At 39.5% G+C, this 72,089-nt stretch overlaps 1 long non-coding RNA gene across 1 annotated transcript; it reads left to right on the top strand.

The window, feature by feature from the left end:
• Positions 1–33,338: 33,338 nt before the first annotated feature.
• LOC130611285 (uncharacterized) lies at positions 33,339–60,781 on the top strand. Its single transcript, XR_008975213.1, has 3 exons — positions 33,339–33,465; positions 44,663–44,697; positions 60,711–60,781. It is a non-coding gene; the product is annotated as an uncharacterized LOC130611285 (long non-coding RNA).
• The last annotated feature ends 11,308 nt before the right edge of the window (positions 60,782–72,089 follow it).

Below are 72,089 nucleotides of genomic sequence, written 5' to 3'. Positions count from 1 at the left end.
TAGTAAGATTAAGAACCAAATTCTAAATTTCTCTTTTGATTGCCCTTAACCTCCAACCTCTAGGGTCTTGCCCATGCAAGTTAGTTATGCAGAGTTGTATTTCATGCACAGGTGTACCCTGGAGTGGTTCCTGGGATAAACAGAGCAAGTGGTAGAGGGAATGCAAGCTGTTTTACAAAGTCTAAAGAAAGTCAAAATAAAACTGTTAGCTAACCCTAGTCCTCATTTTTTAGTATCTTTTAGAGTATTTCAGCCTTTAACCTTAATAATGTTCTACCAGTTCACATAGCCTGATAGAATTAATACATAAATCCTTGTTTTTATTTGATTTAATTCTTGTCTTGGTGCAGACTAAAGTTTGGGTCATGATAAGACTCTGTGTAACATATACACCCATGTTTCTTTAATATTAAAAAATATGAGGCTAACAAAACATTCCTTATGCACTGGAGTTTATAGCTAGTAATGGCCTAATATCACAGCCATTTCAGCTGTTATGGGCAACTGTTTTGGGTTTGAGTGTTTTTTTACTGGTAGATCTGAAATGGTGGCTAGTGCTAGGGGTTCATAGGAAGTAAATACTATTAAGAATTTCAAAGGAAGCCAGCTACTCTGTTTAGCATAGAAATTTCTTGTACTATATTTACTTTTGTTCAGCTCTTAGTAGTAGCCTTTGTTCATAATTATTTTCACATGTTCGTGTGATCTGGTCAAAAATCTGTTTTAAACTGATGTTGTATTTGTAATGTTTGATACACTTTATATACCAGTGTGTCTACAGTTTAGTATGTTTAAGAGTTTCTCACACTCTTGAAGTTTCCAGGGCTACTTCCCAACATTTCAAAAAGGCAGTCTTTATTAAACAGCCTGCTGAAAAAAATCTGACTTTGTCCATTACTTATTCCTTACCACTTTCTCTTAACGTATTTAAAAGACGTGTAGATGTGGAGCTTACAGCCATGGTTTAATGGTGGACTTAGCAGTGCTAGGTTAACAGTTGGACTTGACAATCTTAAAGGTCCTTTAAAAGCAAAAAGATTTTATGATTTTATGATTCTGTGGTCTTCTAATGAGGAATTAGCTAAATATGTCACTCTCTGCTATTTACCTTAAGATGTGAGTTTAGATTTGTCTTTAAGTTTGTCTTCAGTGCTCTTCAGAACAAAACATTGCCTATTAATTTCTATTAATTTATTTGGTGCTACCTACAACAATAATAATCAAAAGGATTAATTTTTAATAATGCATGTAATCAGATAAAAGTCAACTTTCCTATTACAGAGTTCTTCATCTATTTGTAGAAACAGACAGATATCCCAATAACAAATCTCTCTGGATTGTCGAGCTTTCCTTTGCAATTTTATTTAATAACTATGTAAATATTATTGATTTGCTTTGAAAGGCTTGGCATTAGCAAATCTCGAGTTGTAATGGCACTGTGAGGTTTTACAAGGGACAAATACTAGATGTAATTTGGTTTTTTACATCATGTTTTTGAGGATGGCAATAGGGATGCTTGTACCCTTATCACCTTGCTGATCTCCGACCATATCCTTTTCATTATCTGTTTTTGTTCATTATCCAATTTTAGAAATGTTGTGTTTTTCTCCTTCCATGTGTTTGTTTTCCTTTGAATAGTGTTTACTTGTATTCCAGATTTGAATACTGGCACGGGTTGCTCCTATTTCTTGGAGGCTAAGAAGCAGCGTATAATAATTAAGGAGCATTATAAACTCCTGCTTTCTGTTTGTTTGTTTTTGTTTTATTAAAGACTGGAACTAAAGCTCTTAGGGAAAAGAGATTTGTTAAACAACCTTATGTGTGCATGTCTATTTTACCTGGTGCCTGATCATACTCTCCTGGGAAACCTGGCAAATTTAAGGTTTTTAGGCAGCTCCATATGGGTTCAGCAGTTTTCAGAGACTCTGATGAGGGGTGGAAAAAAGAACACTAGATTACTAAGCTATTTGTACTTTGTTGGCCCATTTTCTTAGAACCTGTATTTTAGGTAGGCAGCAGCTGAAGCTGAAGTCACTAAATCAATATACGGAATGTCATTCCTGAAACTTTCAGCAAAAATAAATTGTGTTGTATTTTAAGTGATTTTTTTTTTTTTTTTCCCCATGTTTTACCAATAGCTCCATACAAAATCAGACTTTGGCATTTATATTGTAAAAGCTCAGTGGTCTACCTCAAAAGTGAAACTGTCCTGGGTATCATCTGAATTTCTTTCACAGCCTTTGAATAAAAGTCATGTCTTCTCAGCCTGTTTTCTCTGGAAAAACAGCTCAGCTGCTCAGGTGTCCTATACAAGTCCTTCTCAGTAAAATCACAGTTACTTTACTCAGACCTGGTGGGGAGGAGGTCATTAAAATTCTGAATGTTTTATGAAAATATGCATCATGGTAAAGAGGTAATTCTTTCCTGGAATACAGAAAAATGAATTTGCTTGTTATTAGCAAGAGTCCTCTTCATTGTTCCAACTCTGAGTGGAACATTCTAAAAGTCAGTTAATCGCAACGAAGTAGTCTACCAGAAACCAGAATTCACTAGTTTCTGATGTCCACTGAATAATCTCCTTGGTTTTGTGGATAATAATACATTAGGATGTTGGCCCAAGGACTCTGAATACATGTGTAACATGGATGCAAACAACCCCAGCCCAGCAAACCCAGATATTTCTGTATGTTCATAACAAAATATTAAATCTTTAGGAAAAGCTAGAATGGAGTATTTTGGCAATGCTCTTCTCCAAATGAAACTGATGACAAATGGAGAAAGTTATATATATGAATAATATTTAATTTTGGGCCTGCTCTTTTTAAAAAAGAAAGCTCATTTCTGAGAGACAAAGCTGCTGTTATAAGCAGGTCACACTGGTCTGCCTTAGACTGTTAAGGCGCTGTAACTGTAGAAAGACACGTTCGTACCTTCTACCTTTCATTTCCAGAAAGGACGTGGAATGCCATTTGTCTATAAAATGTCACATTTCCCCTGCAAATCTACATTGGGATTCCTGGTAATAGTACTGGTATTTCAAAGATGATGTGGTATGAATGTATCTCTTAAGTACCCAGCCTTGGGAGACAAATGTTTTTGATTCCCTGTGGAAGCCCCTGTTTTTTACAGAGACAGGAAGAACTTGTCATCTGTGTCTGTCTCCCTCCCCTTCATCATAGAAAGATCCCTAAACATCTTGCACCTCCTATTCTTACAACCTGTTCTGCTGCTTCCTTTCTAGCTTCTGCCTTGATCCTAAGACCCAGAACAGTCTGCCTGTTCCCAAACTGCCTATTCAGTCCTTTCCAGGAACTTTGCAAGTCTCTTTATTTAGTGTTTCTCTTGTTTGCACTATCACAGTTATTAATTTTTTCTCTGACCCCTCCCCAGCCCCATTCACTTTCCCCACTTTCTTCCACTACTCCCAAAGCCAGTGATGTCCCCCAGTCTTTGGCTCCATTTTGAAGTTTACTGATTGTTGTGTTTATCACTGTCATTTTCCTTTTACACCTATTCTAGCCAATCTCTTCCTTAGCTAGTTTTCTTTTTCTAATGCTCTCCACACATCTTCATGGTTCACTGGTTTCCTGTCTGTATTTTCAGTCAGAAAATGTCTTGCTCACTCTTGTGTTGAAATCTCTGGAAGGAATCCTACAATTTGCAGGGGTATGAGTTTAATTACATATTCTGTTGGTCATTTTTGGTATTAGCATTTGTGCAGAGATACCTAGTGTGCACCACTGACTCAAAATCCAACCCGACTGAAATTTAAATCCCTGCCTCAAACTGTGGGGTGGGTAGATCTTTTTGGGGGAAAAAAAAAAAAAAAAAATTTAGGAATAAACATAGCAGTTTAAATTCCCTTTTCTTTGGTTTCAGAATTGGATGAATTGCTTTGAACTGTTTATTTGTTTCCAGAAGATTTCATTGTGAGATGGAAAATATTATTAAAATGTGGTAAAATTATACACAAACAGAAATCAATGTTTTTGCTGAGGAGTGTTGGGTAACCTAGACAATAGGCATTGTGACTTGTCATTGTTATATATATATGGTTGCTTTCACCCCACTTTTCTTCTACTATCAAACAGCCATGGTGAATTGTATGCAGATAGACCTTCACTGAGTTTAATGAGGCTTTTAACTGAGGCTTTACAATGAGAAGATATGCTCTAATATACATGTAATTACTTTGAATAAAATATCTTCTAGGATTTCTACTTTGAAAATAATAGGGATCCTGACTTTATAATAGAACAATAACATTCCTAATGCTGTTAATAGATTCTTGATAATACTAATTACACCCAATCACAGATTACTCTTAATTACATTTTAATAACATGCAAAATAATCTAGCCTAACAATTTATTAATATATTTTTTAAGTGTGTGGATAGCAAACTATAACATATATTTACTGAATATGCTGTTACATCCATGCTTCATTTCATTTGTAAGTCAGTTGACCTTAATAAAACACCTTGCAGAAGTGAACAAGTTTTTTGTAGAATGATGATCTAGTTCATTCACTAATTATAACAGCAGATACTTTATTAATAATCTTTAAAGTCAAAAATAATAATTATCCTTTTAATTACTATAGAAAAAGGAGTATCATAGAATCACAGAACCATAGAATAGTTAGGGTCATCTAGTTCCAAGCCCCCTGCCACGGGCAGGGACATCTCACATTAAACCATGTCACCCAAAGCTCTGTCCAACCTGGCTGTAAACACTGCTGGGGATGGAGCATTCACAACTTGCCTGGGCAACCTATTCCAGTGCCTCACCACCCTAACAGGAAAGAATTTCCTCCTTATATCCAATATAAACTTCCCCTGTTTAAGTTTTAACCCATTACCCCTTGTCCTGTCACTACAGTCCTAATGAATAGTCCCTCCCCAGCATCCCTATAGGCCCCCTTCAGATACTGGAAGGATGCTATGAGGTCTAGACACAGCCTTCTCTTCTCCAGGCTGAACAGCCCCAACTTCCTCAGCCTGTCTTCATACGGGAGGTGTTCCAGCCCCCTGATCATCCTCATAGCCCTCCTCTGGACTTGTTCCAACAGTTCCATGTCCTTTTTATGTTGAGGGCACCAGAACTGCACACAATACTCCAGGTGAGGTCTCCCAAGAGCAGAGTAGAGGGGCAGGATCACCTCCTTCGACCTGCTGGTCATGCTCCTTTTGATGTAGCCCAGGATACGGTTGGCTTTCTGGGCTGTGAGCGCACACTGCTGGCTCATGTTCATTTTCTCATTGACCAGCACCCCCAAGTCCTTCTCCTCAGGGCTGCTCTGAATCTCTTCTCTGCCCAACCTGTAGCTGTGCCTGGGATTGCTCTGACCCAGGTGTAGGACCTTGCACTTGGCATGGTTAAACTTCATGAGGTTGGCATCAGCCCACCTCACAAGTGTGTCAAGGTCCCTCTGGATGGCATTCCTTCCCTCCAGCGTATCAATGGAACCACACAGCTTGGTGTCATCAGCAAACTTGCTGAGGGCCCACTGAATCCCACTGTCCATGTCAGCAACAAAGATGTTGAACAAGACCGGTCCCAACACCGATCCCTGAGGGACACCACTCGTTACTGGTCTCCAGGTGAACATTGAGCCATTGACCACAACTCTTTGTGTGCAGCCATCCAGCCAGTTCTTTATCCACCGAGTGGTCCATCCATCAAATTGATGTCTCTCCAATTTAGAGACAAGGATGTTGTGTGGGACAGTGTCAAATGCTTTGCACAAGTCCAGGTAGATGACATCAACTGCACTGTTTTATGTTTTTAAAAGACATTTATTCTCAAGTAGTGGTTTATTGTTAAGGCTATCTCCTGTAGTCTGTTTTTTTTCTTTTTGATTTATCAAATGCTTTGTTGCCATTAAGACTAGATGTGAAGTAAATATTACTGCCTCATGAGATCTTTGCTGCTTCTAGTCAGTAGCCTATTTAAAAGTTTACAAAAACAGTCTTTAATTACAGCTTTTGTGTTTGTTTGTTTGTTTTTTTTTATGAAGTCAAAACCAGAAACCAGGGTAGTTACTGAAAATTGAAAGCAAACAAGACACAACTGCTGCTTCTTGAAGCACAAAATGTTCACTGCAATTGGAAGGGAGGTTTCAAGTTTATTTTCTTGTCAATTGGACCATTTTCTTTTTGTTGGGTTGGATATTTGTCATGGAGAGTTCCAGTGCCTTGGCATCTGCTAGTCCTACAGCTGTTCCTAGCTTTAGTTTTTTCCCTTCACAGGAGAGGTATGATTCTGAATCATGTCAAGATGTCATATGTAATATCTGCCAAGGGGCAGATGCAGCTATGGAGGTCATACAGAACCTCCTGGAAGCTTCCCTGCTGCATTATTATCTTTTGCCACATTTTGGGGGAAAAAAAAAAAAGTAAGTTAAAATGTTGGAACTTTGGTTAGAGAGAAAAGATTGCCAGAATTCCTTCCAAACAGCCACTAAAACTCCATCTTTCAGATATTTGTTTTGGGTTGTAAATTTATACCTAATAGGTTAGATGTTTTATCATGTCTGTATGATCCTGATACCTCATGAAATCCGTAAGGAACTTTTCAGTTATATATTTGTACTCAAACCCACAATGGGGAGTGTCAGGTCTCTTTCCATTTATTTTTTTTTAAATTCAGAAGTGAATGATTTTTATCTTTCTACTTTGATTAGGTAAAGCAAGATGGCTGCCATATGAAATATCAATCTCACTTAAAAGGATTTTATTATACATAACTAGAGATATGCATTTGTCCATTTCCATTAGCAATAATTTCTTAACATAGAGGACCCAGTTTAATCAAAGGCAATGCATGAAGTGTAGCTGCATTGACTTTTATTTACTGGCTTACTTTTAAGCAATATGAATTAGTATTTGTGATTAAAATCATTGGCACAGGGAGCAGTGAATAACGAGCATAATGATTCCAATGCAGAAACAATGTTTGGCTCTCTTTGCAAGGGTAAACTTGTTTCTCCACACACAGGAACTATAAGAAAAAATGAGTTTGTAAGTGAGATAAGCATTACAGGCATGAAGTTTTGTTCTTCACACATGCTCAACTATTGGATGATTTTTCAAATAATGAAATAGTAATTGCTGTGAGATGCTCTCTGATCCTCTCTTTTGTGAAATCTTGTAAATAATCACATTTTTTAAAAGAAAAGTTCTAATGACTTCTAAAAACATGATGTCAAACCCAAAGCTTGCTTTTGGAGATAATCCTCACTGGAATGACTTTCGGCTGACTAATGCTTTGTCTTTTTATTGACAGGTCTTAGCTGCTTTATGTCTTTCTGTTTGCTCACATTAACCTTGTTATTTTTTATTTTACAAGAAAGCAAACAGCCTGCAAATCTTTTCTGCAGGCAAGTCAATACATTTTTATACTTTTTGGTGTTTTATTTTCAGGAAAGTTCACATGGAGAGTTTGGGCATGAAGCCAGATGTCCTGGAGGTAATTCCTAGAGCTGCAGCAAACTGTGCACTTACTAACAACTGCTTTGAACAAATACTTCCAAATGGCAAGCTCACTAATGCTTGTCTGTTGAACTGGGTTCAGGAGATGGATAGTTTATAATCTGTTGTTGCCCTGTGTCATGGCTTCATGCTCTGATTGAAGAACAGAAGAAAGTTTGAGGAAGGTGAGTGTGGGAGAAGATACTGATATTTTGAAAGTCTGAGTGTACATGACACTTAGCAGGGATGAGCAGTTTGAGTGATATGCTGTAATGCAAATTTGAAAAAGTCAACAGTGATTCATTTTCAATATCTAAGTAGTTTAACTTCCTATTTCAAAAATTTCTGTGTCAGTATGAATCATCTTAGAAGCCTCGTATCGGTGAGGTGAACAACAGCTAATTCTGAAAACACTTATGCATAAATCTCTTCTGAGTATTATAGAATGAGCCAGGGATTTCAGGCACTAGGAGGAACTGCAGAAACAGCCAAAGCTGGAATTGCTATGCTGAAAGGACTAGGAATAAAATTGTCTTAAAGTCTGTGATATCTAAGTCATCTTCAACATCCAGAGCTCTGCAAAAAGACATCCTCATAAGGCTGCTAGCTTCCCTCTTGTAACATGATATTACAGAAAAATGACATTGGGAACATTCCAGGTGCAGCTACATACAGACTGTGAGCAAGGTAGCCTGAAAATGATCTAAATTGCTGGGCTCAAATGTGATCAGTGACAAAAACACCAGCTGAATGCTGTTCACTACAGGTAGACCCCCTGGAGCTGATACTGGGGAAATACTGTTTGAAATCTTCATTGATGACCTAGAAGATGAGATAGAATAGACCCTCAATAAGTCTGCTGACAATAAAAAATGGGGAGGAATGGCTGATGCACCAGATGCCATTCAGGGGGACCTTGAGAGGCTGAAGTAAGTGAGCAGAGAGTAGCCTCATAAAGTTCAACAAAGCGAAATGCCAAGGCTTGCTCCTGTGGAGGTATAACCCCATGCACCAGCCCAGGCAACTGGGGATCAACCAACTGGAAATCAGCTTTACAGCAAAGGCCCTGGTGGTTCTGATGGACCACAAGGTGAACATGGGGCAGCAACACGGCCTTCCAGAAAGGAAGGCAAATAGCATCATGGTTTGTGTTAGGATTGCCAGCAAGTTGAGGGAGGTGATCCTTCCCCTCTAATCATCTCTGGTGAGTCACACCTGAGTGATGTGTTCACTACTGCCTCTCATTAGTACAAGAGAGTAATGAACATACTGCATCAAGTCTGGAGAAAGGCCCCAAAAGTGATGAAGAGACTTCAAAATCTCATATATGAGGAGAGGCTGAAAGAGCTGGGTCTATTTAGCCTGTGAAGGAGAAGGCTTGATGATTTTATCGATGTGTATAAGTACCTGATGGGAGGATGTGAAGAAAAGGGAGCCCAACTCTTTTCAGTGGTGCTTACTGGAAGGATGAGACAATCACCATAGACAGAAATACAGGAAATTCCACTTAAATATAAGAAAACACTATTTTACTGTGAGGATTGTCAAATGCTGAAACTGGTTGCACAGTGAAACTGTGGAGCCTCTGTCCCTGGAGATATTCAGAATTTAACTGGATGGAGTCCTGCTCTCCTTGACATTTCTTTGAGCAGGGATGGTAACCTAGATGATCCTTAGGGGTGCCTTCCAATATCATCTATTCAGCTAAGGTTGTTTCCCAAAACCAGATCATTTCTGGTGAAATTCCTTTTAGTTATTACTTTCAAAGAAAAATATGCAGTATGCAGTATTTTTCAGAGTTTAGTAATACTGTAAGAAAATTTGAGTGCTAAAGTCTGTACATACATTTTGAACATACATTTCCAACATGGTGCATTTGGAAGTCTAAGAAAGACAATTATTTTTTGGTAGTAATATTTTATCTTCATTAGAATGAAAAGGCTTGCAGAGGTATACAATTCTACCTAGATTTGATTTATTTTCTCGTGCACAGTGGTTATTGGCTCATTAGGTTATTGTCTTGCCCTTTGGTTCATGTATCTGATCTGAAGCATCATTTGCCTGCTAGTAATTAGTATCTCTATCTCTATCTCATTAAAGGAGCCAATATGCTTTCCTTCCCACTCCAGCTGAAGCTGGAATGAGTATTAATAAGCTACTAAGAGAGAGCCTTAGGATTGTTCCTTTTATTAGAAGGGCTTCCTCTTTTTACAGGAGATGTAAGCTGTTCAATTTAGCTGCCTGTTTTTTGGTAAAGCAGGTCAATTCAGTCCACCTAAAAAACCCTATTTGAATTTCCTAATCAGTCAGTACATTTGTGTCAGAAGAGTGGTTTCGGGTTGCTAAAAGAATCACTGTCAAAGGTATTAGCAAAAATAGTTTAATATGAATTCATAGAAGTGTGACTTAACAAACTTCAGTGGCACAATTCACTCTATTACTACATGCTTGAAACATACGAAGGAAAATCAAGTGAGAATCAAGCTAGAATGATTTAGACAGAAAATATGTGAAAGGGTAAGAAAGACCCTTCTGCTGAGTCACGAGGTCTAGAGTAGACCTCCTTGACTTCTAATCTCCTGATGGAGCTCAAGTATGGCTAGGTCCAAACTTAGTCTCACTACTTGGTCAATGGTTTATGTCTAAAGGGTTAGCTGTGTAATCAACTAGGAGTGCCTAAAGAATCACTGTCCAAGATATCAACAAAAGATGGTGTTGATATGGTGTTGTAAAAGTGCTGCTTTGACTGTATTTGTAGGATGTCTTAAATCAATTTACACACGTGCACACAAAGAAATATGTATGTATAGAAGTATATCTGTTAAAAATTACTCTTGAGTTCAGTGAAATACTCACTTCAAATGTCTCAGCATTTCTCAGTGGGCAAGGGTTGAGCCTTGAGAAGTGGGGAATCTTTGGCTCAGACTCCACTGCCAGCTTTTGGTGATAGTCCTTTGAACTATGTAAACTTGATAGTTCACAGGCTCTGAGAGGTGTCCCACTCAGAGGCAGATGCTTGTCAAAGCCTGCTGCGGTCCAGGACAGATCAAAAGGCCTCACTTAGGACCACTATTTATAGGGTCACAAGATGATTTGCTTTAGTCATTAGTAAATTTCCATCCTGGCTACAATCCAAGTAGATAATTACTAGATTTTTTTGAAAATTCCAGTTCTACCCAGGCTATGACTAAGGTGAGGAATGTTCCAAGACTATCAGGATAAAACTGATTATCTCTGCTCTTACTTCCCATTTTGGCTACGCAACAGGAGTCCCTGCTGTGGTCAGTGCCGCTCCCAGTTTAGCCATGCAAGGGTTCCTGATAGGATCAAAGGATGCTTAACTACCCAACTTATTACACAAAGGCCAAGGCCTGATGTGAATCCCTGAGATCACAGAGCAGCCCAGAGGAGGGAGGGTGGAAACGCACCACCGTAACTTGTGAAACTGACAAAAGGAGATTCAGGACATTTCATGCCTTTTCTCCTTTAACTGGCTTGGAAATTGTATCCAGTCCACTTGAATCCACCTCTCTCCATGTAGGCTGTATGTCCTGTAAGGTGCCTCATTCCACTCAGGCTGTTCTGGGGATGGCTGTTATTGCTGGTTACTCCCCTAAATTGGGTTGTGGACTTCAGAAAGGGTGAGGAGAATGAAAGTCCCAAAGTAGTGTCCTAAACATCAACTCAAAAGATTTATTTCTCTCTCAGTGGGATTCAAAAAAGGCTCAGGGAGTAAGGAGAATGTACCTTCTATTTTCTGGGTGAGATCAGTGGTTCAGAGAGCACATTCTATGTGGAAGAACAGTAAAATCATGAACCCCAAACTACCAGTCCTAGGAAGCATCAATGCACTATAGCAAATAAATCCTAATGCTCACTTCAATCAGCTTGAAAGTGAACATATCAATTCTATTTAACACACTGAATAGAAGTTGATTAATGAATGTTGAAATAGTTTATTTCTATCAAAACTTGGAGAATCCTAGACTTTTCTGTCATGTCTAAATTGAAATACTGCAGTAATCTTCATTCCATAAGAAATGCTGGTATTTTAACTTTATTTTTGTCCAACCTGGAAAAAAAACTGGCCTTTAATATTACAATTCTTAAAATCATATTTTTTAATTTTCAGCATAATCTAAAAGGATTCAAACCCGTTTTATTCATTAAGTTTTACTCGTATATCTGTTTTTATAAGAGACCTTAAGCTGTATCAGAATTGGTCTTCTCACTCATTTTTCATTTTCGATGAATAGTAGCACTTAAATGACTTTACTCCTGGGAAAACATGGAAAAAAGAGATATTATGAAAACCAAATTGCCTAAAAAGTTCAGTGGTGTACACAAAGTGTTCCTCTTTTCCAGTCTTGAGTTTCAACTATGCAGTTAAATGCAAATGACTTCCTGTTTCCAAAAGTGCTAAGAAAATGTTTGCAATAGGATTTAGTTCTTATATGACTAGGTTAGTGTTTGGCCTAGTGTGGCTGTGGCTTTTTATATGTACTATATAGAAACAGCAGTATATAGATTATATAATTTATACATATATGCAAGCAATATATGTAAATATAATGTTATATATCTTATATATACTAAAAATTATTTCTAAGACATCCTTCAGAATGACAAAATGAAATAGGTTGAAATATGATAATTCCTAATAAGAGCTTACTATTTTGCAAATAATACAGACATAAATTTTGATATAATCTCTCTCTTGTTTTGTATATGAGCACATTGAAATATGCCTGACTAGTAAAATCTTTAGAACTTTCGCTTTTTCCATGCTCTCTGATGATACTATGATAAAGTAGTTATGTCAAACCAGGAATTACTTCATTATAGCATGATCAAAGGGAAGTGCAGAACAGCAAGATATTAGTTCTCAAGGATGTCATGATATATAAATAGCTCTGAGAAAGTGATAGCACAACTTCAGAAGTTATGCCAGCAATTGGATTAAGCTACTCTCATGCTCCAAAGAAGTCTGGTGCTAGGGAAAGAATTAGCTGAGATCACTGCTGCCCCCCTGTGTCATGGAGACGCCGTGGTGCGGTTGTTTGCCGCCCTGGATTGGTGCTTCAAAGGCTGTTAGAGACTTAGTGGGCGTTTGCCACAAGTCTGTCTTGCATAGGTGGGTATCAGAGACTGAAATGTCTGCTCCTTTGCATGGCCAGCTACTCGTTGGGTTGCTGCTAGTACTGCATAAGTGTCCAAAAGCATGTTTAAATGACTGTCACCTGAACAGTGTATTTGTCTTCTGAATTAAACAACGTTTTGTGGTGGTAGAAAGGATCAGTGAACATACCTGCAAACTTTATTTGCTATTGTTAGAAATAAAAGCCCATTGCAACTTTTAAAGAAATACAGGCTATACTTATGGAGTATGTTTTTATATGTATATATAGTATACATATATATAGTACAGTACATATATAGTATAGTACATATATATGTATATATGTACATATATTACATATATATACACTATACTATATAGTACATATATCCTATAGTATAGCACATATATGTAGTACAGTGTATGTACCATAATTATACATTCATGCGTTTGTATTTCATATAATGATACATTGTGCACTGAGTTTAGAATGCTACAAAGCTTGGATCTGTCCGTGGTGCTTGGAACATCATGGGTAGTTTGGTTCCTGGTTTTACCTTCAAATCGTACTGCAGTGCAGCACTCATGGAACACTCATGGTAAAAGTGGTCTCAGTCTTGGTATTCCTTGGTATTCCTGTTTGTGTAGACCCTTTTGGACCTACAGCGTACCATTTTCACATCTGTGATTTGCCAGAAGATCTTTGCAGATTGTTGTGGTTTAAGCCCAGCTAGTAACTCAGAACCATGTAGCTGCTTGCTCACACACCCCCCCTTTCCTCCCCCCCAGCTCCCAGAGGGATGGGGAAGAGAATCGAAAGAATGTAACTCCCATGGGCTGAGATAAGAGCAGTCCAGTAACTAAGGTATAACACAAATAACTGCTGCTACCACCAATAATAATAATGATAAGGGGAAGAGAATACAACCACTCATCACCTGCTGATCGATACCCAGCTCGATCAAGCAGTGATCTTGCCCTCCCAGGTAACTGCCCCCAGTTTATATACTGGGAATGACATGCTGTGGTATACCTCTTTGGTTAGTGTGGGTCAGGTGTCCTGTCTCTGCTTCCTCCCAGCTTCCCCTCCTCCCTGGCAGACCATGAGACTCACAAAGTCCTTGGTCAGACTAAACATTACTGAGCAGTAACTAAAAGCATTGGTGTTATCAGCGCTGTTCCCAGGCTGAAAGTCAAAAACACAGTGCTGCACCAGCTACCAAGAAGGAGAAAAATGACTTCTACTGCTGAACCCAGGACACAGATCTACCTTTGGAGATCTTGCCTGTCTCCAAAGTTTGCTTACATGAACAACCTTGTGTTCTTCTTAAAAGTTGTCCGATTGGATGTTTACCTCTAAGGGAGTACAGACATTCCATGCTCAACTCATAACACATACATGATAGCGGTAGAAATTCTAGAGACAAGAGCTTTCTCCAACAGAATATGATGAGACACCTCGGATGCAAGAAACATTATTCATGCTAAATATATTAAAATATCTGAGATATCGTATATGCTTTTCTCAAAAAAAGTGGTCAGGCAAGAAGTTACTGCTCAGCTTTATTTTCCCACTGTGATGCATAAAACTTTCAAGACACTTCTGTTTATGATGCAAACTTAAATACTCTGAAAATAGTTAATCACTGTACAACATGTCCCAGTGTGGCGAGTCCAAAACCAAACATTTTTGGGAAAGAGGATCCTTTTGATATTCCTTGATGTTACTCATGTCATTAGGTTTTAAAATGAGATCAGACTTTAAGTGTGGTTTTAAAGCCATACTTTTGATTCAGAACAAGGGATAACCTCATAGAAGATGTTACTGTTCTGTCCTCCAGGATAGCTCAGATTCTCAGATTACCCAGCAGTCATTTGACCGAATCACCTTGATTTGCTTCCTAGAAAGATGCCTAGAAAGTTCATGTCCAAAACATCACCTCAGAATTGCTGTGCCTGCTCCTTGCATCCCTGCTTAGTGCTTTCCACAGCAGGCAATTCCACCATTTACATTATCTCTGTAGCCTCATAGTCATGTTTGTATACTGACTACAGAAGTTAGTTTCTCCAAAACTAGGCTTGAGTCAGACTATTACTAACAGTATGGTCGGAGAGGGGCATATTGCTCAGATTAGCCCTTAGCTATTTGTCTCCCCCAAATCCACTTTCAGTCAGATGCAGATATGCAAACAGGTGCACTATTCCAATCACAGCTGGTGGATATCACATTATGGGAAATAAAGGTCATGCTGGGGATGATGGGGAGCATTCCACCACAGGATTTCTCTGTAGTGTGGTGGTGCAAACACACAGGGAATGGGGCCTTATGTTCTTACCGTGGCTGTTCCAGAAGGAAGACCCTTAGCCTTTTTGTTGCTTTGGATGAGTTTCATCAAAAAGCAATAAAAATGTTTTAGGAGTTCAGCAGTATGTGGATCTAAATATGAATTGGAGGGTTGAATTCAAGTTGATTTCAGCCTGAACTTCGTATTTGGTATAAAACTTGTTACTTGCTGGTTTTGGTATTTTAGTGGTAAAATTCTTATGATGTAATTTTCATTTTGTCAGGCTGGAACCAGAAAACAGTGACTTAATTAGTTTTGAATCTGATAAGGAGCTTGCATAGTTTCAGATGTCAGTTCATTGTTTTCACCTATGTCTGTCCTGTAACATAGGTATATCTGGAAACTCCACAGATAGATAAAATCTAATGGAAAAACCTCCTTACTGTGCCATTACAGAACTACTCATCTTCAAATTTTGTCATACTTGATCAATGCTGCTGATGAAGCAGTGTGAACTTGCTAATTTTTAACAGAAAATGGTAAATGAAGTAAATGACACTACAGTAAATTGTGGCACTTACTAATGAAGCTGTATTTTTTTTTTTCTTGCTATAACTCGTGATGAAATTTGCAAGAAAAAATAAGTTTTACAAACACTGTAAATCCCACTGTGAGTTCCTTAGTCAAATCGGAAAGCAGTTGTACTTTTTAATGGGAATTTTTATATACCATCATAGGCCTGGAGCTGTAAACTTTAAATCCTTAATTTAAATATAAGGCTGCTGTAGCCATTAGCCTGGGGTATCATCTCAAATAAATACAAAGGTAATTTGTTTGCCTCCCAGCATTTCTGAAGTAAAGAGTGTACGGTATTACACCTAAAGTGAGTAGTGTTCTGTAAAGGAAACAGTTATTGCTACCTTACAATGATTCTTTCAGTTAATTTTATTACTAGGATAAAGCAGTTTATCTGAAAAATAGAAAGTTAAAGTATCACATGTATGAAAGTCTTTCCATGTGCAGATAAAACAATGACAAAGATGTATGTGGAAATCATTACTTTCTTATGCATGCTGTATGTATGACAAGTATATTGAGGTTCTGCAGCCTTTATTAGTTTATAATAACAACACCAGGTAATCAGGGCTGTTTTTTCTGTCCTTATAATGATTAAGGGTATTTGTGCATGTGTGTTTAGTGGAAAGAAATTAAGATGAGTCTAATACATATTCTTTATTTACTTCTCTGTTCACTCACATTTGTAACAGCTATAAAATGAACATTCTTTCAGGCTCAGAACATATTTACAGTTAACACATTTTCATTCCTACATTGCTGCACTGTGACTGGATGAATTTGTCTTTCCTCTCTCAGATTTGGTATCACACCATCTTCCTGATTTCCTGTTTTTCAAAGTTATATTTCATTACATCTTGACATTTTAATGTCAGTTGCCAAAGTCTTACAATGACAGCAAATTCACTTGTTTTGTTTTCTGTGTGTATTTTCCTTTTAGTAATATTGTCTTCCATCATTTTCTGATATAAAGTCTCATATTTGTGACAGCTAAATTGAATACAATTTCCTTGCAAAATGTCAGTGATGTTCTGGAGGTGATGATGATCAGTTTATTTTGAAACAAAAGTGAATATTTGTGAATTTTTTAGTTGTTCTATAAGAGAGCAGGTGCATGCATTTCAAGCAATCAAATTATCTTGCATTTCACTTCAATGACACTAGATGGCCTTCCAAATATTTCTTTGCTGCTGTTCTATACCACAATAGCGTAGTATGATATACATAAACTTCAGACCCAGGGTATCAGCTGGTGACCTTCTTTCCTCTCCTTACTAAATATGTTTGGGTATATAAGTTTTTTAAACAAATTTTCAGTACACCATGGAACTACACTGCATCTTTGTTTTGGTTGGCTTCTATGGTAGTCATTTTTTGGTGTAGCTGGCAGGTTTCATTTCTGTTTTTTTTTTTTTTTTTTTTTTTAATCTTGAAACAGTGCAAATGAACAAATAATAGTGATTAATCTGTTGTGGCTAGAGATGGATGATTTTCTAGAAAATTGGTTTGTTGAAGAACATACGATTTTGATATTGTGAATTATATTGACCAAAAATGTAAATAAAAAGAGAGTTTGTCATCATTTTTCTGAGCACAAACTATTTCTTCTCAAAGTAATATTTGGGAACTAAAGGAACGTGAAAATCAATGTTCACTTCTAGCCACAATTATTGTTACTGTTCATTGTTTCAGTGATGAAAAGCCCTTCTTGTTCCAATTTAGCTCAATCTCAAGTGCACTTCTGCTCCCTTCTAGTTGGACAAGCTCAGTTTCACTGTGTGAATAAACATCCCACTGAAATTACCTGATCAATAATGTTAAGATATTATTAAGGTGGGACAGTCAAGGTTCACCTAGCCTGAAGGATTAAATTTGTCAACACAGTAATTAATTTTCAGTGCAAGAAGTAATGTGTTTTATTTTGTAAATTTGAAGCCCTATGTATCCAAATTACCAAATGTGTCTTGCATTTTATCAGATTGCTCACTTCTCATTGTGATTATCTTGTCAGCATGCTTGCAGGACATATTTTACCCATTTTTTCTTTGTTGGTTCTAATCCTGTAATTTTTTTTTATGGACAGCAGCTGCTGCTCAGTGCAGTATGCTTTTTATTGAGGAAGTAGGCCAACTGCCACAGAAGAAAGTGGAAAGTTTCCCACTGATTTTAGTTGAAATTGGATCAAGCCCATGGGAAGCTAATCAGCACGAGAAATATGCACATGCTTATCCTATTACTGTTTATTTACGTCTAAGTAAACGGAATACCACCAAACTTGCAAATTAAGCTGCCTTCAAAAATTTTCCTACTTCTCATATATTGTCAGTATGGATTGACAGTATATGTAAGTAAATCAGTGGTGATGTTAGACATGTGCAGTCACTGTATAAAGCTCCACACTTAATATGGCCCCATGCTGTTTGCCTTTTCATGTGAGCTAACATGACTGATGGCCCCATTGGTAGCAATTTGTGCCAGGCTACCGTTTCTGGGTTCTATCTGAAATACAGTTTTAACATTCAAGTTATACAAGAATAGTAAGAAGATGACTAGGAGAAGAGGCAACTATAATTATTCATGTGTTCTTCCTGGTTTTACTGTTTCATTTGTCTCTTCCTCCAAATCTATGAAACATAAAATGATAGTGAACTGAATCCCAATCTCAGATGATGTGGAGATACAAGTCGGACATGATCCAGTATTTTACCAACCTTCTGATACTGGGAAACTTACAGTGGAAGCTCTCAAATTCAACGTGGAGGTCTGGAAATTCCAATCAACTGTGGTGCTGGAGAGATGATTATGTCAGGAACTGTCTGTATTGCTTTTATAACCAGTTCATAATTCTGTAGTTTGCTCATTCTTCTCTCTCTGCTGGTGTGTATTTGTTTTTAAGTGTAAGAACTAGTGAAATGCTCTTAAGAGTGGAAAGATATTATTCAAAACAAGGTATTTGTCCTGGATTCAGCAGTAGCAGTCATTTTTCTCTTTCTTAGTAGCTGGTGCAGTGCTGTGTTTTTTACTTTCAGCCTAGGAACAGAGCTGATAACACCGATGTTTTTAGTTGTTGCTCAGTAATGTTTAGTCTGACCAAGGACTTTGTGAGTCTCATGCTCTGCCAGGGAGGAGGGGAAGCTGGGAGGAAGCAGAGACAGGACCCCTGACCCAGACTAGCCAAAGTGGTATTCCATACCACAGTGCGTCATGCCCAGTATATAAACAGGGGCAGTTACCTGGAAGAGCAAGATCACTGCTCGGTCGGGCTGGGTATTGGTCGGCAGGTGGTGAAGGGTTGTATTCTCTTCCCTTGTTATTTCCCTTAACATTATTATTATTGGTGGTAGCAGTAGTGATTTGTGTTATACCTTAGTTACTGGACTGTTCTTATCTCAACCTGTGGGAGTTACATTCTTTCAATTCTCCTCCCCATCCCTCTTGGGGGGAAGAAGGGGAGGGAGTGAGCGAGTGGCCACGTGGTTCTGGGTTGCCAGCTGGTCTTAAACCACGACAGTATTCTAGAGACACACCTTTAATGTTTTGGTTAGCTTTGAAAAGACTAGATTGTACTGGTTAAGGTAAACATAAGGCTGCAGGAAGACTAGCTATTCACTTGGCTAAAAAATGTCCTCAAATTCAAAACCTTTTGTGATTTGCTTCCCCCAGTTCCTCTCCCTAGCCCCTTGCTAAGAAAGTTAATACATTTGTATGGCCTATATCTGACTAGAGAAGTAAACAAGGCCAGGACACAAATTTGAGAATCAGCACACGATTGACCATACACTTTATCTATTAGCATGTTGTTGAAATAGTTCTGGTGCCTTATGGATCACCCTCTCTGCAGGTGAAGAGACAAAGGAGAATGTTGCATCAAAGCTCAAGCCATGCAGTGCCTTCTGCCAAAGGGCCAGAAAAGGGCCCTGGCCCACTTTATTTAGTAGCAGACTGGTTCAGGGGCTCAGAAGATACCCAGATTCTCTTACTCATTTAATTAACATGTATCTTGAATTCCTATGGGATACTTTAAAAAACTGTAATTTAAGTTGGCTCTTTCTGTCAATGTGCTTTCCAAGGCATGCACATGACAAATAAGAAAAAGCTATCTACAGACATCTGGTTATGGTCCTATGGTCTTGAAGAAAAATTGCAGAGGCATGGCTGTAGGAAGTCTAAATCAAGATGATCCCAGAAGTACCTTTTATCTTGTAACAGAGCAATGAAATATTGCAAAGGGCATGTCAATATGTAATGTTCATACATTAAAAATAATATTTTTATTAAAATAATTTTATAATGAGAATGAAAGTGCTTTCTAATGTTACAAATACATATAATGAAAGTGGCAGCTATCTCCCACGAATGACTCCTGGTCAGAGCTTAAGTTTCATTAAGCTAATTCCTAACCCCTTCTACCTTTCCCATCCTTAATTGGTAGATAATTTTTTGCAGCACTGTCTGCAAGTAATTACATTTAAACTTTTCCACACTATATGTCAGTTCCAGGAGGAAAAGGTTAAGGTCCTCTTGATTGCACTACCCTTTTCAAAGCAAGATCCTAGTCCGAAGACACAGGGGTCTTGAAATAGCATTTTGAAGAAAAAGTTTTGATTTTGAAGTTTTCCACACTATGGAATACGAGATATTGTAAATGGAGATTGAGCCAAATATCCAACATTATAAATTATGCCTAAAATAGCACCCAGAAAAATACAGATCATAAGTTTCAGTTCCTGAACTTAACAGAAAAACAAGAATTGTATGGAGATTATATTGGACATAAATGACTTCATCTACCATTTGTGGGGGGTTCTGACTCTTCTTCTGAATTACTATCACTACTAGTCTGTCTGTTATGATTTATTTTATGTTTAAATTGCAAGTGTTTTGCAACAGCCTTTGGTTCTGTGCTTTGACAAGGCCTAGTGTAAGCAGCTTGTGGTCTATGAGTAGAAACTGAACTAAACAGGAGTTAAAATAATATTAAGGCATCATCTAGACCATAAGTCTCATCAGATTTGTTTCTTGTCTTAATCCAAATGAAGAATCAGAGGTGAACTCTTATAATAGCTATTCACTATCCATGCCATATGTCGTGGTTTAAACACAGTCAGGTAACTCGTTCACTCACTCCCCTCCTTCTTTCCCTCCCCCTACTCCAAAAGGGATGGAGAGGAGAATTGAAAAGAATGCAGCTCCCACGGGTTGAGATAAGAACAGTTTAGTAACTAAGGTATAACACAAATCACTACTGCTACCACCAATAATAATGATAAAGGAAATAACAAGGGAAGAGAATACATCACTACACCACCAACCGACTGATAACTCGCCCCCACAGCCCAACCAAGCACTGACCGATACCTCCTCCAACCCTGCAGTCCACCAGCCCTTCTGGCTAACTCCCAGTACATCCTGGGCATGACATGCTGTGGTATGGAATACCTCTTTGGCTAGTTTGGGTCAGGTGTCCTGTCTCTGCTTCCTCCCGGCTTCCCCTCCTCCCTGGCAGAGCATGAGGCTCACAAAGTCCTTGGTCAAACCAAAACATCATTGTTATCAGCTCTGTTCCCGAGCTGAAAGTCAAAACACTGCACTGCACCAGCTACCAAGAAGGAGAAAAATGACTGCTACTGCTGAACCCAGGACACCATATGTCTCACTGCAATGGGTATGAGCAGTAATATTTTTTAATCTCAATATTTTTCAGCTGCATAACCAGAAGATTGTGAAGTCCTTGTCAAAGTCTCCGTCTTACACAGAAATGCATTTCTTGCTTCACAGGTAGCTTCAATTACAGGTATGGCCTCATCTTTGACCAAGCCATCTTTCTCTGTGTAGGCATGAAAGAAGTTTAGATTGAAATGATTAAATATAGAGTTTTACTCAAGAGATGAAATTCTGTGATAAGTCTTAAGCAAAGTCCTCCCCTTATGCCCTATAGTACGTTATAACCATGTTCTTTAACTTTCAAGGAAATCTTGCCTTTTGGGGAAACATCATCTCAACTTGCCCTTCTCCTTCCTCTTTCTTTCTCCCGTGCCTTTCCAGAGAAAATCCCTTTTCTGTGGAGTGAATGAATTTGCTGGAGAATGTTCTTCCTCATCCTTCTGCTCCTGATTGGACTGTGAAGTCCACAACAGGGGCCCAGATTCTGGCCCTGACTGAATTGTTATTTTCTTTGTCTTCCCAGAAATATCATTTGAGCCTTGTGCTAGAGCTTGAAGACATCAGCAGTGTTTACAACAGACATGCAGAGAGAAAATTGATACGCTCATGGACTCTGGAAATTCTGCAGGGTGAGCCATGTCCCTGCACTCAGAAATCAGACTTGGAGTAAAATATATGAAGTGTGAAAAGGAAGGAGTGGGACAGAACAGCCAAGTTTGTTAGTGTTGCCAGTCAGCACTTCATCAGCAGGACAACGAAGCGCTGATTGCTGCAGGACACCTGTAAGCAGGATATACTACAGATGACTTCCTGATGACAGATATTGCATTTCAGGGTAATTACAGATCATGCACAAAGCCAGAACAGCCCCATTCCAATGGCTAATGATGTAATCTAAATAAAGGTTTGCAAAGCTAAAGTCAGGTTTCGTACAGACTTTAATAAATTCAAGCACAAATGGTGTAATGAGTTGTTATATGCTGTAGACATGATAGTTGCACTTTGTGCTCTTCTTTGTCTTTTTAGTGGTTGAATTTGTAAGTAATCATTGTGAGGAAGCTTTCATACATCATTATAAATTTTGAACCAGAACATTGTATTCTATAATTCTCTTTTGAAAAAGTCCATTGAGTTATTTACCTTGTAACTCCATTCTTTACAGTGACTCAGAGTTCACATGTAGTGAAAACAGCAGCAACTCTTTAAACTCTTCTTGGCTGGTTCTAAACACATCTCTTTCAGGGCAGGGTTTGTGATCTTCTCTCGCCTTTGAGCTAAATCACGTGGCCTGGTCACTACTGAGGTACATCAAGGTGCTTTTACCAGGCATATCCAGATTTTTTTTCTCCTTGCTTCACACCACCAGCAGACATGCTGGGTTTTGTGTGGTGTCATGGCTGAGGAAATAAGCCTGAGAAAACAGCTACAGCTCAGGCTTGCATGAGATCAGCTACAGCTCAGGGCATGGAGAATGAGAGCATGTGTCTGCTCAGCGCATACAGAAAATATTACTTATTCATCCAAGACCTGCTGTAACAGGGAGCAAAGAGATAAATCAAAACCAGACAAATTTGCACGGAATTTCTCTTTATGAGTTTTTGTTTGTTTGTGGGTTTGTGGATTTTTGGTTTTGGTTTTGTCTTTTTTTTTTGTTGTTAATTTGAGTCATTTCAACTCTCTGTCAAGGACTTATCTCCAGTTACTGCTGAAGCTGTATGTAAAGTGCTTTCTTCCTGAAACCCTTTTTACAGGTTTTGTTATTGTTGTCTTTTCTTGATCCTTTTGCTACTGGACTGGATCTTCAATTTTTGGGAATAAAATGGCAAGATGGACGTAGACAGATCCCCACAGATGTGATCAACAAGATAACAGCAATGTCTCCAGCAACTAATAAGAAAGAAACGCAAGCTTTCTTGGGTGCTGTGGGGTTCTGGAGAATGCACATCCCAAATTACAGTTCGATTGTAAGCCCTCTCTATCATGTGACCCGGAAGAAGAATGATTTTAAATGGGGCCCTGAGCAACAACAAGCCTTTGAGCAAATTAAACACGAGATAGTTCATGCAGTAGCCCTTGGACCAGTCCAGACCGGGCCAGATGTAAAAAATGTGCTGTACACTGCAGCTGGGGAGAACAGTCCTACCTGGAGCCTCTGGCAGAAAGCTCCAGGGGAGACTCAAGGTCGACCCCTTGGCTTTTGGATTTGGTGATACAAAGGATCTGAGGCCAGCTATACCCCAACTGAGAAAGAGATACTGGCAGCCTATGAAGGGGTTCGAGCTGCTTCGGAAGTGATTGGCACTGAAGCACAGCTCCTCCTGGCACCCTGGTTGCCCGTGCTGGGCTGGATGTTCAAAAGCAGGGTCTCCTCTACACACCATGCAGCTGATGCTACATGGAATAAATGGGCTGCACTAATTACACAATGAGCTCGAATAGGAAATCTCAGTCGTCCAGGCATTCTAGAAGTCATCATGGGCTGGCCAGAGGGCAAAGATTTCAGAATGTCACCAGAGGAGGAGGTGATGCATGCTGAAGAGCCCCCACCATATAATAAACTGTCAGAAAGTGAAAAGCAGTATGCCTTGTTTACTGATGGGTCTTGCCGTATTGTGGGAAAGCATCGGAGATGGAAGGCAGCTGTATGGAGTCCTGGACGACAAGTTGCAGAAACTGCTGACGGAGAGGGTGAATCGAGTCAGTTTGCCGAGGTGAAAGCCATCCAGCTGGCCCTGGACATTGCTGAATGAGAAAAGTGGCCAGTACTTTACCTCTATACTGACTCATGGATGGTGGCAAATGCCCTGTGGGGGTGGTTGAAGCAATGGAAGCAGAGCAACTGGCAACGCAGAGGTAAACCCATCTGGGCTGCTGCACTGTGGAAAGATATTGCTGCCTGCAGAACCTGGTGGTGAAGGTACGTCATGTAGATGCCCATGTACCCAAGAGTCGGGCCACTGAGGAACACCAGAACAACCAACAAGTGGATAAAGCGGCTAAGATTGAAGTGGCTCAGATGGACTTAGATTGGCAACATAAAGGTGAATTATTTTTGTCCCAGTGGGCCCATGACACTTCAGGCCGTCAGGGCAGAGATGCAACATATAGAGGGGCTCATGATCGAGGAGTGGACTTAACAATGGACATTATTGCCCAGGTTATTCATGAGTGTGAAACGTGCTGCAATTAAACAAGCCAAGCGGTTAAAGCCTCTTTGGTATGGAGGACGATGGTTGAAGTATAAATATGGGGAGGCCTGGCAGATTGACTATATCACACTGCCACCAACCCGCCAAGGCAAGCGCCATGTGCTTACCATGGTGGAAGCAACCACCGGGTGGCTGGAAACATACGCTGTGCCCCATGCCACTGCCCAGAACACTATCCTGGGCCTTGAGAAACAGGTTTTGTGGCGACACGGCACCCCAGAGAGAATTGAGTCAGACAATGGGACTCATTTCCAGAATAACCTTATAGATATTTGGGCCAAAGAGCATGGCATTGAGTGGGTATATCACATCCCCTACCACGCACCAGCCTCTGGGAAAATCGAACGGTACAATGGGCTGTTAAAAACTACACTGAGAGCAATGGGTGGGGGAACTTTCAAGCATTGGGATACACACTTACCAAAGGCCACCTGGTTGGTCAACACCAGAGGATCTGCCAACAGGGCTGGCCCAGCCCAGTCAGAACTTTTACATATTGTAGGGGAGGGACAAAGTTCCCATGGTGCATATGAAGAATTTGCTGGGGAAGACAGTCTGGGTTATTCCTGCTTCAGGTAAAGGCAAACCCACTCGTGGGATTGCTTTTGCTTAGGGACCTGGATATACTTGGTGGGTAATGCGGGAAGATGGGGAAGTTCGATGTATACCTCAAGAGGATTTGATTTTAGGGGAAAACAGCCAGTGAACTCAATTGTATGCTGTTGCCTGCTGTGTAATACTTTTATAGCCCATCAACTAGATGTCTTCAGGTCACCAGCGACTAGCCCTGACTTCCCTCCAGCCATCATCCCAACATGAGTTCCACAGTAAAGGAACGACCAGCATCAGCAGGCAACGATCCAATACTGCACACAGCCTTTCCTGCCCTGAAAGATTGTTACAAGAGATGGAACCTGACATCATGGACTGAATGGACTCGGCAGCATTATAGGGATTGGTCCATGCACTAAGAAAATGATCTCTTTCTCTTGGTCTGTGTGTATATGGAGGTATATATGTAGGAGAGTGATGGTATATTGAAAATGTGGGATCTGAGCATGACGTGAATGGTATGGAATAAGGGGTGGATACTGTCCTGGGTTTAGCAGCAGCAGTCAATTTTTCTCCTTCGTGGTAGCTGGTGCAGTGCTGTGTTTTGACTTCCAGCCTGGGAACAGTGTTGGTGAAACCGATGTTTTCAGTTGTTGCTAAGTGATGTTTACCCTGACCAAGGACTTTGTGAGGCTCATGCTCTGCCAGGGAGGAGGGGAAGCTGTGAGGAAGCAGAGATGGGGAGCCTGACCCAGGCTAGCCAGGGAGGTATTCCATACCACAGCATGTCATGCCTGGGGTGGGGGGGTAACTGGGAGTTACCCAGAAGGACACGGGTTTCTGGGTCAGACTCGTTTCTTGGCCGGTGGTATTGTATTCTCTTCCCTTGTTATTTTCTCTTATCATTGTTGTCGTTGGCGGTAGCGGTGGTGATTTGTGTTGTACATTGGTTGCTGGACTGTTCTTGTCTCAACCCGTGGGAGTTGCACTCTTTCGATCCTCCTCCCCATCGCTCTGGTAGCGGGGAAGGGGAGAGCTCCGGGGGGGGCCTCGATTCGATTGCTTTTCAGCCTGGCACCACTCACTGGGAGTGAGTGAACAAGCTGTCTGGCTAGGGTTTAAACCACGACAATGTCCTTCGTCATAGTGGTTATGCTAAGATTGGCAGCCAGAGACCTTGACACCACGAGGGACAGCAGCAAACTGATGAATGGAGCTGTATGTATCAGCCATAAATGAAACATGCAGGAACCCTTTTGTTTTTGCAGTGAGTCTACTTCTTCCCTCTTGTTGAACTACTACTGCTATAAGCAGTAGGACTGCATGTAAGCTAGTGGATAGAGTGTGTCTGAGGTTGTTCTCTGCTGATAAATGTTGTGATCAGGCTTACATCTATATGGTTAAAATCTCTTCCTCCCCAGAATGGGTGAACTCATCTATTCTGCCTCTTGCAAATGGTCCCCTGATGAGCCCTTTGCCCCTGCTATTTCACAAGCTATTCCTTAGTGCATGGCGTGTGCCATATCTATACGAGAAAGCCTGCTGATAATTGAACAGTATGGATGATTGCAAAATAAGATGCAAATATATGACTAAGCACTGTTTACTAGGCTGTGGATGTGCTAGAGACCTTCAGTGTCAAGCTCTTTCAAATTAGAGAGACAGAACTGGTGGTAGAGCCTTGACAGGAAGTGTTCCTGCTCTAGCACTTGCTACCACCAGTGCTGTTCATTATCCCAGAAGCCCTGCCTTGTAAGGGGCTCCCCACTGAACTGGGCAGCTGCCATAGCAATATTGTACATAGGGGTAAAAATTGGGGAGATTGTTGTGTTCTGCTGTGTAGTGCCTTCTCCATCCCAAATGCTAAACTGCACCATTGGAAAGCTTCTGTATATTGAATAAAAACTATGGTGAATGATAGAATAAACAAAAATTGAAAAAGAATCTAGATATTGCTATTGATACAGTGCAGCTGTAATAGAGGGGATATATTTGTAGATGATTCAAGTGATTACTGCAACTTCTAACTAGAGCACCTAAGCATATTTTAAAAGTATCTAACTTGAACTTCAGTGTATTTTTAAATAACTAAAAGAGCAATCACACAGGGAAGAAAATCAACAGATGGAACCTAAACCATAACATCCAAATGATCACTAAATCTGTTACTGCTTTCCATACATCTTTTTGAGTGTTCAAAGTGTTGATTGAGGTATTAAGCACATCAGGTATTTAACATCCTCTTGGCATAAGTAAAGTGCAATTAATAGTTTGAAAATCTTTTCTTACTATGCCATTTCACATAAATATACATACCTCCTACATAACTTAGTTCTTACATCCTCGTCAGTATGGCTTGCAGTAGTGCAGAAAATTCACTTATCTTTGATAATTTATATTAAAATGTAGCAATTTCTTGTTGAGTCTGTCTTCTCTGTTACTTGTGTCTATGTTTTTATTTTGCTTTTTGCTTTAGAGAACAGCTATTTCTGTGAATTTCAGCTGTTACTCTGAATTCTCTTTGTGTTTTAAAGATGTTTATATTTAAGACTGGCTCAATGTATTTATTATCTTTTAGCAGAAAAGGAATTAGAAGCAATTGAACTAAGCAAAAGATACTGGAACAAGCTGACATGGAATGTATCTACACTGTCAGAATCTCTGTTAACCGAAAGTAGGTTGCCTATCTTTTGAGAATGATCCCTGCCCCATGCTATGAAACTGTGTTCAAGAACTGTTTGGGCAAGCACAGTATGGGCATAAAGTCTGGTAGCAGCAGTTTAACAGCAAAGAAAAGCAAAATACAGTGATTAGGATAATTCTCAAACACTGTTTAATTTCTCAGTACAGATGTAACCAGAAATTACTGTTCTTTTCCACAAGGTCATGCAATCACAATAGACACTGTGTTGGTAGTTTTATCAAGTTAAAAAGTGGTTAAAGTTATGTCAGGGGATCATTTGTGTCCTTATGCAACATAAAAGGCGTGGCATCTTATGTGACCACGGGTAGCCATATGAGCTGAAGTGCCCCTGTAGATGAGGTGCCTTTATCATCATGTCTCTGTGCTCTGGAGTGCCTCTTTCAGGTTGACAACACAATGCTTTAAAATGTCATTCTTCTTGATAGACATTGCTGATAAACCCTGGGATTTTTTAAGGCCTTTTAAAAACCTGTATCTATTTTCTGACATGTGAAGTACCTGTTTTCATAAAGATCTGAGATTTGATTTCCTTCAGGCTCTCTGATGCTTTATTTCAAGAGCAGTTAAATTTTTAAAATGCTGTTTCTGAAATACCTGTACTTTACTGGATTCTTTTGTTTTTGAAACACTCAACTCAGACTGCACTTTTATGTTTTGTTTGCTTCTATCAGTGCTGGCAAACTCTGATTTTTCAGCTTTTTCAATATTTAATGTGTTATTGTATATTTAATTAAAGACAAAAACTGTATATTTAATTAATTTGTCTCTAATTTGGAGAGACATCAATTTGACAGGAGGACCACTTGGTGGATAAAGAACTGGCTGAATGGCTGCACACAAGGAGTTGCGGTCAATGGCTCAGTGTCCGGCTGCTGACGAGTAACGAGTGGTGTCCCTCAGGGATCAGTGTTGGGACCGGTCTACTTCAACATCTTTGTAGGTGACACGGACAGTGGGATTGAGTGGGCCCTCAGCAAGTTTGCCGATGACACCAAGCTGTGTGGCTCGGTTGATATGCTGGAGGGAAGGAATGCCATCCAGAGGGACCTTGACACGCTTGTGAGGTGGGCTGATGCTAACTTCATGAAGTTTAACTATGCCAAGTGCAAGGTACTGCACCTGGGTTGGAGCAATCCCAGGCACAACTACAGGTTGGGCAGAGAAGAGATTCAGAGCAGCCCTGAGGAGAAGGACTTGGGGGTGCTGGTCAATGAGAAAATGAACATGAGCCGGCTTCAGTATGCGCTCGCAGCCCAGAAAGCCAACCAGATCCTGGTCTGCATCAAAAGGAGTGTGACCAGCAGGTCGAAGGAGGTGATCCTGCCCCTCTACTCTGCTCTTGTGAGACCTCACCTGGAGTATTGTGTGCAGTTCTGGTGTCCTCAACATAAAAAGGACATGGAACTGTTGGAACAAGTCCAGAGGAGGGCCACGAGGATGATCAGGGGACTGGAGCACCTCCCGTATGAAGACAGGCTGAGGAAGTTGGGGCTGTTCAGCCTGGAGAAGAGAAGGCTGTGTGGAGACCTCATAGCAGCCTTCCCGTATCTGAAAGGAGGCTATAGGGATGCTGGGATTGGACTCTTCATTAGGGACTGTAGTGATAGGACAAGGGGTAATGGGTTAAAACTTAAACAGGGGAAGTTTAGATTGGATATAAGGAAGAAGTTCTTTACTGTAAGGGTGGTGAAGCACTGGAATGGGTTGCCTGGGGAAGTTGTGAATGCTCCATCCCTGGCAGTGTTCAAGGCCAGGTTGGACAGAGCCTTGTGTGGCATGGTTTAATGTGAGGTGTCCCTGCCCATGGCAGGTGGATTGGAACTAGATGATCTTAAGGTCCTTTCCAACCCTTACTCTATGATTCTATGTTTCTATGACCTTGCTGCTTTGCCACCAGTTTTCAGCAGTTTATCTGGAAAAGGTTATGTAGAAATGCTGCTATGCAGCCTAGTCTGAAATTCCTTCTACCTTGATTTTCTTGAGTAATTTTCTTTAGTATGATCTGTGACATTTTTAGGTAGGTACACCTCTTGGCGGTGTAGCTGATTGCTACAGCTCTCCTTTGCTGGCTGTCCAAATGTGTGACAGAACTCACCAGCCCTGGCACTAGCTGTGTACTAACATGATTAGAGACTCTCAAACTGTATAATCATTTTAGCATGCTGCCAGGGCTGCTATGCTCTGCCATATGAAGAGGCTTCTGATTTGATGACATTAAAGATAGGCAATTCATTGCCTCTTGAGGCTTTGTTCCATTCCTTAACCACCTTCGCTGTTAGAAATATGCATCTTGTTTTTAATGTAAAGTAATCTGCTTTCACTTTTGGCCATTTTTTGCTTTGCTTAAGTATTTCAGTGTCTGAGATTCTTCCTGTACTTCAATGCTGTAATCAGGTGTCCTCTCAGTGGTTTCGGTTTTGGTTTGTTTTTATTGTGGTTTTGTTTTTTTTTTTTTGGAGGGGGGCTGGGGGGTACAGTACGACAGATAGATGTACGGATATGGAGGTGTTAAAAATGCATAGACTGAGCTCATTCAGTTTTTATGGGGTATTTTCTTCAAACCGCAATTTTTGAGGCCATTTGAGAAACATTTCTAACATCCTTTATATATGGGGGTTTGGTAACTCTAGGGATGTATTCAGACATAAAATGACTTATTTTCTATTTTATTGTTTAAAGATAGATGAAGCCTATTGCAGGGGAAGTATGCCCATTTTGGAGATACACTCACCATAAATAGGCAAGGTCAAATTTTCAGAAGATCTATTTTACATACCTGTTTCAGAATCATGCTTCTGTGTCTAGGACTAAATGGTCTCTGGGCTGGAGCACTGAAGAAGTTTACATGTAAAATTTCTCATTTGCTGTCAAGAATATCCTAGCATCTCTGGAATATGAAATTGTCAGTATGACTGGAAAGTAAAAAATGTAGCATGTATATAAGTCTGCATTTAAGAGGACAAAAACCTGATTTACCAGCTACAGACTTGTTAATATAACCTTAACGATAGACAACATTTGGAACGGTTACAGAAGTGAAGAAGAGCTTGAGATGTGAAAGTAAATAAAAATGAGGTAATATACAATATGGTTTTACCAAGTTCAGAATCTGTGAGGCTAATGTGATACTTTCCTAAGAGAAGATAACTGATTTTCCAGACAAGTGAACTGCAGCAGATCTCGTCTATCTAGAATACAATGCAGTCTTTGAATATAGTGCCTCATAAGAGGTTATTAGTTCAACAGCAGAAACTAAGGATTAATACAAATACTATTATGTGTGTAAAGATCTGGATAAAAAAAGGCTATGTTGGGTGAAGCTGAAAGGAGAACTGGTGGATTGGAAGGAAGTCATTACACAGAAATTTCTCAAGGATCCAGCTTCAGACTGTTTTGTTTAATATTGTCATAAATAAAATGGGCAGAAGTAGACACATGCTAGCAAAAATGACTAAGGTCGCAAAATATCCTTAATGGAAAGGAAGATCAGAATTTAATTTGGTAGGAGAACTGAATGACCATGAGAACTGAGAGTAATAGTATTATTAGGAAAGAGTATTAATAGCACAGGGGGTGTGGTCATGAATTAGGGTCTGAGAGTTGGTAAGGTAATGGCTTTTTTTCTATACAAGACAGAGAATAAAATATGCACATATGTGGTCATGAAAAGAGCAAATGCTACCTTAACACATTTTGAGCAAAGTATTTCTAGTTGAGGTAGAGAGATACTTGTCTCATAAGGCCTCTGAGTGTTAGTGCTCAGCACTGAGAAAGATACATTTATAAAACTGGAAGTGGTGGAAAGAAAGATTGTCAAATGTTTGTAAGCTATTCTCTGAGGAGAAGCTGGAAAAAGAGGCTCAGTTACTTAGCCTTGCAAAATGGAGATTGAAAAAGATATAGTTAATCACCAGCAGGGGGAATGGAGAAGATGTATTTGAGTTAAATTAATGTTGGCACAAGGACATAAATTAATTTAAATGGGAAATTAGAAGAAACCTGGAGTTTTCTTAAACTGTGAATGCTGTGAAAATTTGAAAAGGCCTTCTAATAGAAAGAAGGCTGTTTTCAGAGGAACTGTAGCAGGTTATAAAAAAGATTGTGTTGCAACTTGTCTTCATTAGTAGATAAAGACTGGAGTCTTATCTATCTTGGTGCTGTGTTCACTACCTTCCATTTTGGTGCTTATTGCCCTTATTTTCAGAAGAGCTCAAGATCTGACATGCTTTGCAGCCTGTTCTCTCAGGAAGTGTTGTAACTCTGACAATGACTTCAGTGCTCTTCATAGAATTAGGCTCAAAATTAGTTGTTTGGGTTCACACAAGAGGCATGCTGCAAAGCTAGGTTTTAAATGTAAACTTTCAAAGTCCTAGAAACATGTTTTAAGCATGCAACTATCCTTTCATCTTTGCACATTTCCCATTTCAGTCTTAACTGATCTATCATACAACTACTCTTCTGGCAGTAATCTAAATGGAAGATCAAGAGGATCTGTGTTTTGTCTGCTGTTGCTATGTAACAAAACCCATGGTACAAAAGTTACACAAAATGCATACCTGGTAATTGAAACACACATAGAATGCCAGGTTGGAAGGGACCTCAAGGATCACCTAGTCCAACCTCTAGGCAATGCATGACCTAGACTAGATGTCCCAGAGCCCTATCTAGACAAATCTTAAAAGCGTCCATACGAGATTTTGATGAGATATTTATGAGAAATGCTCAAATAGTGTAAAGCTATTGCATTTTGAAAACTGTGTAATTAATGTAGAGACTGATCCTATGCTGTTTGTCCTAAATATATACATATATTTACCTTAAACTCTTCATGTAGTTGAATATACTGTTCAGTTTCCAGGTTCTGTTATTTTTTATGTTTTCCCATTTTTCCAAATTCTGTATATTTTGCTTATATTGTAGATCACATGCTCATTTGGTCTTTTTGTTGTTATAGCATCGATGTGTTGGGCATTTTAGCAATATCTTGTGATGGTAATAATGGTAAAAATTTCGATTTAACTGAAATTAATCTTTCAATATCCTCAAAATTCTTGTTCTCTCCTAACGGAGTATAAATTTACGTCATTTAAGGATCCCTTGTTCTTTACTGTGTAATAAAACTTCTGTTTTTACCTCTATTTTTAATTTTCTGTTAGAAAAATTTCCAACTGATTATAAGCACCAAAGTTTTAAGGTAAAGAAATTTTTAATTACTGTGGCTTTATTGTTCATGGTAAATTGTTGGTGATCTAGTGAGACCCATTCTCCTTACCTGATTTACATATTAAGACCTATTTATGTTTTATATCATATGAGCTTCAAAATACCTGCAAGAAGGGCACAGGTGACTTCACTACTTTCAAACTCCTTACCTTCTTGGAGATTGGGAAAATCAGAGAAATACCGTGCATATTATTATTGTTACTAATAGTAGTTTATATTATCAGTGTGATGTATATACACACATTTTCTTTTTTTTTTTTTTGTTCTGCTGAAAATTGGAAAATATTTCAAGCAGGAACACGACTGTTTCAGCAAGCACGTTTCAGGGGAAACTGCTCTTTTTTGTACATAAAATGTACATTTTTTGACTGTTTTATTTTTGAAAAAATGTTCTTTTTTTTTTTGAAAAATGTTTCTCCATGTTGAGCTGTGCAAATCTCACATCCCTCTTAACACTGTTTTATTGGGAAAACTGATTATTTACTTCTGTTCTTTGCTTCCTAACTTAATACTAATTCTGTTCTTTACTATAGTTTCACCTATTGTGGACATGGATGAAATCAATTTAATCGCTACAGATTGCCCTGAAGCCTTTTTTAAAGATTGATTGTATCGTTTTCCATCCAGGGATCTGGTGCCAAGGAAGGTTGAGCAGAGAGGTTGCGCATTACTGTTTAAGTATTTTGTCCTGCATTGCCTACATCTGGAGGCAGTTACAATTAATTAATTTTTTTTCCCTACTCAGCTCTTCATCTGAAGCTTCAGTTTAACACGGAGCCTCTGATGAATACTCTATATAATATTTCACCCATAGAAACAACAAAGTCAAATGGCCATCGACAGCCAGTCAGCTGTGTAAGCTATCTGCAGAAATTTTCTATTAGAATGAAAATGATTACTTCAGTCTTATTACCAGATTAACATTTTTCTAACATCCCTCAAAGAAGAGACTTGAGAAGTAGAGGAAGCAGTTCTTCTTTCTGGATGTAATATAGTGGTGGCAGCATGTCTTAGCCTAAGACTTTCTGAAATACTTAAATCTGTGACCCCAGGCTCTGGTGTTGCAATTCTTTCTGATGGAATAATGCTGCTACAAATCCTAACCTGGAGCACTGTGACATGAAAACATACTCTTGTTATTTTTCCTGTACATGGCTAGGTGCAAAATGTGCAGATTTAGAACTTGTTTACAAATCCTTACTGAATACGCAGTTCGTTGACACCCAACTCTTTGAAATCTGGCTGCTCAAAGCATAAGACATATCCAACTTGTATTACATTGAAATAACTTTATTCTTTGGCCAAAAGAGAATTGTGACAAGTCAAATGCTTGAGTAAATCACATGCTTGAGCTGGCATAATGAGAAGAACATACTGATTGTCTCATGGTCATGGCGTTGGCAAGATGACAGTCTTACTCTCTTTCAATATTTGTTAATTTTTTGTGTGGCTTTTGTTTGCTTCTGGTCACCCAAACTGCCTAATTGTGTCTTTTGCATGTTAGTGAAGGTTTTCTGTGTTTCTATTTGGCAATATTTATTTTTTTTTTCTAAATCTACTTTTGAAAAAATACTGAAGCAAGAGATTGTCAAAGGTAGCCAAGATCTCCTTGAAATTATTAAAAAGTCCATTGAATTAGGCGAGCGCTTGCTTTTGATTTTCATTTGTGTATTTTAGAGGCATAATAAAATTTTCCTCAATACATGAATGGGCAGAAGAGGTCTTAAGCAGGTTGCAAACAGCAACTAAAACTTGCAGTGTATAGTTATACTGCACTATGCTCTGTTAGAAATCCAAATAGAACAAATGTAATCATAGAAGAATATCTATCTATGTGAGATACATAATGTATAACAAATATGTGCTACACCATGTGGTAAAAGTTTATGCCTAACATCTCTCACAGAGTGGTTTTACAAAGACACTGGCAAAAGACAAATAAGCACTGACAAGCCAGAGACCATATGGAGAAAGAAGCCATTAGAAGCTAAAATTGCATTTTCGGCCTCTCAGCTTCTGCTGACCCAATGACCCAATTTATTTTGGTTGGAATGTTATGCTGGTTAGCTGATGTTGCTTTGCAGATCTTCGCTTGGGTCAGGAAGTGCTGTAATTTAGAAGGCTTTTACCTCCTTTGTTATGGTAAAACAGAAGTATTGCCTTGTGAAACCACATTAGAAATTAGAAGATTAGAAAAGACTCATAATTGATGCTACTGCGTGACTGGCAATTGCTGATGGCTAGTTAGTTTGTGAAAAGTGACTGCTGAGTCCTATGAATATTCTCCTCTTTCTTAGTCTTGCCTGGTTTATCTAGTAACAGCAGGCTGTATGCTTCTTCTGAATGAGCCAAAAAATGCTGTTAGGAATGGTGCAAGAAATGCTTCCCCAGCGCTGCAATTAAATGCCGAGAGAGCTTTAATTCAAGGAGCTCTTGGGGTACCAGAGGCATAGTATCTTGTCCATGAATGCCTTTTGAGGCCAAATTAAAGATTTTTTTTGGCCAATATTCTTCAGTGAGATGGAGAATCTAATGGAAATAGCCCAGGAGTGCTGCAGGAGTATCTGGAGGGTATGTGGAAAAGATATTACCCTTCCCTGGCAGGAGAGGCTGCTGCTGCTGCTTTCAGCTGAATTATCATCTCAGCACACTTTACTTCAAATACTTAATCTGTAACTGCTTCAAGTGCAGTCATTTAATTACCAAAAAAACCCCAGCTTGAATAGTAGCCTTACTTAATGTAAATAATGTTAATTGGTTATAGTAAATGTAGTTCTAAATTTAGGTCATGGATTGTGCAATGTCATAACTAGACTACTTTTTAAAAGGGGGAATAATTATAATGTAAAAACCATGGTAAAAACATATTTAGATTTAATGAATGCCCTTGATTTAGAAAAAGAAATAAAAAGATAGTCAAAACCCCGATTGCACCAAGAGGCTTAATTTCCCTAAGGAGTCACATCTGGGACCCCCCACAAATCACCTCCCTGTGAAGCCAACATCCCCAGTTCCCTGGCCTGAGCACTGCTTTAAAGTGTTTAAAGTGTTGACTTATTTGCAGTCTCTTGCTCAGAGCAACATATTATTCCATTTCAACCAAGCATGCAGTAATTGCTAAATCTTCAACTTTAGGGAAAAGTTCAGAAAGTGACAGATATTTTTCAAGAAACCGATATTAGTTTTACTGCCATCATTTAGGTACTCCACATGGCGCTTCATATTTCTTATGCCACAAATCACCTCCCTGTGAACCCAACATCCCCAGTTCCCTGGCCTGAGCACTGCTGTGGCAGTCCTGTGCTCTCCTCCATCCCCAGCCTGACCCTGCAACCTGTGGGGCTGCACTCTTGTTTGAACGGGCACTCCATGGTCTGTTCTCTGGTCACCCTCCACTTCTGCCTCCTCCTTCCTCATGAGCAGCCACTCTGTGATGATCCCTGACTGAAAAGTTAATATCTATGATATTTTTTTCCTTTAAAGCTAATTAATTTTTACTTGCTGAAACAGTTAGAAAAGTCTTAATCTCCTGCAAGAATCAGATCTGGTTTTCTGATGAATGTTGCAGGCTTTAAAATGTGGGATACCAAATCTGAAGAAGGAAAACTGCATTCATGTTCTCACTGGTGTCACCACCACTTGCAAAGTCGCTGGAGTCATTGGCACTCTTTAGACCATCCCAGTTTTTGTGCTGCAAGTGTAATACTGCACCCTGCTGGAGGCGCATTTCAGATCACAGCTTGGGTAATCTGCGAGTGTGCAGAAGTACTCAAAAAAGTAACATTGCCTGAGCCTCGTTTATAATTTTATCTGCTAAATAAATATTTGCATTGGTAAGAGTCTAGTCCCATGCTCTAAATGACCTAAAAAAATTAATTCAAACACTGTTCTCATATATGCACACTTGCCAGCCTCCCTCTGCTTATGTTCTTGAAATTTTAGCATCCATTTATAGCGTATACATACACTGCAGTATAAACCCTTCCAACTTTTACTCTGTCCCCTTTTATGTCTCTCAGGGAATATAAGGCTGTAGATCTTCATCTCTACAAACTCAGAACATCAGTTCTGTCTCCTCATGAAGTAGAAGAAAGCACATCTTGCCATTAGGATGGTATTCTCGGGAAATGCCTTATTATCTCGTCCAGCTCTGAAACACAGCTCGACCACTTCCATTAGTTGCATAAGAAAGTAACAATGGCTGTAATGGATCACCTTTCTCATTATAGGGCAAGATGAGAGTCCTTCAGATAAGGAGTGGCCAAATTACAGGGTTTCTTTGACAAAGATAAAGACATTATAAACTATTCTTGGGTATGCACAGATAGTCATTTCAGTGAACAGGCCACAGGAGTCACACTGCAATGTTGTAATTTTTAATATATTTGTAACAATCATGTAAACATAGACAATACTGTGATATGGGGCAATATTTTGTGTTCATTCAGCCCAGCCTCCTCTTCTAAAAGTGTTTCTGCTGCAGCTAAATATTTAGTGCAGTAATACTTCTTTTACATTAATGTTGTAAAGGATAAACCACAAAATTCTAATTGAATATAATTAATATTTGTACATGTATATTTGAATAGCAAAAACTGTCTTTGTTGTATGCCTTGCTATGTTTAAGTTAAATTCAGTAGCACCGAGTTTCCACAAAAAAAGCCAAACACACAAACCCACATTATTTTTAATCTTAGGGCATCTTCTTTCCAAATGTATTATTTGAAAATCAGGACAGTTGCACATTTCATTTAGTTGTGTTTTCAGGAAAAATATAGAGGAAGGAGTCAGAAAGACAGCTTTAGCATGACTCCATCCAGTAACTGAGCAATCAATGGCACAAGTCAAAGGTTGTTTTATTTGCCTTTAAAGTCAATGAAGGAATGAAACTACTATAAAAGTATCCAGAGTTGAGAAGTCAAATATTTATTAATAGTGAAGGAAAGATTGAGCTGATAAGAGGGCTTCCAACAGCATTTTAGGTTCCTCTTTCAAATAAAATACAGTCAATATACTCCATCAGAGCAGTCCTCAGTTTATTAGATTCCTCTACTTAGTTCTTTGCAGAGTTCAATTTGTCTTACTGGTTTGTGTTGCAGTACTAAGGGCAGAATCTTCTAGATCTATGTATAGTGATGACTGTTCTTCCATTTCAGAAGGGTAATTTGTAGTAGAATAAATAGATAGTATTAAGTTATTTTTATCTCAAACTACCACAGTTCAGACCTGGACTCTAAAAATTGTTGCAATCTGTCTTGTCCAATGTCTATTTATAATACTGAAATTAATGTGTACTTGGTGGTGTAACATTGAGAGCAATGGTTAAGGTAAAAAACTTTAAACACTCTTTACAGTGGGGTCTTTTTTGCCTGTTCAGAGATGCTGACAGCAAGGTGATGCAAAGCGAGAATATAGCTGTTTTTCTTCCAAAAATTCTGTTAGTTACAGATTCATCCTTAAAGAAAACCAAACCCCCTACAGTTTATTTTGCAGTGCAATTTAGAAATATGCTGTTAGGAATGAATGGGCTAGAAGTGCTCTCAAGGCTGAAGCTGTCTTATGTGCTGAGAACTGGGAGAGTTAGATCTTGCTGCCTAGTGCTGAGCGTAGAAAATTTCGTTGATTGTCCTGTGACCATCAACACTGAACAAGGCTTAAACACATTGTTTCACCTGTTCACAAACTTGATTTTCTGCTTATTAACAAATTTCTGAGATATCAAATATTTTCCAGGCAGAAAATGTAGTAGTTTGACTTTTATGTGTTTCCCAAGACATGCTTCTTTTAAGTACATGAACTCACAAACTCTGATCATAGAGGACTATATATGCCTTACCAGCTTGTCTTTTGAAAGCATGCGAGGACTCTTGATTTATACAGCTACTCACTTTATTTAACTAAATGAGATAGTGTTATTTATTTTTATTCTATAACCACACAAAAATCTTTGAAGTAATATATCTTGCTTTTCAAGGAGTCATGATATGTAGACAGAAGTAGCTTAAGAGGTTCATTCAGATTTAGAAGCTGTAATTTATCAAGTACAGCATACCTAGAGAAATTAGCTTGATGAAGTTAATGCTCTAAACTGAATGTTATCCTCTCCCTTTCTGGATGCTTTTAACTAAGGGAACATAAAGCAGTAACTCATAGATTCAGGTTTACAATATTTGGGAACATCAGCAATTTTTACATCTGTAACTTGTCTCTTTTAGGTGAAAAGAGGGACTAGCACATCCCTGGAGGAATTTCCTATTTCAGACAATGCAGTAAGCAGATCGGATGGAAAAAGTTTATTTTCTTCATAAACCTGATCCTACATTACAGAGTTATAATGTCAGGTTTTGTGTGAAGAAATACTAGCCACATATAAAAGTCTTTTTCACAATTTATCAAGCCTGAAAATAAAGCATTATTTTTATTTCCTTTAAGTAATCAATTACTTTTTTTTTTTTCCCTAGTGGAATTCATTATGTTTTGCTCTGCATAACCTTTCTGTAACAAACCTGATTGTAGGAGATTATTTCAGTGTGCAAATTGTGCATATATAACTGAATTTATTGGTTTAGGTCTTCTTTCATGCTGGGTGTGATAATGATTCAGAAGGCTGCAGAAGAGAGCAAGCATAAATTTGGTAGAACAGTAATTATTCTAGACAAAGGAGAAATATTCCACAAGTACACAACAGGAATATGCGCTGTTGATTGTCTTTGGTGCAGAAAGAAGTAACAATAACATGGTGTGGAAGAAGTTTGCTGCTAGCTAAGGTTTACATAACCATATTTTCTAGTGGACGAAATTTTATTTAAAACTACTAAGCTACTTCTGATGGTGTGAAGCTGCCTATTTTTAGTTACACAGGGAAACACTGAGTTCAGAGGTACTGGATAGGGGCAAAGGGAATGAACGTGATCTGGATAGTCACTGAAAAGACCAGCTTAGGGCAAAGTAACAGATGTTTTAAAATGTAGTAATAGGCAAAGTGAAGTAAAAATGTCCGCACAGAAGCCCTGAAAGGCCTCCCTACTACCAGAAGTTGCAATCTGCTTAAAAAGATTTGCCATTTTTCTTTCCTCTAGTACTTCAAAATCAACCAAATTTCATTTTATTGAGATTTATAAAAGCAGTATGTGGTATTTATTCTGTTTGATTCAGGTACCTATTCTGCATTTACATTTAGGGTGCTCAATGAAGCTGTTCAAGTATGACGTACCTAAGATTCCAGCTTGGTGAGGTGGTTCTCGTTCAGAGACTATTCGTATCTGTTAAACAGACTTGTGTCTTAGCACTGGTGATTTTCATTGGGAAACACTTTATTGAGTACTTCTGACAGTGTCCTTCAGGTTAACGATAGCTGTGTTTTGCAAACTGCAGGCAATACATGGGTTTTGTTTCAGATGTATTGTATGATTATACTCCTGATATATGAGCAAATAGATCTTTAGCAAAATCTGCATCTACATATGTGGAAGATTTCCTCCTTTTCTTTCCCTTTTTTCATCACTATGCTTTTCTTCATATCAAAAGAAAGTCTTGCATCATGTTTCAGCATTAATATGCCCCTGAAGTAAAACAAAAGAAAACAAAAAGATGTTCTTGAAAAAGCTCTTGAAAAGCACTTGAAGATTTCACAAGTAATGGTATGCTTTATTAATCCTGAGGAAAACCTTGTAAAGCAAGTAATGATACTTTGCCACGCTAGGTGTGTTTATTGCAATAAAGGTGTAACATTAAATATTAAAAGAATTATTCATTATGAGAGTATTAAATTGAATTTATACAAATTTTCTAGCCAATTTATATAATTTTGTATTTGTCATAACAAAGAATGGTTATGCTGTCTGTTTATATATAGGCGTTAATAAACATATATGGATTCACATGAAGTAGAATTTTGAGGTATGAAATCTACAGCTTCGATTAGAAAACAGCATCATCTTATTTGTATGGCTCTTGAGGGGTCAGAAACACAAGGCTACATTTCATGTGTCTCTTAACTAGGCTGCTTACCAGCTGACATTATTCTTTGATCAATTACCTATATCCATCATTACCAAGCTCTGCCTTAAATCTGGAGGTCAGTGGCCCTTTGCATTGTGATTCACAAGACCTGACGTCCCCTCATTGCTTAAGGAAATTTCCCTTCTGTTATGTTGCTGACCCAATCCTTGCTTCCATTTTTGCTTGCAGTTCTGTCTCGCGCTATTGTTTTTGCTGATCAATCTCCGCTCTCCTTGGTATGTCCCTGAAATATTTCAGCTTGCTCTCCTTGATGTTCTGGGAGCAGTAAATGGTTCTTTCTGCACTGCTGCAATATATGCTCATTTGTCTTCTTTCCTGCACTGATGTCTTCAATGTATATCAGCCACACAGGATCTCAAAGGACTGATGACTTCATGTTTGCTGCCTCTAGGATGCAGCTTTCACAGTTATACCTAGCAATAGATCAAATTGTCAGTGATTGTACCAGCTTGACCTTTATGAGCAGGTCTCCAACCTGCCCTTTTCTCTCAGAATACCTTTTAATTTAACATCTGCTGAGTATGGCATAGCCAACCTTATCCAGATGTCACCTTGTTCAGATGTTGCTATCTTTATGCATCATGAAGACTAGTGAGTCCCTACATCTTTCCACTTCTCTCATACTTCTCTTTCATCTAAATAAAATGAATTAACATCTTCCTGTCTTATCCTTTATTGCTATGTCAGACCCACATTTTTTAATCAGCTTAATTTTCTGGCAATAGTCTATCATTACTGTAAATTCAACTTTAATTTGAAATAGACTGATTTTGGATCTAGATTGAAAACTCTTCACTGCCAGATTTTTTTTCCAGGGGCAAGTATGCGTATCCTCAGTTGGAAGTTTTTAATTTTTTAGTAAATTACTTATATTTGCTTTCATAAACAGATTTTTTTTTTTCCCCAGAAAATTAAATAAAATAATTAAAGAAATAATTTCAGGAAAGTCTCTTGGTTAATGGATAGTACTCTGTCAGGAGACTGGGGAAAAAAATGGAGTCCACAGTGGTGTGTGCTGGGACTTGTATTATTTAATATCTTTATCCATGATTTGGAGGAGCTGATGGGTGCTTGCTCCTTAGGTTTGGAGATGGCATTAAATAGCAGTGTGACAGCTGATAAGCCTGAAGGGCAAGGCTGCCATTCAGATGGAGGTAGAGAGGCTGGAGGGCTGATGTGAGCCTCACAAAATTCAGTAAGGACAAAAGCCAAGTTATGCATGTGGAAGAGTCCCTGGCAATGATAACAGGTGGGAGGCTGTCTGCCCAGGGGCACCTCTGTTGAAGAAACCCTGGGGATCCTGGTGGGAAGTGAATTGAACCTGAGCCGACAGTGAGGTCTGGCAGCAGGAAAGTCAAAAGTGCCCTGGGCTGTTAGCAGACGCAGAACCAGAAGATCAGGAGCAAGTGATGGTGCCCTCTGCTCAGCGTTCATTAAACCATATCTGGAAAACTGCATTGTATTTTGGTCTCTGTATACTAGAAAGCCCTTGGTAAACTGGAGTGACTTCAGTGAAGGGCCACCAAGGTGGTCAGGGTGGGCTGGAGTACTTGGGCTGTGAGAAGAGGCTGAGGAGCAGAGCTTACACAGCCTTGAGTGAACGTGCCTTTGGGGAAGCCTATCAGCAGCCTCAGAGTCTACAGATTGGTGACTGAGCAGAAGGAGAAAGGCTGTTCATTCAACAGTGTGTGGCAGGAGACAAGAGGCATCAGGCATAGGCTGAAATAAGAGAGGTTTGGACTGGAGATAAGGAGAAACTTTTTCACCATGAGAACAGCCAAGCAGTGGGCAGGTTGCCCAAAGAGGTTCTGCAGTTTCCTTCCTTGGACATTTTCCAACATGAACTTGGATAAAGCTCTGAGCAACCAAGTCTGATCGCAGAGGTAACTTTGCTTTGAGCATGAGGCTGGTTTAGAGACCTTCTTAGGTCCCTTCCAAGTGGAATTTTTCTGTGATTCAGTGATTTGTCTAATACAAAGCAACTGTCATAGATCGCTTTCTGATATTGAAGCAGAGCACTGAAAGGAAACAACTGAAAAGACTGAATAAAACTATATAAACAGAGCTCTGATGTACCTGTAAGCTGCCTGGAGGTGTTAACACTGCATATCAGTGCATCCAGCTGTAATTTGTAGATTGCTTCTTAAGGTATGTAAGGTATTACTTGTTGCAATCTGTTTCTCTTCACTTTTGCTATCTGTAACCTAAGGGATACTGTACCTCTGAGACCACCTTATCTGTTAACAGACACTTTTGATGACCCTTTACTTTATCTGAAATCCAGGACTTAAAGACAGAAATTGTATATCCATACAGCACAATTTTGGATTATTTGAAAAGGATCATCTTGGAGACTCTTTGGACTGTTGCAGTGGTTTAAACCCAGTCAGGTAACTTGTTCACTCACTGCCCCCCTTCTTTCCCTCCCCCTACTCCCAGAGGGACAGAGAGGAGAATCGAAAAGAATGCAACTCCCACGGGTTGAGATAAGAACAGTTTAGTAACTAAGGTATAACACAAATCACTGCTGCTACCACCAATAATAATAATGATAAAGGAAATAACAAGGGAAGAGAATACAACATCTCACCACCAGCCAACCGATAACTCGCCCCCCCAGCCCGACCAAGCTCTGACCGATACCTCCTCCAACCCTGCAGTCCCCCAGTTACCTCCTGGGCATGACGTGCTGTGGTATGGAATACCTCTTTGGTCAGTTTGGGTCAGGTGTCCTGTCTCTGCTTCCTCCCGATTTCCCCTCCTCCCTGGCAGAGCATGAGGCTCACAAAGTCCTTGGCCAAACCAAAACATCGTTATCAGCTCTGTTCCTAGGCTGAAAGTCAAAACACTGCACTGCACCACCTACCAAGAAGGAGAAAAATGACTGTTACTGCTGAACCCAGGACAACTGTTTTTGGTTGTTTTTTTTTTTCTAATAAATATTTTCAAATGTTTATTAATTATTATATAAGTTAAAGCTTTAAAAGGTTTTTTTTTATTATTGCTTGTATAAGCTTCTGTTGCTTCTTTCTTTATACTTAACTGCCTTATGTAATGCATTCTTCCGCTCTTTTCCTGTATTAACCTGCATATCACATCCTGACTGCTTCAAGAAGGTAGTCACAGACCCTTTATCTGCCTAGACTCAAGAAATGAAGCTCTTCTACTCTTTCTTGTATCACAGGTTTTTCCATTATGTGTTTTATCTCAGTAGCCCTTTTTAAATCACTTTTAATTAAGTTTCTTCAGTATTTGTGATCAGATATGTACAGCAACATTTGCCATATTATTTTTTATTTATCCCTTGCAAAATTGCACCATTGTTTTCTTGTTATGAATAGAAATACTTAGCCTGATGCATTATAGCAAAAATTGTCTTTTTTCATGGGTGCTTTCATCATCCATTAATTGATGCACTCAGGTCTGCTTTTGCTTCTGCTTTTGCACCTGACTGAATTCCCTACTTAACACAGAAGTTTTATCTCTAGTCCCTTATGCACACCAATAAACTTCTTACAGTTTTATTATATTAGTTTTCAACATCTGGTTTCTCTCGGATGACACTTAACTGTATTCCCTAATTACACTGTAGGTTATCAGTGTATTTCATAAGTACATTTCCCTTTTTTTGCAAAGATAAATAGTGATAACATTTAGCATGCTAAGTTCTAAAAATAGATCTTCAAGACTTTCAGTGATAAGTATTTTATCTCGGTTCTTATAAATAATGTCCCTATATGCTACCCTTCACTCCTTTTATATTTCTTTCACAAAAGTCCCTTTATTCTAGTCTTCACTCAATTTGTGTTTCTTTCATTATTTAATGATTTTCAGGTCCCATATTATGTATTTTATGAAAATCCAAACAGGTGAGATTTACCTTTTTTTCATTTAAAGATCAATGATATTCTCAAAGTTATACACCTGCTCAGAGATAATTTATTATTTTGCTGCTTTTTCAGAAGTCAGCTGTTTTAGAACTGCCAATGTTGATGATCTTCACATATGAATTTTAGAATATTTAGCTTCTGTAACTGAACTAGACAGTGTTTAAATGTGCTAGGGCACATGCAATAACACTGGACAACCATCATGTAATAATTTTCAATCAGTTCTATGGAAGTTTGTCTTGACAAGGTGCGCAACTGTTTTACCTTCACTGTAGTAGATTTGGAAAATGTGAGTCTGCAAGTTCTAGCTTGAGTTTTTATTATCTTAGTTTTCTGATCTAGAAAAGTCACAAGAACTAGATTATGCTTGGCCCATCATTATTGAGCACTTTGGAATAAAATAAAACAAAAATCAGTGCAATGTCAGGAACCATTGTAATCCTTGTACTTCTTGGACATAAATGCTTTCTGCTGTATTTCACCTAGTCATGAAAGTGGTAGTCAAGAAGGTGGTTCAGGTGGAAGTTGTGAGGATTTCCTTTTTGCCAGGACTCAAAACTTTCCCAAGCACTCCTGGTGGCACAATTCTTGCCCCATGTTCATCTGTAAACATGATTCAAAGCCTAAACTGGTTTTGGTTGAAGCAATCTTTTCCTCTGGCAATTAATATAATTTCTCAAATGCAAAATTATTATTTAAGATGGGATTTAAAGTGGGAAAGCTTTTCCAGAACCCAAAAGCTAAATTAATCTATTAAAAGGTTTCACAAAATCTCCTTGAATTGGGTAATAAAAGACCAGCAAGGCAAAAAAGATTTGCAGAAAACCGAATCTAGCACAGAGGGAATTAAAGGAGTTAGCAGAAATTAAAGAGTTAACAGAAGCCACATTCCTTCTGAGAGCAACTGTGTGCTACTTACTGTTTGCACTCAGTGTCTGCTTAACACTTAACTCATCATTCATCTCCCTGACTCATTTTTTTTCAGCTATTTACTTTGATACAGCAATAATGGAGCCCTTTGTGGTATTGATGTGCACTCACCCATACATACCAAATTAACAGAGGTTCTTTCTTCTTCAGAGTTAGTTTCAATTAGCCCACTTAGAGTCCTGGAATGAATGTCCTTCCTGACCTTCAGGCCAGGTTGTTTCTAGAAAATGATTTAACTAGACTGGACAGTAGATCGAGATGGCAGAGCCTTGTTTACTGTCCAGCTGATAGACTAAGCCTATGATAATTTGAAAAAAAACCCAGTGCTAATTGTACCAGCAATTATATACTACATGTTGAAGCCTTTTTTCTTTTTTTTTGTAAAGGGTATTTAGCCCTAATTTACTCTAATACTATCAAACCAATGCATTTTGAGCAACATAAATATATTTAAGAACAGGATATTTTACTGTGAAAATTCAGGTGTTTGTGTTGTTTCTTCATTCAGTGCATTTATTAACTTTTCAGAACAAAGAGAAACACCCCCCAGAAAAACAGAAAATAAAATTTTAATAGAGGTATTCTGTTTAAATTAAGTGTATAGAAGCAAAATATATCTTTGTAATTCCAAATCACTTTTTTCAAAAATGTGCTTTGATGTCTGTTGAAATTGCTATTTATGAAACTTAGCTACAATATTTAATGTTATTTTAATCCATTTATCTACAGTTTTTTTTACAAAGCAGCTTAGAAGTAAAACCAATAGGCTATATTTTGCTGAACTGCAGATATTCTGCACAAATTCAGTTAATGAACTGGGATTTGGTGTATGTTTCCATATGTAACTGATTATAGTATATTTTGAAAGTTAACCAAGGAAAAGATAGTGTCTTTAGCCAAATCATCTTTAGAAAGACTAATTAAAATCCATTCAGTCAGTTGAAATTGAAGACAGCACGGAAAAACAACTTGTTATTATTTCGTTTTTTGTCTAAATCATGTGATGCACTATAACACTACAGAACAGAGGACAGTATTAATGTCAGTGTATGTAGAGACACTTTTCTGAATTTCAACACCTATTCATATGGGGAAGTTACACTACTGTGTTTAGCATGCAGTAATATGATAATTATATGAACAGACTGAACTCACAAGCATAAACAAGACAATACACAGATCTGTGTGTCTATAATTCCATCCGCAGTTGTCAGTCATTCACCACAGGTTGGCATTCACTACAAAAGCAAAAATACCTGAATGCTTCTGTCTAGCAGTCTGTAGTTAGTGCATAGAGGATGTTTTCACCAAACTCATTGGCAAACTTTTTAATTTGTGATTGTATGTTTGATGTGCGCACTTGCACATTCTCAGTGAAAAATTGTTTCCCAACATTTACTAAGTCTTGTGTTCCACTTGCAGAAAGCAGTGCTGGTAGCATTCATCCTACTGTCTTAGACATTCAGTGTGGATGCCAGAGACCTATCTCACTTGACTAATGACAGGTGAAGCCAAATGGATTTCTTAGTCTAAGTTTCTCAAGTTAGATGAGGTGAAATTCACATTTCAAGATGGTGTCTGCTGTGTCCCTATTCTCTGGGCATTGAACTGTAGTCCTACAAGGTGACATGACTGATTTTAGACTTCACAAAATGAAAATAAGATTCATATAGTTTGTGTTTGAACACGGAAGTGGATGTGCAATGTAGTATAGGCAGCAGGTTGCATAAGGACAATTTAAAGTTAATAGTATGAAGATGTGCAGAACACACATAACTGTGGTGGATGAATTAATTAAAGAATAAACCCAACAGTATTGAACAGTTTGTTAATGAGTATGTGCCAAAACCCTACCAAGATCCACAACCTTGTCTTTCTACTGCCTTTATCTACAAGAGATTAACTTAAGGATTTCCTGATTCGGGAACTGGACTCTGCTCAAATAGAATTGCACATGATGCAGTTGCTGCCCTTTAGAGACAAGTGTGGGAAGGAACCTCACCTAATTGTTTCCTTTGCCCAGAGAGTTGCTGCCTAGTTAATACAATCAGTCCCAGGAATGGAAAATCTAGTGTCATTCTGTGTTTATGCCTGCTTAGACGTGGCACAGAGAGAAAATTCTGATTTCTGCCACATGCTGCGTGGCTCCTGAAGACGAAGCAGTGCACAGAGCTTGCTGTAGGCGGTGTTTAACAGCAGTAAAGAAGCTATAATTTCAAGTTTTATTGAGCTAGGCTATTCTGCTTTACAGAACAGCCTTGCCTTTGCCCCAAGCAAAGGTCAACTCTGTATAAATGACTCTCTGCTGTTACTGGCTAAGACAACATATACAATCAAGTTATTCCAGAACTTCACCATCCTCACTTCCAGAATTATTCTTACATGAGGGTTCATCTTGAGTTTCAGATGTACATTTAGGTATATAAAAAGGAGATATTTGCATGTGAGCTGAGCATCTGAGCTGCTCTTAGTGAAAATCTAGAATTGGTAAAGTCCAGGGACTTATGCAGCTGACTGAGTGTGTCAAATTTTAGCTAAAATGAACAGTTATCTAAGCTTTCCTGAATATGATGGTAGCCTAGCTACCTAGATGTGTGTGAATGCCTGCGTTTTCATCATTTAGACGTAAGTGTATGAAGCTGAAGCTGATGCATATTCCTTTACAGCTCACCAAAGTCCTGAGTATTTCTGAACCACATGTTCTATCCAAAGTAACCATATGCAATAATTTACTTTTGATACTTCTCACGTATTTGAAGAAGGTTTTTACCTTTAATGCACTTTTTTCCTGACCTAAATAGCTTAATTTTTTTTTAGCATCTCCCCATAGGCCATATTTTCTAAATTTCTGATTGTTCTCACTGTTTTTTGAAGTCTCTCGATATCTTCATGCTTTTCTTGAAGTGCATTGATTAAACCAGATAAGTTATTTCAGCTGAAACTTAACTATGGAAAGAGTCTTAAGTGAATGTCAGTCTTCTTTATTCAATCTAATATGGCAAATCAAAAGCTTTGAAATGATTTCCATTAATACTAATTATTCTCCATGAAGTAAAATGACTTCAGCAGAAGTATCTCACTTGTATCTCAAGTATCTCAAAGAGTTGACCTGCTGGCATGCTGGCAAAGTCTTCTGTCTGAGACTTGAGACCGCTTCAAAATCTGATTTCAGCAACTGATACTGCATGCCTTGGATAGGTTGACCATGCTCTTTTGCGTGTAGCTCTAGCTAAATGCGTATGGCTGTAGCACTGACATCTGCCTAACCAGAAATACCCATTTGGTGTCCCAGCTTGGTTTTACTTGGGGCCTCAACTCAGAGCGGCGGGAGCCACCGAGGGAGCCTCAAGTCCTCGACAGGACCTGCCCAGGAGCCGGCAGCTCAGCTGACGAGAGCGAGCAGCTGACTCACAGGGGGCGGAGCCAGGAGCAGCGGCACCAGCCATGAGTGGGAGAAAACCTGCCCCAGGGAGTGCGGCGAGGGCAGTTTGCGCGGGCAGGCGAGGGGATGGTGAGCGCTCGGCGTATGAGCAGGGCCCGGTCTGGGAGCTCTGCTCCGAGTGCCCCGGCGGTGGCCAGAGTAGGCACCCAGACAGAGCCGATGAGAGGGGAGGCTGCAGTGCAGAGCTCGGGGTGCAGAGAGTGCCTGCACTGGTCTGGTGAGAGGAGGGTGCACAATGGGCAGGGCTGCACTCGGTGCTCCCTGGTGGAGGTCCTCCTGCAGCAGGGGCTGAACTGCGGGATGCTGTTAATAGACTGCGAGATGTCAGGGAAGCTGAGAGGAAGCAGGAATGCTTGCTCCTGGCCCAAACTGTGCAGGGGCCTCGAGCTTCCCCTCTACCTCATGGAGGAAAGAAGGAGGCCGTTAACCTGGGAAGCTGGGAATTAGTGACAAAAAAAACAAAACAAAACAAAAAAAAAAACACAAAAAAAGGAGGAAAAGGACAACCAAAAGCAAGGGGCTTCCCCCTAAATCTGTTGTCCCCACGCAGAACAGCTTTGCTGTCCTGCAGGGGGCTAATGAGGAAGCACACGAGCCAGAAACAACCGGCTGATGCCCTGGTAAAGATCTCTACTGGTGCTGCCCGGAAAAAGCGGCAGGTTGTAGTAGTAGGGGACTCTACACTGAAAGGGACAGAAGCACTTGTCTGCCGGCCAGACCCCATCTCAAGGGAGGTGTGTTGCCTACCAGGGGCATGGATCAGGGATGTTGCAGAGAGGCTGCCTGCTCTAGTAAGTCCAACGGACTATTTCCCGCTTCTGGTGATACACGTGGGTGCTAGGGATATAGATAGTAGCAGCCTGGGGAGCATAAAGAAGGACTACAGAGCCCTGGGGGAGGTGGTTAGGGGCTCTGGAGCTCAGGTGGTCTTTTCATCAATTCTCCAGGATACAGGGGAGGACCTAAAAAAAGCTAGGAGGGTTGGCCAGGTTAATAAATGGTTAAAAGGGTGGTGTCACAGTCAGGGGTTTGGGTGCCTTGAACACGAGACCCAAGTTTAGGAGGCCAGGTCTAGTGGGGGCTGGTGGAGCTGGTCTGATAAGGGAAAGAGCAGTTTTGGTAGGAGGCTTGCCAGACTGGTCAAGGAGGCTTTAAACTAGATGTGTTGGGGAAGGGGGCACCATTCCATCTCAGCACACCCAGTCAGTTGCCAGCACCTGTAATAAATGCTCAGAGCAATGTAGGGATATCCCAGCTGCTCCAGCCAATGAGCTGGCTTCATTTGGAGCTCAGCTCAGATGCCTCTATACAAATGCCTGTAGCATGGGAAACAAGCGAGGAATTAGAGATGTGTGCACATCTACGGGGGTATGATATAATAGACATCACAGAAACATGGTGGGATGGCTCCTGTGGCTGGAGTGTTGGAATGGAAGGTTACAGTCTCTTTAGGAAAGACAGGCCTGGCAGGTGGGGAGGGGGAGTTGCCCTTTATGTTAGGGATAGGCTGGAGAGTATGGAACTCTGTCTGGGGACAGGTGAGCAGTCCACAGAGAGTTTGTGGGTCAGGGTTAAAGGGAATATAGCTATGGGAGACATTACTGTGGGGATCTGTTACAGACCGCCTGATCAAGGAGAACCTGCCAATGAAGCACTCCATAGACAGATAGGAACAGCCTCACGCTCACAGGCCCTTGTTCTCATGGGTGACTTCAACCACCCTGATATCTGCTGGAAGGACGGTACGGCCCGGCACAAGCAATCCAGGAGGTTCCTCAATTGTGTGGCAGACAAATTCCTTCTGAAAGTAATAGAGGAGCCGACAAGGAGAGGTGCCATGCTTGACCTTGTGCTCGCCAACAGGGAAGGGCTTGTTGGAAATGTGACGCTCCAGGGCAGCCTTGGATGCAGCGATCATGAGATGGTCGAGTTTGAGATCTTCAGGACAGTGAGAAGAGCGTGCAGCAAGCTCACTGCCCTGGACTTCAAAAGAGCAGACTTTGGCCTTTTCAGGAACCTGCTTAGTAAGGTTCCATGGGATATAGCCCTAGAGGGCATGGGGGCCCAAGACTCTTGGTTGATATTCAAGGATCACCTGCTACAAGCTCAAGAGTGTTGCATCCCAACTAGAAGGAAGTGCAGCAGGAGGGCCAGGAGACATCCTTGGATGGATTAGGAGCTGCTGAGGAAACTGAAGGAAAAAAGAGTTTTATAAAAGGTGGCAGCAAGGACAGGCGGCCTGGGAAGAGTACAGGGATGTTGTCCGGGAAGCTAGGGACCAGGTTAGGAAAGCTAAGACCCAGTTAGATTTAGACTTGGCTAGGGGTATTAAGGATAACAGGAAGGGATTCTATAGGTACATAGCGAATAAAAAGACTAGGGACAACATAGGCCCCCTCAGAAAGCTATCAAGAGAACTGGCTACACAGGATTTGGAGAAGGCTGAGGTTCTGAAGCTAAGGCCCAGTTAGAATTAGACTTGGCTAGGGGTATTAAGGATAACAGGAAGGGATTTTACAGGTACATAGCAAATAAAAAACAGACAAGGGAGAGCATAGGCCCCCTCAGGAAGCTCTCGGGAGAACTGGCTACACAGGATTTGGAGAAGGCTGAGGTTCTGAATGACTTCTTTGCCTTGGTCTTCACTGGCAAAGGCTCTGACCAAACCACCCAAGTCTTGGAAGGCAGATGCAGGGACTGTGAGAATGAAGACCTTGCTCCCACTGTAGGAGAGGAACTGGTTCGAGACCATCTTTAAAATCTGAACGTGCACAAGTCCGTGGGTCTTGATGAGATCCATCCGCGGGTCCTGAAGGAGCTGGCGAATGAAGTTGCGAAGCTGCTGGCCATCATATTTGAGAAATCATGGCAGTCAGGTGAAGTTCCCGATGACTGGAAAAAGGGAAATATAACCCCTATTTTCAAGAAGGGGAAAATGGATGACCTGGGGAATTACAGACCAGTCAGTCTCACCTCTGTGCCTGGCAAAATCTTGGAGCAGATTCTCCTGGAAGGCATGCTAAGGCACATGAAAATCAACAAGGTGCTTGGTGACAGCCAGCATGGCTTCACTAAGGGGAAATCCTGCCTGACCAATTTGGTGGCCTTCTATGATGGGGCTACAGAACTGATGGACAGGGGTAGGGCAATTGATGTCATCTACCTGGACTTGTGCAAAGCATTCGACACTGTCCCACACGACATCCTTGTCTCTAAATTGGAGAGACATCAATTTGATGGATGGACCACTCAGTGGATAAAGAACTGGCTGGATGGCTGCACACAAAGAGTTGTGGTCAATGGCTCAATGTCTGGCTGGAGACCAGTAACGAGTGGTGTCCCTCAGGGATCGGTGTTGGGACCGGTCTTGTTCAACATCTTCATCGCTGACGTGGACAGTGGGATTGAGTGTGCCCTCAGCAAGTTTGACGATGACACCAAGCTGTGTGGTTCAGTTGATACGCTGGAGGGAAGGAACGCCATCCAGAGGGACCTTGACACACTTGTGAGGTGGGCTGATGCCAACCTCATGAAGTTTAAACATGCCAAGTGCAAGGTCCTACACCTGGGTTGGAGCAATCCCAGGCACAGCTACAGGTTGGGCAGAGAAGAGATTCAGAGCAGCCCTGCAGAGAAGGACTTTGGGGTGTTTGTTGGTGAGAAAATGGACATGAGCTGGCTTCAGTGTGCGCTTGCAGCCCAGAAAGCCAACCATATCCTGGGCTGCATCAAAAAGAGTGTGACCAGCAGGTCGAAGGAGGTGATCCTGCCCGTCTACTCTGCTCTCGTGAGACCTCACTTGGAGTATTGTGTGCAGTTCTGGTGTCCTCAACATAAAAAGGACATGGAACTGTTGGAACAAGTCCAGAGGAGGGCCATGAGGCTGATCAGGGGACTGGAGCACCTCCTGTATGAAGACAGGCTGAGGAAGTTGGGTCTGTTCAGCCTGGAGAAGAGAAGGCTGTGTGGAGACCTCATAGCATCCTTCCAGTATCTGAAGGGGGCCTATAGGGATGCTGGGGAGTGACTCTTCATTAGAGACTGTAGTGACAGGACAAGGGGTAATGGGTTAAAACTTGAACAGGGGAAGTTTAGATTGGATATAAGGAGGAAATTCTTTCCTGTTAGGGTGGTGAGGCACTGGAATAGGATGCCCAGGGAGGCTGTCAATGCTCCATCCCTGGCAGTGTTCAAGACCAGGTTGGACGAGGCCTTGGGTGATATGATTTAGCGTAAGGTGTCCCTGCCCACGGCAGGGGGGTTGGTACTAGATGATCTTAAGGTCCTTTCCAACCCTAACCATTCTATGATACTATGATTCTCATGATGCCTTTTGAAGAACTGCAAAAGTCATAAAAAGGCAAACAGAAGCTATATATAAAGTTAACATTAAAATGAGAACCGCATGGTAGACAAAATTCAGGCTGACAGCAGAATTCTATGCATCAAACTTACTCTATCATATGTAGTAAGAGATTTTCTCTCAGCTAACATTGTACGTCCCATGAAATACACAGACATAAGATTTATTTTGAATACCTTTATCTCAGAGAAATTTTCATAATACCTTTGAAAGTCTTCCATGCTCATAGTGGAATTGAGAATGTATTTAGAGTAACCAATGAGAAGCAATTTAGCAATTAAAATGCAGCTTCAACAAATGGAATGATACAATGTTAACAAGATTAGAAAGCTTGAGCCATTTTTCATATGCAGAAACATGTGGAAAATAATTTCTAATCCACAAAATGCTTGAAGGCTGTATTTATAGAAAAATGAGGAATGATGTGTGTCTATTTGCAAAAATATATCTAATCTCTTACAGCCCAGATTCTGCAATCTTGCTAGTACCCTTTTGATCCTGAATATGAAGAGATTTTCTTCGTATTCATTATTGGAAAGATGTGTGCATACATATAAATGTCTATATATAGCAGGTATAAAGCAACTCATCTACATCCCATTTTCAGCACTGTGGCCAACATTCATTTGATTTCTATGTTTTGGGTTTTCACTCTTTGTGGTTTAAATGCCATATTCATTAACATGTAAATAATCAGCACAGAACTTCTGTTTTCCTCTAGAGTTGCCTGAAGGGCAGAACTTTTAAGTGTGAAAGAGAGTTTTACTCAATTTTTCTGAGAAAATGATGGCAGAAGAGGTGGATCTTGAAAGGTTGCATTTATAAAGTGGATACTGTTGACCCACTGCACAAATGTCAGGGTCAGTAGAGCTCACAATGGGGAAAGCTGTTCATGTTGTTTCTGTGAGAACTGCAGTAGGAAGAAAGAAAACGAGTGGTAGCTAAAACGAAGAAAATAAGGAGGGGTGGATGGAATTTTTAAAGGTCCATCTGGTACTATTGTTTGTGATATTTAAGCTATTGAACAACCACCATCTTATTATACTCATGTTGGGCCGTGCCTACAGGGCTTCCCCAGTAAGGAAAGCACAGTAAGAAGAATTAATAACATGTGTTGACAATAGCTTGTTGACATAAAAAATATGTTTCTGCTGCATGTACATTAGCATTAAGCTTCTCTTAAACAGAAAATGAAAAACATTCTCTTCTTTCTTAATAGGTTAGACTACTGAAGTTTGCTTATGCTTAGAATATATTTCTTGTCTGTGGACTCCTGTGAATAGTCCTTTCCTTGGGGTCTGCTTTAATTATTTCAAAACATTAAAGGCTGTGCTTGCTGATTTCAAGTTTCCCATGGGGAAAAAAAAAAAATAAAAACCCTGACTTGAAATGCATTTAAAATTAGTATTTTTCTGAAATTTGTAATTCAGATATGAATTAGTGTAAAGGTTCTTGACTTTAAAGGATGATGACTAATCATAGTTGGTGATAGCCCTATCTTCGCATAATCCTGTGTCATTCCTAGTGGAGTGAAAGGAAGACCGGTACAAGTATCTGAAAACCACTGAGCACTAAAGGATAAAAGACTATCATACAAATAGAAGAGTGGTAATTTACAAAATGTTTTATGACCTTCCTGATTTTAAGAACCAGTACAAGGAGTCACAGTTTGCTACCATAAGTTTATAAACACTACATAGCTGCTTCTGAATCACTCTTCCTTGTTTCCATTTTATCCCATCACAACAATCTCTTACATTTGTAGGTGTCTCTGGATACAATGAGACTTTATAGCATGGCAGATTCTCACTTGAGTCCTGATTCATGGTTGTTCAGATCAGATATGAAATTGGGGTTCACCACAGCTGCTTCCCAGTGGAAAATCAGTGCACAGAGTAATAAAGCCAATATGCACACTGCAATTCAGGAGCAGAGTCTCAGCACTTTATGAGTTTAAAAGTAACTTTTCTCTTTTATAATTAAACCCCACCATTTTCTCATTAGGATTTGATTAACTTTTAAACTCTCCACCCCACCCAACCTGGAGATGTTTTAATATTTGTATGAGGCAAAAGTTTCTCAGCCCTTCTGACTTGTGACTGAAGATTAAGCAACATCTGTTTCAGCAGTATTATTGTAGTTCCAGCATAAACTTCTTTTCTTCACTACTGCTGGATGACATTGTACACAGTTATTGAATTATGGGCAAAATGAAACTAAACATGCTTAAAAAAGATCATAAAACCAACCAGGAGCAAAGATTTTTTTAATGTTGAAATAGAGTAAATTCAGTGAATTAGAAAAATAAAAGGAGCTTATCCTCCAAAAGCCACCAGAAGCATATTATGGCTCTAATCCAACAAATATTTGTGCACACATGTAACTTTTCTCATGTGAATAAGATTAATAACATATCTAATCAGGATTTGTAATTCAGGAAGCTCTGGGAAAGAACTCTTAAGAGACAAGAAAAACATAGCTGACAGTAATGTTTTCCTGGAGATCATGACCTATTTGTTCTTTGTATTTATGCTCACCTAACTAGATGTGCTCTGGAGATTATATTTTACTTAAGACTTTCCTGGAAGATTGTTTTAGCTCAATAATACATCTTTCTTCTTCCTTATCCATTCAATTTTTGGATCTGACTTGTCTGTTTTGCCACAGAGAACATTAATTCTAAGATCTGTGCAAAACACTTGGATAATTTAATTATTTGTATATTTTTCACTATGTTTGATAACCCCACAAAGTGCAAATATCTTATTTAAAGTATTGCAGAAGAAAAAAATGTTAGAAATTATGGTGTCACAATTCAAAGCTTCCATTTGCATTTTGTAATTCTTAATTCAAACCTGAATACCCTACTGGAAGAGATACTGTTGCAAACACAGAGTATTATGTTCAATACAAGAATTACTGGAAACAATTCAGTCATTATGGTGTATAAAAATGAGAGACTAGATGACTACATTTAAGTTTTAATAATATCTATTTTTTATCCATCAAATATCTGTATCTTTTCAGTTAGTCTAGGCTGATAAACTGTATCACAGCAACTGCTGTTCTTATCTTGATAAGGCATCTCAGTACAGAGATTTTTGAGAATATTTTTGACTGTTTCTGTACAGAGTCCCTTGGAGTGAATAGGATCATCTATTTCCAGTTATCTTTGCATCATCCACTTGGTTGAAAATGCAGTTAAGATGATTTTTTTTTTCCAGCTAATGTTGTTTCAAAGGCATTTCAGCCCAGAGATCACGGCTGAAGTTTTTCTTACAAGTTCCTACTAATGCATGAAACTTATCTATAATGAATAATTGCAGTAATGGAGTTATATAAATTAGTAACAAACTATATATAGATATATGACCACTACAGATATGCAGGGATTTCTTCTTGGCAAGGAAATGGATTTTTTTTTGTCATGTACACATGAAGACTGCTTTCTAGGAACACTTAGGACACTACATTAAATATAAAGCTGTCCTGGGTTCAGCAGTAGCAGTCATTTTTCTCCTTCTTGGTAGCTGGTGCAGTGCTGTGTTTTGACTTTTGGCTTGGGAGCAGAGCTGATAACAATGATGTTTTGGTTTGACCAAGGACTTTGTGAGGCTCATGCTCTGCCAAGGAGGAGGGGAAGCCGGGAGGAAGCAGAGACAGGGTGCCTGACCCAGGCTAGCCAAAGAGGTATTCCATACCACAGCATGTCATGCCCAGGATGTACTGGGAGTTACCCAGAAGGGCTGGGAGTCCACAGGGTTGGAGGAGATATCGGTGGGTGCTTGGTCTGGTGGTGGGGGGGGAGTTGTCGGTTGGCTGGTGGTGAGGTGATGTATTCTTTCCCCTTGTTATTTCCTTTATCATTATTATTATTGCTGGTAGCAGTAGTGATCTGGTTATACCTTAGTTACTAAACTGTTCTTATCTCAACCTGTGGGAGCTGCATTCTTTTCGATTCTCCTCTCTGTCCCCCTGGGAGTAGGGGGAGAGGAAGAAGGAGCGGGGGAGGGGGGAAGTGAGTGAACAAGCTGTCTGGCTAGGGTTTAAATAATCGGAGCATAATGTCAGAAAAACTAAAAGAACAAAGTCAAGTTTCTAAAATCAGACAATTAAAACTGCAATTTGATATGCAAAGCAGCTAATAGAAATCAGAGGCTGTGCCAGCTGCACTTATAGCTGCCACTGTGTACATGCAACTTTTGCTTGCATTGTATGAATAGCTTCATTATCTGTAGACTTTTCCTAACACGTCAGCTTGCTGAAAAACCAGCCAAAGAGGACTTTCTTCAAGGTATATGTAGTTTAACTGGGTAATACTAGGAATCAGTTGCTGCCAAAGAGTTATTGTCGTGGTTTAAACCTAGTCAGGTAACTCGTTCACTCACTTCCCCCCCCTTTTCTTGCCCTCCCCCTGCTCCCGGAGGGACGGAGAGGAGAATCAAATAGAATGCAACTCCCACGGGTTGAGATAAGAACAGTTTAGTAACTAAGGTATAACACAGATCACTACTGCTACCACCAATGATAATAAAGATAAAGGAAATAACAAGGGAAGAGAATACAACACCTCAGCACCAGCTGACCGATAACTCGCCCCCCAAGCCCGACCAAGGTCCGACCGATACCTCCTCCAACCCTGCAGTCTCCCCACCCTTCCGGCTAACTCCCAGTTACATCCTGGGCATGACGTGCTGTGGTATGGAATACCTCTTTGGTCAGTTTGGGTCAGGTGTCCTGTCTCTGCTTCCTCGTGGCTTCCCCTCCTCCCTGGCAGAGCATGAGGCTCACAAAGTCCTTGGCCAAACCAAAACATCGCTATCAGCTCTGTTCCCGAGCTGAAAGTCAAAACACTGCACTACACCAGCTACCAAGGAGGAGAAAATGACTGCTACTGCTGAACCCAGGACATTATCCACCCCTTATTCCATACCATTCACGTCGTGCTCAGATCCCACATTTTCAATATACCATCACTCTTATCTCAGTGCACTCTTATCTTAGTGCATGGACCAGTCCCTATAAAGCTGCTGAGTCCATCTGGTCCATGATTTCAGGCTTCATCTCTTGTAACAGTCTTCCAGAGCAGGAGAGACTGTGTGCAGTGTTCACACTCGTGAATAACCTGGGCAATAGTGTCCATTGCTAAGTCCACCCCTCGATCATGAGTCCATCTCTGTGTTGCATCTCTGCTCTGATGGCCTGAAGTGCCATGGGCCCACTAGGCTCAAAATAATTCACTGTCCCCTTCAGCAGTTTCTGCAGCTTGTTGCTGGGGACTCCATACAGCTGCCTTCCATCTCCGATGCTTCCAAAGCACTGGAGGGGCCCAGTGGACTAGATACTTGCCCATACCGTCCCACACACCCTGCCACTCATGACTCTCCAGCCTTGGGGAAAATCTCTTGGTCTCCCTATATTGTCGTCTAACCCCAGACAAGACCCAAACCTGACTCTGCTTAACTTCTGAGATCAGACAAAATGGTTGTGGGTAGAACACAGTCTGTGTGTGTGCCAACATGCTGATCCCCATCACAATCAGCAGGAAGGTCCCAAGGATACCCAAAGGCCATACAGAGCCTTCAGAACTCTCAGTTGATGCTGCTGTACTTGTCACTGGGGCTGGTGTAGCTGCTGTGCTTGCCGGCTCTCCCACCACCAGCTTCTCTTTTTCTGAGTCCAGCTCTTCCTCCTCTGCCTTGCTGGGAAATGCTGCGTGGTCTCCTGCGTTCTCCTGGGGCTCGGCGGGCGGCTTCCGGGGAATGCTCTCGGCCGTCGCGGAGCTCGGCTCCTCCGCGGGGCTCGGCTCGGCCGCGGAGCTCGGCTCCTCCGCGGGCCTCGGCTCCTCCGCCGCCTTCTCCCGCTGCTCTGCAGCCGCCTCCTTCCTGTCCTCGACCGCCCCGGCCTCCTCCACCGGCAGCCGTCCCCTGGCGGCCTCCGGCCCCGCTCCCGCCGCCGCTTGGTCCCCGGGGCCGCTCTCCCGGGCCGCTTCGGCTGCCGCCAGCTCCCGGGGCCGCTCCCCCTCGGGTCCCCGCAGCCTCACGAAGATGGAGAGTAGGGTGAGGGCCAGGACGGTGAAGAGCAGCCGGACGGCCAGGTACAAGTCCACGGCCACGTCCGTCTCGCCCTGCTGCTGGAGCCCGCCCGTATTACAAGTCATTGCCATAAAGCACAGTGAGACAAGAACCTTAGCCCAGGCCCCACACTTGATAAACACTAACACAGCGATTACCGGCTCTACGTAAGTTACAACGGTCTGAAGCTGTGAGATCAACAAGAACAACTCTGAGAGCCAATAAATCAGCATTGTGACGAATGACTATTAATCCAGTCAGATCTGTCGTTATCCCAACCCTTCGGGCCCCACGTTGGGCGCCAAAAAGAACTGTCGTGGTTTAAACCCAGTCAGGTAACTCGTTCGCTCACTTCCCCCCCTTTTCTTGCCCTCCCCCTGCTCTTGGAGGGACGGAGAGGAGAATCGAAAAGAATGCAACTCCCATGGGTTGAGATAAGTTTAGTAACTAAGGTATAACACAAATCACTACTGCTACCACCAATGATAATAATGATAAAAGAAATAACAAGGGAAGAGAATACAACACCTCAGCACCAGCCGACCGATAACTCAGCCCCCAAGCCCGACCAAGGTCCAACCGATACCTCCTCCAACCCTGCAGTCTCTCAGCCCTTCCGGCTAACTCCCAGTTACATCCTGGGCATGACATGCTGTGGTATGGAATAGCTCTTTGGTCAGTTTGGGTCAGGTGTCCTGTCTCTGCTTCCTCCTGGCTTCCCCTCCTCCCTGGCAGAGCATGAGGCTCACAAAGTCCTTGGCCAAACCAAAACATCGCTATCAGCTCTGTTCCCGAGCTGAAAGTCAAAACACTGCACTACACCAGCTACCAAGGAGGAGAAAAATGACTGCTACTGCTGAACCCAGGACAGTTATGAAACACAAATGTCTGATGTTAATGACTTCCCTTTTGCAGAGAAGAGATTGCTTGAGAATATAACCTGATATGCTTACTGTGTAACCCTGCCTATCAAGCACTTTTATGAATATGATAGTCTGCAAACTTGTATTTGTGTGGAGAAAACTGTCTGTATTTAGAAAATAAAACGGGAGTACACTGAAATGAGGAATGGGGAGAGAACAGAAAAGGCACACCAGTTCTGAAAGATGTCCTAGATCCAAACTAAGGGAACTTTTAAATTTTTATTTGCTTAGTACTCCCATTTTCTGGGTTTGATTTTTAGTTTTTGAGAAGCTATGTAGCCCTGTTGACTAGGATGGAGCAATGCCAACCTACCCTGCAGAAGAACCTGTCTGCCCTATGTGCTTGTCTGTGTAGGTAAGGAAGGTGGTATGACATGTGCTGCACCCTTGTGGTTTAAATGGGTAGCTGCAGTTGTTGATTGACAGTTTAGGAGTGCCTTAAAATGACTTCTCTCTCAAATGATTTACATTGCACTGTTGTTTAGGATTTCTTAAGTTTTGGGGGGTTTTATTTAAAAAAATTGTACTCAAACCTAATTTTGAAACATAACTTGAAAATCTTGATTTCAGGTTCTTGATATTTATCACAATTGTCTGTGTCCATATGTAAGTTCATCTAAATATGAATTTAAAAAAATAAAACCTTCAAAATTTTGAGTTTGTATACTGTTAGTGAGTCATCATATATAAAGTTATTCATCATATATATTGTCAGGTCAGCTAGCAGAAGACTGAAGATGCAATGTAGCTAATTTAAAGAAACATCTAGTTTGGGATACTGTGTTACTGAACATTATATTAATTGGCTGGTTAAAGTGCAGCTTGATATTTTTTTCAATGCAGTTTAATTTCTGGATCTGTGTTCTTTTGAGTGATTTTTAGCCAGTATGATTAATTTATACTGTATTTAGTAGGATCAGTAATATTTTTCAGCAGATATATAATTATGTACAATCACAGGAAGATTGAATCACAACACACATTGTGTCTTTCTTCATATGTGGGAATTTCAGTAGGAATATTCACTGTGATGGTCAGATATTTTACCATAACAGTGACAGCACTGTTTATCAGACATATAATATTAGTAGGAAATCTTTTCTATTATTGCAGTTTGTGTTTTGTAATGTAAATAATTTGATTTTTGACTTGCATTAAGATGTGGCATGATTTAAGAAGCATACAGAAGTGTCCTAGTTTCTCCCTATTATCCATTTATCACTTAAAACCCAGCATATTTTCTTTTCTTTTTTTTTTTTTTAATGTGTCACATACTAGCATACATGCTTAAAATATCAAATTGATTTTTTTTTTTCCCTCCATCTCATCATGTGTCCTTTTTTTCCCATCACTTCATATTGGGAATTCTTTTTCAAACAGAACTCTGGAACATCAAGATTTTATTTAATTTTGGAGCAAAGCAATCACTCGTAGAATGATATCTCATGATTTGCTTTGAAACAATGGTGTTGTGTAAATTTAAATGGTGATAATAACGATTTGGAAATATACATTGCTAGGTGTTTAAGGAAAAATTTTCTTTGATTTAATATTGTGAAACCAGTAGTATATCTATGGGTTTCAGAACAGTTTATTTATATTTATGAAAATATAAATGAAAACATTTTTCCAGACTGCTGGAAAACTTAGAAAAGACAAGAAATTTTATGATGATAGAATCTGGCAATTCTGTGAAAGAATAATTTTGCAATTCTGACACTTGCTATGGAAAAGGAAGGAAGTATAATAGAGGAAAATAAATGTAAGGATTTCTGTTGCAGGAGGGGGTAGCAAGTAAGAGAGCTAGTGCATTCTGTTGATAAAGAAAAGAGCAGTTCTGAAGAAATGTTATATTGAGATCAATGTGGCTATTTTAATATTAGCATTTTTGCATACTTGGTGCACTGTAAATAATTGCATATGGTTGCCTTTCTTCTCTTTGTACCTCGGGGCAGTGGTAGTGCCATCTAATGTTCTAATTAATCTGCAGCAGCTTCCAAGTCAGACTTTCAATGGCAACAAAAAAATACTTCCAGGAATGATGAACTTGGCTGTACTCCAGCTGACACTGTGGCTGCTGCTCAAATAATCCCTTGGCTTTTATGGCAACATAATCAAGTTAAGAAAATCTGGACAAGATATTTGGAGTCAGTCAAGTACTCTATGTTACTTTAAAATGCTGAACAGGTGCAAGTGGGATAAATTCAAAATGGTCATTAGCCAAAACTTGCTTTGAGGAAGGTGGAGCCAACATCTGTGCTTTTTTTCACAGATACAAAAGAGCAGGCTCCCAAGGAAATGTGAGTAGGATCCAAATGGATGAAGCAGCATGACTGAATAAAGCATTCTGATTTAAGACTTTCCCTGCTTACAGTAATTAGCATTTGAAAAAAACCATGATCAATCTTTTTTTTTTTTTCCTCTTGAGGTAGAAAAGGAGGAGTCTGATTTAATTCAGAAGGACATTAACTCCAAGCACCTACCTAATCAAATATTAACTGTATTCAGAACAAGCAAATTATAACCTTTTTATAGCAATTAAGTGTTCCTTCTATAGCTGCATGGATTTTTTCACAGTGCTTTTGGTTTTTGCTAAACCCTCTAATCTTAGTTTACCCTTCAGATGTTCTGTGTTTTAATGACAGGCTGATAGGACCCTCCTATAATAGATCTTTATGACATCATTTAATTTATATCCTAGAAAATGGGAAAGGATTTTGTGTAACAGAAGTAAAATCAGGTTCGTAAATCATAGTGTGACAGTTCATATCATCAGTGAGATCTGAAGATATCTGAAGTTTGGTTTTTTTGACTCTCTGGTTAACTCAAGGAAAGAAATTTAATTTTATATACTCCATTTATTTTTTCTTACGACCTTCCTCATTTTGAAGTTTAAACAAGATACCTGCGTGAGTTTACATGTCAACTTTTCTTCAGCTATTTATTAAGGTGTTGTTTTGGTGAATTACCAACACTTGCCTTTGTATTTCTGTCCTTCTCAGCCCTGGCACTGCTGTGAATACTGTAGCCATGTGTGGTTAGATGAGATCACAGAGGAGAACCAAGCATAGATGGAATTATACTCATACTGGAAAATCTACTGCAGATTATGTCTGGACTTGCTTTTATTAGTTTGTTTCCATGCAATATATAAGCATAGGCAATTATTTCTAGCTGATATTGTAGCATCACATGTAACATGGTCTTGCAGAAATAGTAGTCAAAAAGACTTTTTACTGCCCTTGGTAGGCCAAAAGAGCACATTGGTTTATTTGGAATTTGGTTATCACAAAATCCAACCTTTCAGCATCCAGGAGACTATGTGCATTGTACAGCTGGTGACACTGTGTAGTCAGCCTGAAACTTGATCCTAAGGATTTTACTTGAACTGTACTTGTCGCCAGACAGTTTTGTACTACATTTAACATAGTATTCTACTGTTTTGTATTGCATATGTATAGATATTTATTGAAGTAGGTATGAATTCCATTTCCAAGTATCTTCAGATTAATAACAGGAAAAATCTTGGTATTATTAAATCTGGTTTTATACAAGTTTTAAACTCTAGACGCCTATACAAACTTTCTTCCACTTCCCTTTTAGATTAGATTCGTCTGGCTAGTTTTAATAAAGAGATGATAACTTTATACAGTTAAGGCTTGTCTCTAGGAAAGATCCATACTGCCACTAGTATAAATGTAAGAGTCATTCCAGTATTTCTGTTAGAAGTCTTAAATCTGGAAATGTATTCTCCTGGCATTTGGAGTAGGCTACAGAGTTCACCTACCTGCATATTGGGAAGCTAAAATATGCTGAAGCCTGTCACTTAAGAACTATTATTCACTATTGTTGCTTTTTAAACTCTAGAGATACCAAATAAGACTTTTTCATTGTGGTAGATAAATGGGTTAAAACATCCTAATATTCAAATAGACAAAGGATATAAGGTAAGAGAAAGAAATTTTATTCACCTCACATTATTAGTGAGGAACGGGGGGAGAGACTTGCAGGATGAGCTTTGTGTCACATTATACTTCCTCACACTTTACAAGCTACACTGACTTATATGTCAAAAGAAATAATTTCCTCATCAAAGATATATGTGACCTTTTGTGCATCTTTGTGGGCAGAACACAGTGAACACAGGAATGAAAACACAGGAATGAAAACACATGTTCCATTTTTCTTCTTTTCTCTTTCACCATATCACCAGTTTTCTGACAAACAATACGCCTTGGTTATCAGCTTCTGAAGTTAAAACACCATCTTATCTCTGGTTTGCTTATTTATTTCTTCAGGGGTTCCAGACTTGCAATGGAACAAAATGGTGACAACCCCAGCTATGGAGCATGTGATGCATTACTGCATCCTTAAACTCCTGTCCACATTTAACTGGAGCTGCAGGTATTTAACAACATTGTAAGTAATACACAAACACCCACTGAATTAGTTTTTCTTTACTCCTTCTCAGTTTTTGAGGCACAGGACTGACTCCTGTTTTCTGAATGATGGATTGAGATTTTGTTTACTCATTAAAAAACAGTACCACAGTCTTCAAGCAAGTATAAACCTGTATGAAAAACTCATCACTGTTGGAGAAAGAGACTGACAGGAATCTCATGCAGTTCAGCAAAGTGAAGTGCAAAATCCTGTACCTGGGGCAAAACAGCCCTGGGCAGCAGTACTCACTGAGAACTGCCCAGCTAGAAAGCAGCCTTGCAAAAAAATGACTTGGGGAGCTAGTCTCATTTCAGTGGTGCCCAGTAGCAGAACCAGAAGCAATAGGCACAGGCTGAAATACAGGAGGTGAAAAATCAAAAAACACTTTGTTGCTGTGAGGATGATTAAAAGTACAGAGGCTTGCTTGTCAAACGTTTGTCAGTGCAAGCTTAGGAACTCAGTACAACTTCTACCTTTAAATAACCAGGTTTGAACATGTTAATATAAGGGCCAGTTTTTAAAAATTTATTCTCGTGACGTTCAAGTGGAATGCTGTGCCCAAGCCCTAGTGAAAATCTAGCCATTAGTTAACCAGTTTGATTTGTATTCCTTTCATCCAACCCAGGATTCTCTGCAAATTGAACAACATAATGCATATTTTCTGTTTAATCAATTAATTTCCTGTTATGAGAATAAGATTTTCTTTTTACCCTGAATATTGGTTAGTTGTAAATAGGATTTTTCACTGAAACTGAAAAAACACTAGTGTAAAGGTAAGGGATATTAGCACATACTTGGTCACTTGTGTGGTGTAATCAATCTACACTGGATGTTTAAGGTGAAACTGGTGTGCCACTACTCAGTCAAATATAATCATGTCTCTTCAAAGCTGGTTTCACCCTCTCAGTCATATATGTATTTGTTTTCTCTGCTCATGAAGCAAACTCTCTGCTCCTGAAGGTGATTTATTGCACAGAAGAATGAACCTCTTTATCCACAGGCCACCTATGCTGCTTGTCTCTTTTGACTTTTATGTTATCTAAACCCTGACCCAACTAGATAACAACAAGCTGAAATCATCTCTTTAGACTTGCATACATTCATTACTGAACCGTACCAGTTTGTGTTCAGCATTAGAGGAGATTGTATATCTCGTATGTGACAGTGGGAATGCTACTTGATCCGGATAAATGCAAACGTGCCCTTACAGTTATTTTTTTTTTGTGCTTAGAGACAGCAGAAGAAAGAATATCATTGACAGCCCGCTCCTTTGAAACCTTAAGTTTGTAACTTGTTAATGAGTTTGCAGGGTCAGACTGTTGTTCCTTCACTTTGCTTCCTCATGATCTTCTGAATGATATATTTGTTAGGAAGAATGAAGTAAGTATGTGAAATTATATTTGTGTGTACTGGGGGATATTTGTGTACAGATGTGTATGTATGTATGTATATATATACACATATGCTCATTTTCAGAAATGAGCAGTGACCTTGATAGTTCTGAATTTGCAGTCAAATAGTTGGAATTACCTTATTGCAGCCAGTTTCCAGAAAGTGTTAGTAGAGATTCTGAAAAAAGAGAGACACTTCAGAACTACTTAATTCTGAAAAAAATAGTCTCTCTGGGGGAGTTGAAGCACAACTGTAAAGGGATAAGGAATCTGTTACACAAAGGAACCTAAAGGAACTTAGGAATGTTGACATTTAGTATTGTGATACATAACATTTAAACCTCTAGATAGTTCCTCATCTAGGTTGCTCTAAACATCAAATGCAAATATTTCCTCTAAATTCTTTAAATGTCTCATAGAGCAAGCTAGGGATGTTCAAAGGGAATTCAGAGTGCACTTCTAAAAGGTGGTGGTAGCAAGCATACCTAAACTGCCCACAGGAGGTGCCAAGGGAAAAGAGATGAACTCCTTTGAGATTTGCACTGAGATTTGCAGCCTGGGAACGCCTCTTATAATTATATGCCTATAACATCCTAACAAACACAGTAGTCACCTGGAATGTAAAACTCCAGTCTTCTGTGACAGTCATAGATCCATATCTTTAGTTGGGCAATGTGTTGGCAGCTTTAACCTCTCCTACTAAGGCTTTATAAATGTGTAGAAAGCAATTCAGGAAACAAAAGTCAGAGTAAGAAAAAGCAGTAACGGTAACAATTCCACACTTTTATCTCATCAAACTCAGAAACAATAACAGCGTGGTGGTTATAATGTGAACCAGAGTTACTACTGCTAGGCTCTGTTGTTGCACCAATATGATCCTTTCATCCTGAATAAGTTTTGAGGAACTTTTCTATTCAGCAATGTGTAAGGCTGTAATTTAAAATTACTTTAACCTTGGTGGACCAAGAATTACAACAGCTATTTCTATCTTTTTTCATGATAAACAAGGACCTGATCTAGAAAGATACATTATTTTTTTTTTAATTAAATATAATACAGACTGATAGAGGCCAACTGAGCAAGATCTCAATGAATCAGAGCACAAAGGATCTCTTCTGATGCTTTTTTTCATTCAACTTTGTAACAGGAAAAACAAAACTAAATGAAGCTGTGCAACACAGAAAATGAACACATCATTGACTAGATGCTTGTTTTTGTAGATAATAGCATTTTAAATACTGTAATGAACAGGTTTTGCTCAGAAACTAATAGGACATACTGTTGTTTCTGAAGCTCAGCAGGCGTGGATGCTCCCACTCTGTTGTTAACAGGATTTTAATGTGATTTTACAAAATAATCTCTCTCTGGATGTTTCTTTTTGCAGCAGTCACACCATACCTGTATTTTTCCACAGCAAATCTGAACTTTACATCATTAAAATCTGTCCAATTAGTTCAGGCACTGAACACTACCTTACACATGTCAATTACAGGAACAAAAAGCTAGCACTAATGCACCCACAAACTTAAGCTGCTTTCATTAAACTGTGTGTGTATAAGCCATGTGAGACTTGAATGAGCACCAACCTTGAGTAAGAAACTGGAAGTGGTTTGACACTTTTTAAGAGTGCATTCACGCACAACTTATTGCAACAAATAAGGTTTATGAACCCGGCCTTCATTGTATTGCCCAAGAACACTTAAGAAGGGTGGGTTAAAATATTGCTCCACGTACTAAATATATAATGAAATGTTAGGAAACCATTTGAACTATTTATATAACACCTATAAAATTTATGTTTAAACCTATTAGATAGACAGTTTAGATGGCTTTGCATTTAGACTGGGTGTAACAAAGTTTATTTCTCTTATATCACAGGTAGATAAAGGAATCTAACCAGTGTAATTAAAGTATGGCAACTATGATGCTATCAGATTCTGATGGCTATCAAGAGGGAGAGAAAAATACGAAGAGTGGAAATTAATTCACACACTAATGAACTTTTTAATTAGTATTTAAAAGCCCAAACTTCAGCAGTATATTTCCCTGTAGGGAACAGTATAGCATCATCCAGGTAATTAGACCAAGTGAAGATAATAAAACAAACTTATGGATATAATGTGATAAAAGATGTTTGAAGGTCAACAGCAGCAGTCAAAGCAAGGACACAAATTCACTAAACGAAGATAAGGTCTCAGTACCACTATGTACTTTCCCTTCCATTTCTTAGAAATTTTGCAAAGGTTCTAAATTCAAGTTAAATAATTGAAAATATAAACGTATATTGGCTAAGATTTCAAATCAGTCTTCAACTCATCTGGGCAACTCATCTGGGCAACTAGAGTTACTTAAACTTTCATCATTGTAAACTATTTTTCCTTTTATCATTAGTCAAGGAAGAAAATGTTTGGACTATGCTTAACCACAAATTATTTTGTTTTCCAATTGTGCTGTTCATGTTAGGTTGTTGCCACTAAGTGTACAGCATATGCCAGCATATGCTGCCATAATATTGCTGCCCTGGAAGTAGAGTAGAAGTAAGTAGAGTCAAAAAAAGTGAAATAGCCTGAGGACCTCTTTGCCACTGCATCCTACTAACAGCTGTTTGGATAGTATATTTTCTTGAATCTTGAATTTGGATCTTGACTTTGTCAAGGCATTTCTTATTAGGGTCAAGTTGGCTGTGAAGAGGCAGAGAAAAATGGGATAAGCCTTGCTTCCATCCATAGTCTCCTTGTTCCCTGGCCAAAGGAATAGTGACTTTTGGTCTTTGAAGTGCAAATAGTAACTTACCGACTCCCTGGAGCGAAACAAAAAGAAGGAAGGAGTGAGCCTCAGATGTTGTGCCACCCTTAGCTCTGGGCTTACCCTCCAGGCGTGCATTAAGCTAAAATAAATTAGTCAGAATTAGCTTTTTTTTCTGGCACTAAATTAACCTTTATTTTAAGTGCTGAAATTTTTTAGGCCTAAGGCTCATCTGCCTGGCTGCTTTGAAGTTGGGCATGTTAGACTTCATCCTGTTTTAAAACAGTGATAGTGATTTTATATAAAGGATTCTATGGGAAGCTCCAGGGAATAAGTGATAAAATATGTTTACAACACAGAAATTGCTTCTCGGTACATATACAGACTGAGTAAGACTGAGATAGGTTAGAAAATTAACCTAACCAATGCATGTTTAGGGCGAGGTAAAGCAAAGCCATTCTGTTGAACTGCAGCCCTCAAATTCATGTATTCCAAGTCCCTTGCCCCAGTACTCCACTGCATGGGAAGCAGCCCCTAAGGCCAATGAATTGTAAGATAAGGGGCCTTTGCCTTCAAATAGGAATTGTGCTATCATCTGTTATATCCACAGCTTGTCCTGGTTTCAGAAGCAGCCTGAGCAGAAAACTCCCCCACAAACTAAAATTAAGCATAAACTCTTTCGGCCATCCCATCCTTGATTTCGATGTGATTTAAAGCAAATCTCCTCTCAAAAGACTTAGACAATTTATTTTCCCTAGAGAAGCAGTTCTGGACCTATGTCTTGTAAATTTTCCTGGCGCCTAGTATCATTCTTGTCACATATTCATTATGCCTTACATCATTGCCTTGTTTCATCCCAAGAATATCTGTAGTTGCAATCTGTCTAGAAGACATGAATTGATGGCATGATAGTGCCCTCAGCTCTCGAGTCAATCACCAGCAATTTAGGATGAAACCAATGACACCCTTAATTTCCAAATACTGGAACTACTTGTTTATAGCAATAGACCGTCTTCTAACAAATCTATCCAGAAGTGTGTTTAGAGTACTTGGAAGGTTATTACAAATAGGATTTTTTAATTATTTTTTTTTTTAGATTTTATGAATAGATATGAAATGACTTTCAATTTTAATTTCTTCCACTATTTTTATTGCTAATAACTGTTATTTATCTGAACATGTACTACATTCCTAAGTGTGAGCAGTCCTAACTAACAAATTAAACCCCTTTTTTGCAATAAAAGAAACCAACTTCTGACCTTCAGTACTTCAGAAAAAGTAAGCTTAATTTGAGAATTTCAAACATTTTCTTAGTAAAAATTATCAAATTTTTTCATAATTCTACAAGTGTCAAAGTTTATAGTAAATTTAAAAGGAAAGGATTGCTGATGGTCTTTTAGTGTGACCTTTAACTGGAATATAATTTTATCTAGGCTTTAAAAGTTAATGTTCCTAATGAAGACAAAATGATAAGGTTTTCCAATTTTTGTGATTAGGAGAGGACTCAGTTCATTATGAGTTATTTAATGTATTTGTCCGTAGCCAGGTCATGTGCAAAGAAACTAAGTGAACAAGTATATATTAATATGAAAGTATAATATATTTGCTCCACTGTGTCAGTCTCCATTATTTCCTTCTGGCAGTGTGCAGTTCTCATGCAGATTATTCTGTATTGATGTGAAATACATCCTGCTGAGGAAGAGTGGGAAGGTTGCTTCTAAAATGCTATTGTGATTTGGCAAGAGCTGCTATAAAGCACAGCAACTCTCAGCACATGCCTCTCAGCCTGGAACAAACTTTTTAAATCTTTCTGCAAGAAACACAAACCTTGGTACTATTTTTGTTCTGCATTTAGTAGAATGGCAAATTGCCTTATAGCAAATTTGAAAGGACAATTTAGCTCAATAGCACTTAGTTTGTATTTGAAAAAGTTAGTGCTGGAAAGGAAACAGCGAAAAGTTTTACCTCACATTACACATTAGTAACGAATATTGACTTCAAGACATGAAAAAAATAAAAAAAGAGAAAGCAAAATAAGTTGTAACGAGCATTATTTGACCTGCTAGTTTCTAAAAGCCTATATTCAGGGGTGCCTTGAAACACTGAATTACCAAAACATTTTTTTACACAAAATTAGACTTACCCTTGAGATTCATGCCTTCAAAATGTCCTGGAAGTGACTATACCTGAAGCACATAGTTTATAGTCTCAGGCGACTGTACGTATTTCTGTCTTTGCATAAAACCAGTTTTCAGTAATGACTGTACGTAAAAGAGATATTCTCACTGCTGACACACTATGTCTGTTTTCCACCCTATTCTAGCAAGTCTTAAGCCACTTCCCCTGATTAATCCAATGCCATTTTCTTTCTTGAGTGGCTGCTCAACAGAGCTGGTTCCTGAGCTAGCTTTATCTTGAATCTTGATTCTGGTTCCTGATCGCAGCTCTGGTACCTGAGCTGTGCCATGTGGCCCTTGGCAAATATCAAGCTGAGTGAGACTTTGTGCCTTTCTTCCCTTCTCTCCTTCCATCCAAACATCAAATGCCATCTGCTCTGGTTTTATCTGCTGTCTGTACAATTAACTAAAGGACAGATATTCAATGTCTTAAATGCAGCACACCTCCTGCCTGAGCACTTCATCTTGGTCAACTTTTGTTGTTATTTCAATTGCTTACACATCCAGGTTCACCTGACAGATTTGAAACAGTAAATATATCCATTTAATTTCAAGTAGGGGTAAACTATATTGATCTTGGATTTTTGGTAAAAGCTGGGAACGTGACCAGTTGCTCTCTAGATGTGCCAGAGAGTATTAAGAAGTGTATTTTCTGATCCTGCTGTTTACCAGTAGGATTTCTTTTCAATCCTCCTATGTGCTGCTAATGAAAATCGTATCACCAAAAAAGTAGAGACAGAAGGAGGGAGATGACTTGCTTCCCAGTGTTTGTGGAAAGCAGCCCTGAAAGGCACATTAGGGATGGCTGCTGCCTCCTAGATGAAGCAGCATGGACATGGATTGCCTGGGGAAAGGCAACAGCACACAGCTCCTTATGTGATCTGCC

The sequence above is a fragment of the Pezoporus wallicus genome, unplaced genomic scaffold (genome assembly GCF_028554395.1).
Source record: "Pezoporus wallicus isolate ANWC-B61680 ecotype Strahan unplaced genomic scaffold, APGP_CSIRO_Pwel_v1 contig_161, whole genome shotgun sequence".
Lineage (NCBI taxonomy): Eukaryota > Metazoa > Chordata > Aves > Psittaciformes > Psittacidae > Pezoporus > Pezoporus wallicus.
Note: the sequence above shows the minus strand (reverse complement) of the source record. Positions and strands in the feature narration are given on the sequence as shown.